Below are 69323 nucleotides of genomic sequence, written 5' to 3' on the forward strand. Positions count from 1 at the left end.
GACTAAATCCCTTCAGAGATTTCCTTTGCTTCAGTCTTTCAGGAGCCTCCCGAAGATGCTAGGAGTCGTTTAAGAAGGCTGGAAGATGGCCGTTGGGAAGGAACTGTTGGTAGCTGGCAATACTTCATCCCGAGGAGGCGGTGGCAATAGCTCCCTGGGCAGCAGACATCATGGATTTTCCTCCCTCTGGGAACCAGAGGTCCCTGCGTTTCTGGTTTGAATCCCTTAGAGACAAAGAACTTCATTATCTCCCATACCCGCGTGGGACTGTTGGGGAGGAGACGGGGTGGAGGGGTTAGACTTCTACCTCCATGAAACACCCGCGGGCTCAAAGAGGAGTCTGGATCCTGACTGGTCCAGGAGGCGTGCGAGGCCGCGGGGCCCCTCCGGCGTGGGCCAGGCGCGTTGCCAAGGTGCCCGGGGAAGGGGCCGCCCGGCGCAGGCCGGGGACGTGAAGCGCTCCGGGTGCTCCCATGTAGGCCACACATAGACCGCCGGCACCCTCCTTCCTCTACAACTCCATTCTCTAGCGCTTCTTTTTCCCGGGGAGCCTCCGCTTTCCCCTTCTCCCCGCCGCCGCCCTCGCCCTTCTTCCCTCTCCTGACCCTCCCTCAGCTCACCCCTCCCTCGGCAGCCCACCTTCACCCCGCTCCTCCGCGCGCTCCTCGGTACTCGCCCCTCAGCCCTGGCCTCCCCTCGCCGGCCCCCGGCCCCCGCGGTCCCCTCCCTGCCCCCCTCGAGGCGGCGGCGGCCCCTTTCACAATAGCGCGGCCCGCCTCCATCCTCTCGGCTCCCGGTGCACTCCCGCCCGCTCCCCTCCCCGCGCATGCGTTCTCCGGTCGGCGGCGGCTGCGGCGGTGGCGGCTACGAGCGGCTCCGTTTTTTTAAAGGGAAACGCTGAGGCGCCGGGGGTGACTGTGGGGGAGGGGGACCCTGAGCCGCGGAGACCCCCGGGGGAGGCGACAGACCCCCTCTCCCGGAGTAGGAGGGCTTTGGGCGGACCCAGCCCTCCACCCCCTCCTGAGGAGGAGGGGGGTGGAAATGGAGGCTCGGGGCGGCTGAGGCGAGCTCCGGGGCGGGGGGCCGGGGCGGGGAAGGGGGGGTGCGGGGTGGGGAGACGAGGCGGGCCCGGCCGGGCCAGGGGGGGCCGAAGCGAGCTCCGGGGATGAGCTCGGGGGCGGCTGGGTGCGAGCTCCTGCCTCTGAGGCGAAGGCGGCGGCGGCGGCAGCAGAGGCGGCGGCGAGGCCCCCATGGGCCGGCGGCGGGCCTCAGCCGCGGCCTCCACGTCTCCGCACGCCGGCGGGATGGCGCCCGGGCCCCGGAGGAGCCGCGCTAGCGAAGGCCTGCTGCCGCGCTGCTGAGGCGAGCCCGCCAAACTCCCCTCCCCCCCTTAGTCCTCGACCCCTCGCACCTCGCCCCTTCCCCACCCCCTCCTCCGCCTCGGTGCCCGGCGCTGCTCCGGACCACTATGACCATGAGATCCGCGGTGTTCAAGGCGGCCGCGGCCCCTGCCGGCGGCAACCCTGAGCAGCGACTGGACTACGAGCGGGCTGCGGCGCTGGGCGGGCCCGAGGACGAGCCCGGGGCGGCCGAAGCCCACTTCCTCCCCCGGCACCGTAAGCTCAAGGAGCCGGGGCCCCCGCTGGCCTCCTCCCAGGGCGGGAGCCCCGCGCCTTCCCCGGCCGGCTGCGGCGGCAAGGGCCGGGGCTTGTTACTCCCGGCCGGGGCGGCCCCCGGGCAGCAGGAAGAGAGCTGGGGCGGTTCGGTGCCCTTGCCCTGTCCGCCCCCGGCCACCAAGCAAGCCGGCATTGGGGGGGAGCCCGCCGCAGCCGGCTGCAGCCCCCGGCCCAAGTATCAGGCGGTGCTGCCCATTCAGACGGGCTCTCTCGTGGCGGCGGCCAAAGAGCCTACGCCCTGGGCTGGGGACAAGGGTGGGGCGGCCTCCCCCGCTGCCACCGCCTCGGACCCGGCGGGACCCCCACCACTACCTCTGCCCGGGCCGCCACCCCTCGCGCCCACCGCCACCGCCGGGACCCTGGCGGCCAGCGAGGGCAGATGGAAGAGTATGAGGAAGAGCCCTCTCGGGGGTGGTGGCGGCTCGGGAGCTTCCAGTCAGGCCGCCTGCCTCAAACAGATCCTTCTGCTGCAATTGGACCTCATCGAACAGCAGCAGCAGCAGCTGCAGGCCAAGGAAAAGGAGATCGAGGAGCTGAAGTCAGAGAGAGACACGGTACGGGAGGGGTTAATCTGCATTCGGGCCGAGGAGCGAGTTGTGCGCATGCTCGGGGGAAGGGGGCTGTAGGAGGTTAAGGCACCCCCGGGTTAAGGGTAAAGGAGGTTGGCCACCGCCAAAGGAGTATCTTAGGCTCTGGGTCTCTGAGAGTCAGGCTCACAGACACGTTGGGTTGGAGGGAAGGGTTAAAGGGCAACCTCCCAGGGGGAAGGGGAGGGGTTTCAGGTGCCAAAGGGTTAATTTAAAATGACAGCCCCAGACGTGTGGGAAAGATGTTTAGTGGGAAAAGACCTGATCTGTGAGGGGTTAAAAATGAAAGGGTGGGGTGTAGGTGTTGCGGCCTTATGGAAGGGTTAAATTAAAGAGCTATCGCGTTAGAAATGCACGGTGGAGGAGAGGGCTGTAGCAAGCAGCTGTTGCTCTCACCACTGCTGCAGCATCTTTAGATAGGGCAGTAGGCCTTTTAGTGGGGACGGGGGCAGAGGTGATTTATATGGAATCCTATTTTAGTTTTCTTAAATGATATTAAGGGAAGCACTGCCTTTGATTTCAGACAGCTTTTAATAGGAACCTGAGTTCTAATACATGACCCACTGACCAGGTCCCTTGTATAAGCATGGTGTTTGAAGCTGGAAGATTTTAGGGCATCAGGGGAAAGTAAGCTTATTAAATGTATTAAGTAGACCTCCCCATCCTTATTTTAGAATCTTAGGGAGTAGGAAAGTCGTTTATTATTTCTTTACTTCTGAGTAGCTTGGACGACACAGGCTTGTTTTTACTGCAGCAGTAGTTAAGGGCACCTCCGCGTTAAAACATACTCCTTCAGATATGAGGGAAGCTGGGGTGGGGGGTATTACTGTGGTAGCATACCTTACAGCTGCCTAAAAATAAACATGGTTTCTACAATTGTTGTGTTCAGGCTGCAGCAATCTCTCTTTCCCTCTCTCCCTCCCTCTTCTTCTCTCTCTCTCTCTCTCCCTTTCTCTCTCTCTGTCTCTCTCTCTCTCCCTCCCTCCCTCCCCGCCGTCCTCATCTCTCCCTCTCTCTTTCTGGCGTCGTGTGCGCTAAGAGCTGAGCAAGGGAGCAGGCGGCTATTCATTTTGTTTGCTTTCCAAATGAATCGCATCGGGTGGCTGTTTTATTGGAGAATGCATTCTGCAAGGTGGATTGGGAGCTGGGGCAGGTCTCATTAAAATATCTCATGGTGTTGATTTGTGGAAGTTACTCAACATGGAGGTGGCACTGCTCAGACTGTACTGCAGTCTAGGGGTGTGATGGTACCGTAATTACAACACATCATATCCTTGTATGGGGGGGAGTGGGAAGACAAGGGCCAGTGAAGGAGAAAAAATCAAGGAAATGTCACCCACAAACGGTGGTTAAGGGCTGTGAATCAAAACATATACAAGGAGATGAAATGAGAGTATGGCTGATAGGGGGTTTCTCTGCTGATTGTGAAGGTTTCTGCTCAGTTCCTGAGGTAATGGCCCCTTTGCAGGCTTTCCTAGTCAGGAAAAGTGGGGTGAGTTAAGGATAGAGTGTCAGAACTTGGTACTCACTGCTTCTGTTGTGTATTGCAATTTTAATGTTGCTTAAGCTTGTTTCACTTATTCCAGTTGTTGTTTGGCCTTGTCTGAAATCTATGCAATGAATGTAATGAAGGCAGCATTAACATCACTGTCTAACCCAGATAAAATTCTTGTAATAGAGTATAAGTAGCACAACACCTTTTCTCAAAACTAAACTGACACAAAGTTTTCAATGATAATAGACTTCCATTTTCTGTTTAGATTTTTAGTCCTTTTAATTAAAACTAAAAGAACTTTGATTTTAATAAATATTTAGATGAATAGGTATAATTTTTTGTGTTACCTCAAATACAAAGCAATGTGTATATATCATGATGGTTGGAATTTATGGGTACTGATTTCTATTTTCCAAATGAAATGTTCATTGTTTTAAAAGTACCCCCTCCCACACATACCCCTTTCAAGTAACACTGCCATTCCTGGTAGCACTGTATGAGCTCTTAATTCCTTCTCAATGTACTGTTTGCACTTTTCTGTTGTGTATAGGGTTTTGGAGTAGAAGTAGAGAGGATAGAATTTGGACAATCTTAGGGCCTCTTAAAAGAACATGTAGGCTGGGCACGGTGGCTCAAGCCTGTAATCCCAGCACTTTGGGAGGCCTAGGCCGGTGGATCACGAGGTCAAGAGATAGAGACCATCCTGGCCAACATGGTGAAACCCTGTCTCTACTAAAAATACAAAAATTACCCGGTGTGGTGGTGGGCGCCTGAAATACCAGCTACTCTGGAGGCTGAGGCAGGGGAATTGCTTGAACGTGGGGGTGGAGGTTGCAGTGAGCCATTGCACTCCAGCCTGGGTGACAAGAGCAAAACTCCATCTCAAAAAAAAAAAAAAAGAATATGTATACAATTAATTCTGGAAACTCCCAAACCAACTTGGAACCACAAGGATAGCAGTAGCAGAGACCATGCCATTAAAAGGCATGTTATGGTCCCTCCCGGTGCAGAAGATCTCCTTACAGAAGAATGAACTACAAATTCCCCCATGCCTTTTCCCATCTAGTTTGGCCTTTAAAATTAAACAGTATACCTTGTCTTCTCTTTTTTGTTTAAGGGAAACTGTTCAAATTAATTAATGTCTGCCTATTTAAAAAGTTGAGTTGATGTGGTCCATAGAAAGAGGCAGAAGACTATATGATTCCTAAATGGGGCTAAGTATCTGTGTGTTTAATTTTTTATGTGTTAAGTCTGCATTTTGCTACTCTCTCTTTTAGCTCCTTGCTCGGATTGAACGTATGGAAAGGCGGATGCAGCTGGTAAAGAAGGATAACGAGAAAGAAAGGCACAAGCTGTTTCAGGGCTATGAAACTGAAGAGAGAGAGGAAACAGAGCTATCTGAGAAAATTAAACTGGAGTGCCAGCCGGAGCTTTCTGAGACATCCCAGACTCTGCCTCCCAAGCCTTTCTCATGTGGGCGGAGTGGAAAGGGACATAAAAGGTGTGCTGATAATTTTGTTTGATGAGGACACTTGTTACTAGTGATTGAGAGTAGGGGATTATTGGGATTTATGAATTGGTTTTATAGCAATCATAACTTGCTTTAGAAGTCTTCTATGCTGAGGGCCGGGTGTGGTGGTTCACACCTGTAATCCCAGCACTTTGGGAGGCCGAGGTGGGTGGATCATGAGGTCAGGAGATTGAGACCATCCTGGCCACCATGGTGAAACCCCGTCTCTACTAAAAATACAAAAAATTAGCCGGGCGTGGTGGCGGGTGCCTGTAGTCCCAGCTACTCGGGAGGCTGAGGCAGGAGAATCACTTGAACTCGGGAGGCAGACGTTGCAGTGAGCCAAGATTGCGCCACTGCACTCCAGCCTGGCAACAGAGCGAGACTCCATCAAAAAAAATTTTTTAAAAGTATTCTGTGCTGATAAACTATCTTGAAACATTCTTTTTTTTTTTTTTTTTTTGAGACGGAGTCTTGCTCTGTGGCCCAGGCTGGAGTGCAGTGGCTGGATTTCAGCTCACTACAAGCTTCGCCTTCCGGATTTACGCCATTCTCCTGCCTCAGCCTCCGGAGTAGCTGGGACTACAGGCGCCCACCACCTTGCCCTGCTAGTTTTTTGTATTTTTTGGTAGAGACGGGATTTCACCATGTTAGCCAGGATGGTCTCGATCTCCTGACCTCGTGATCCGCCCGTCTCGGCCTCTCAAAGTGCTGGGATTACAGGCTTGAGCCACCGCGCCCGGCCTCTTGAAACATTCTTATGCGGACTGTAAAAGTCTGCTTGGGAATATTTTGGTCACAGTAATAATTATTGAATGCAGCTTACATCATAAAAAGAATGGGCAACAAGTGTCACAGCTGAGTTTCTTAAAACTATAGCAATTCAAGTTAGGAAGTGTTAAATTCCTTCATTGTGTTGTACACTGGTACACATAGAAAAGTAAAATAGAGGCCAGGCGTGGTGGCTCATGCCTGTAATCCCTTTGAGAGAGCAAGGTGGGGAGGGAGGGATCACTTGCACCTAGGAGTTTGAGACCAGCCTGGGCAACATAGTGAGACCTCATTTTTACAAAAAATCCAAAAATTAGCTGGGCCTGGAGGTATGCACCTATAGTCCCAGCTACTCAGGAGGTTGAGGCCGTGAGCCTGGGAGGTTGAGGCTACAGTGAGCTGTTATTGCACCACTGCACACTGCACTCCAGCCTGGGTGACAGAGTGATACCCTGTTTCAATTTTTAAAAAAAGGTAAAATGGAACTGTCCTTGGACTCAGAGAAATTAGCCCAACTGTAAGGATGGGCATACATTTTGAAAACTCAGAATTCAAATGAAGTAAAATATGTAGATGTACAACACCTGATATAAACTAAGGTTTTTTGTTTGTTTGTTTGTTCTGTCACCCAGGCTGGGGTGCAAGTGTCGCCAACATGGCTCACTTCATCTTCCACCTCTTGAGCTCAAGTGGTCCTCCTACTTCAGCCTCCCATGTAGCTAGGACCATAGGCACTCACCACCATGCTTGGCTAACTTTTTTTATTTTTTTATACAGACAGGCTCTCACTTTGTTTCCCAGGCTGATCTCAAACTCCTGGGCTCAAGTGATCCTCCCACCTCGGCCTCCCAGAGAGCTGGGATTACAGACATTAAACTAAGTTTTGTAAGATGCAGGGATATTAAAAATTATTCTGGGTTAGAATTGTGAAACTTTAAGTAGGAAATCAGTCTTGAAAAAGAAGTATAGCCGGGCACGGTGGCTCACACCTGTAATCCCAGCACTTTGGGAGGCCGAGGCAGGCGGATCACGAGGTCAGGAGATTGAGACCATCCTAGCTAACATGGTGAAACCCTGTCTCTACCAAAAATAAAAAAATTAGCTGGGTGTGGTGGCACAAACCTGTAGTCCCAACTACTAGGGAGGCTGAGGCAGCAGAATCGTTTGAACCCAGGAGACGGAGGTTGCACTGAGCTGAGATCGCGCCACTGCACTCCAGCCTGGGCAGCAGAGTGAGACTCCGTCTCAAAAAGAAAAAGAAGTATAAAATTTAGGTTGGTAAAGAGGAAGGGAGATGACTTTCTTGGGATGTGGTAGGGGAAGAAGGGAGGAAGAAAGAGGTTAGAGAATGCCAGCAGACAGCAAGAAAAAGGAAATAAAGGTTATAATTAATGTGGTACAGGGTTGGAGGGAAAAGGAAAGAGACTGATCTCTTGGCTACAGGAAATAGGTGTACCTAATGTAGTGGGTTGTAGTGGTACCTAATGATGTTGGCTAAAGGACCTTGAATATTCTTCTTCTTTTTTTTTTTTTTTTTTCTTGAGATGGAGTCTCACTCTGTTGCCCAGGCTGGAGTGCAGTGGCGTGATCTCAGCTCACTGCAACCCCTGCCTCCCAGGGTTAAGCAATTCTCCTGCCTCAGCCTCCCAAGTAGCTAGGATTACAGGCATGGGCCACCAAGCCCAACTAATTTTTGTATTTTTTTTTAGTAGAGACGGGGTTTCACCATGTTGACCAGGCTGGTCTTGAACTGCTGACCTCAAGTGATCTGCCCACATCGGCCTTCCAAAGTGCTGGGATTACAGGCGTGAGCCACTGCACCTGGTGGACCTTGAATATTCTTAAGCATGAAAACTCCTTATTCAACAAACATTTACTGGCCAGGTGTGGTGGCTCATGCCGGTAATCCCTGCACTTTGGGAGGCCTAGGTGGGTGGATCACCTAAGGTCAGGTGTTCGAGACCAGCCTGACCAATATGGTGAAACCCTGCCTTTACTAAAAATACAAAAAAAATTAACCAGGCATGGTGGTGTATGCCTGTAATTGCAGCTACTCGGAAGGCTGAGATAGAATTGCTTGAACCCGGGAGGCAGAGATTGCAGTGAACCGAGATCATGCCACTGCACTCCAGCCTGGGTGACAGAGCAAGACTCCGTCTCAAAAAACAAAAAACAACAAAAAAAAATTTACTAATGGCCTATTTTATATACTGCTAAGCCTGGGCTGTTCCTGCTCATGACTGCCAAATGAACACCAGACATTTAGGTACCTGAATACTTGTCATTTTGGGGCAAAATAACCAGCTTATTCTTTTGCTCCAGAATGTGTTCAAATTAGATTTTATTCAAGTGTCAATATATTTTATAATGTTTTCTTCCCTATCTAATAGGAAATCCCCATTTGGAAGTACAGAAAGAAAGACTCCTGTTAAAAAGCTGGCTCCTGAATTTTCAAAAGTCAAAACAAAAACTCCTAAGCACTCTCCTATTAAAGAGGAACCCTGTGGTTCCTTATCTGAAACTGTTTGTAAACGTGAATTGAGGAGCCAAGAAACCCCAGAAAAGCCCCGGTCTTCAGTGGACACCCCACCAAGACTCTCCACTCCCCAAAAGGGACCCAGCACCCATCCCAAGGAGAAAGCCTTCTCAAGTGAGATAGAAGATTTGCCGTACCTTTCCACCACAGAAATGTATTTGTGTCGTTGGCACCAGCCTCCCCCATCACCGTTACCATTACGGGAATCCTCTCCAAAGAAGGAGGAGACTGTAGCAAGTAAGGCATAGAGAACACTTGCTCTTATACCCTAGTGGTGGCGGTCAAGCTAACAAGTGTGAAAATGCCTTTGGCATTTTTAAAAAAGTGCAATCAATAAAGCAGAGTTCTGTCAAGAATGAGTAAGTTAACAGCCAGAGACAGACACTGTGCAGGCATTGCAAATAGATGGAATTACAGCAAAATGTGCTCAATGTATTTGCCTGCTTACAACACTGGGAGATGTGTTTGCCAGTAAGTTGCTCATCACAAGAGCACCAGACTTGGGGGTGTAATCTCCGGCAACTTGCATGCCCTCTGAAAGAAGGGTTTTCTGTGCTGTGAAATGCATAGAACTATACTTTGCCATGCACGACTGTTCCTGCAATTGATATTGTGTGAAATCTGGGAGGGTGGTCTTTGGGTGTTCTCAGGGGCCAATGGTAATTTTTGGGTTGGGGAGCCAGCTTGGGGTGGGGAATTTTCACCTGGGCCTCCGCTCTTTAACTATATAAACATTTATCTGTATATCTATGTCCCTGTCTGGGGGGCAGGAGGAATCTGCCAAAGACCAACAGTCTTACTTTATCTTACTATACTTCACAAAGGTTCTAAAATGTGAAGAGTTTACTTGGATTGCAGTAGCCCATTGGTTGTTCATATATTTAAATAAAATGGTCTACAAACTATTTTTCAAACAATAAGGACTATCTTGGGATATCTGAGCTGCTTGGGGAGGGTGTGGGGTGTGGGACCTTGGTCTTCATTCCCTTTTTTTTCCTTTATGGCTTCCACACAGAGATGCTCCCCTATCTTCTACATCAACCAGTAACTGGAATGTGCCTTCAATCATGTAATATTAGTCTATGTCAGTCACTGCGGTTACTCTGGGGTCATGGTTGGGGAGGCCTTCCAGGATAGAGCCGCAGTCCCAAGTTTCTACCACTGTGTCTTGCCTAGCAGGATGGGGATAGAAATCCATTCCAGTGAGACAAGAGCGTTCTCCAGGCTTTGTTTGGCTGTTTTGGTGACAAAATTAAGTGGGAAAGCTAGATTAGTCATCTTAATGATCTAACGTCTATTAGGCCTCACACTTGAGTACATTAGATCAGGATCCTGATCTAGGTTCAGATTTTTGTTGGTTCAGTCAGTTGAACAGGTTCTTCCTTAATGGTTAACCTTTTTTGCTGCCATGGCAATGCTGTGTAACAACTTAAGAGAAACGTGAAGCAACTTCCCATCCGGGATTGGGTAATGGCTTGGTCCAGAGCTGTTCTGTGTGACTGGCTATTTTTGAAAATCCTGTCTTCCCTAGTACAGACAATTTCAAACACCTCTGAGATTGTGGGCATAGTGAAACAAAAGAATCTAATTGGGGAGATCCCAGCCCCTTGAGGAGCCTGAGTTGTGAATAAACATGTGAATCCTTATTCTTGATGCCCCTATCTCAAGAGGAAGGCTCAATGGCTTGTTCTAGGGGAGCCAAAGTCTTTGTGCATGTTGTTCAGGCTGGACCAGCAAGGTAGTTTGTTTGGAGGGAGGAGGGAGCTGTTTAAGAAGACTACTTATGTAAGTTTTGAGAACACTGATCTTTTATTTGAAAAATAGGGTCAACTTTTACTCACCTGCCATGTTCTGAGTTTAAGGTTTGATATCCTTGGCCATCAACTGTTGCAGGGAAACCACCCTAAATAATGAAGAAAAGAAGTCGTCTCAGTGTAAAAAAAAAAAGTGGTGGGCTTATTTTCTTTTCTTTTGTCTGTTGTTCCCTCTTCCCCTCCCCCAGAGAGAAATTCTCAAAAGAACAACTCAAAAAACAAAATGGCTTCCTAGTGAGAACTTCAGTGATGATCCTTTCCTCCATTTGGGGTATGGGCTTTTTTTCTTTTTACACTGAGATTATTCTTCTTTCCTGCATTATTTAGGGTGTCTGATGCCATCAAGTGTTGCAGGAGAAACTTCAGTCTTGGCTGGTGAGTAGAATAGGAATTGTGCTGGCTGGGCCTGGGGTGGGGGTTGGTGGGATGGTGGATGGTTGGGAGCTGCATTCCCCATCCACTGGATGTGGGAGAGTGAGATTTCTTGGTGTATGATTGATTACACTACTATAGACTTCAAAATGACAACAAATTTCAGTTGTTTTTCAGGAACTGCTATAGCATCCATTATATGAATTGTCAGGTATTGGTTTAGGGTTTTTGTGATCCTGAGTTTGGCAGACTGCAATGGCATTTTAGGTTCTTTTATACCATAGCAAGGACACTGAATATGGCTTCAGGGAGGCCATAGAATGGATTCCTATCACTTGGTAACTTTGTCTCATCTGGGGAGAGACCTCTTATCCTAGTGAATAGTTGTGCGACTTTGGATTTAAGGGTGGTTCCACCCCTCCTCCCTTTCTTTTTCTCTCTTTTTTTTTTTTCAGTTCCTTCTTGGAGGGACCACTCAGTAGAGCCTCTAAGGGACCCAAATCCTTCAGACCTTTTGGAGGTAGGTAACCAACAGCAGTCAATTGAAGAGAGTGAGAGAGTAAATAGAACATGAGGGTATAACTTGAAAATGTCATAGTACTATGGATGAATTAAATAGAATTTTAAGGCCAGACAGAAACTTGAGAAATTATCTGGTCCAGCTCCTTCATTTTATAGATTAAAAAACAGGTCCAGAGTAGTTAAGTGATTGATTAAAAAAATAAGTAGCTAGGTAGTGTTCAAAATAGATTTTATGCTAAGTAGAAAAGTTAGGGCTGGGCTCGGTGGCTCATGCCTATAATCCCAGCACTTTGGGAGGCTGAGGCAGGTGGATCACCTGAGGTCAGGAGTTAGAGATCAGCCTGGCCAATGTGGCGAAACCCTGTCTCTACTAAAAATACAAAAATTAGACAGGCTTTGTGGTGCACGCCTGTAATCCCAGCTACTCGGGAAGCTGAGACAGGGAGAATTGCTTGAACCTGGGAGGTGGAGGTTGCAGTGAGCCAAGGTCGCACCACTGCACTCCAGCGTGGGTGACAGAGTGAGACTCCATCAAAAAAAAAAAAAAAAAAAGCAAGCATGTACCCCTCAGCCATAAAATTGTATATTCTAAGCTCATTTGACTCTTAAAGTTTTGATTATTTTAAGGTCAGATTCCTACAAAGTATGGAGGCGAGGAGACTTTATGGCAGTCTGGGGGTTTTAGTTTGATGTGGTGTTTACCTTGGAAAGTTATGGAAATGATTGTGAAATTTGGAGATTCTAAAAGGGTGTGGATGGGGAAAGGAGTATGTGTTTTGTTGATTCTGTTACCAGGAAGTTCCCATACTATCCATGGAACCCACAGACTCAGGTAGAACCGGAAGGTGAAAGATGTTAACATTCCTGGAAGCTGGAAATTAGTTAGTATATGTGTGTAACTAATACATGGTGATAGCTTATCAGCTGCTTTTCTTTACATAGAACCTGGATGACAGTGTGTTTTCAAAGCGGCATGCAAAACTGGAGCTGGATGAGAAGAGAAGGAAAAGGTGAGGCCAGAGATGCCCATCCTGGAAACAACTGAGCCCTAGGACCTAGGACAGAGGATCAGGGCACCTGACCTCCCTCTTTCATGCTGTGGAGAATCTTGGAGCACCTAACACTCTTACATTACTGGCTTCCCAGTTGGTTGAATATCTTAGTTGGAAATGGTTTCCAACTAAGTAGGAAAACATGTTTGGCCTCTTTTTGTGTATGACCTTCCTCAGTTCTACTTTCTGTGGAACACCAACACATGATCTAGACAGTAGGCTTAAAACAGCACTCCTTTAACCAGGCAGGCATTTCTCTTTACCCTGTCTAGAGGAGTCAGCAGGAGTCCTCCTAGCATCTGGATTGTGTGAGTTGTTTTTATAGAGCAGGTTTTGGGTCAACAGTAATGTTGGGTTTGTTTGTTTTGTTTGGTTTGTTTTTCCCAGATGGGATATTCAGAGGATCAGGGAACAAAGAATTTTACAGCGACTGCAGCTCAGAATGTATAAAAAGAAAGGAATTCAGGAATCTGAGCCTGAGGTTACCTCATTTTTCCCTGAGCCAGATGATGGTAAGTTGTGTCCATCTAAAAGAATAGGTTTTTCAGAGGAGGAGGAGGGTGCAAGGCTCCAGGGTACAACTTGCTCTGAATGAATTAAGTATATTTTGGAGCAGATATAACTTCTAGACATTTCCCATCTATATCACTAATAAGCTCCTGTTTGACTTTCTCCCATAGTTGAAAGTTTGATGATTACCCCCTTCTTGCCTGTTGTAGCATTTGGACGACCATTACCAAAATTAACTCCACAGTAAGTATATGTTTTTTTCCTCCCCTTCCAGGTAACTTACACATCCCTCTCAGACTTCATGGAAGCCTAGATATGAGGTAGAACCAGGTGGCTTAGGGATAGCCATAGGTCTTTGACATAAATGAGGCTACCTGGGCAACTAGCTTTTGTAATAAGATTCCCAAGCCAATAATTAGAAGGATTGCTTTTTGAGATAGAAGTAGATGATTCCATCACTTTAATGGTACACAGTTGTTCTGGCTTTGAGGCAGGAAAGACACTCCAAACTAGTCAGAGATAGGGACATAGTAACATTTTTGTAGTTGCTATCGTGTCCACACTGAATCCTGTCTAGTCTTGTAAGTTGATTTCTTCATCCTCTTTTGCCAGGAATTTTGAGCTACCCTGGTTGGATGAGCGTAGCCGATGCAGGTTGGAGATCCAGAAGAAGCAAACACCTCACCGGACGTGTAGGAAATAGCTGTGCTGGCAAGAACGTTGTCTTCAGATAGTTGTAGCATGCCATTCCAGAGAGTGGCAGAGACCTGTATATGTGACCTTTGTCCTCACATATGTTATCACTCGCTGATAATACCCTTTCATACTCCCTTGACTTTGTTTTCATCACTCTGATTTCACAAAAACTCTTCCATTCGGCTAATTGTGAGTTATGGAGGGTGATTGGGATTTCTTTTCCCTTTTTTGGGAAATGGGCTCTCAAGCTAAAGCTATAGGCTGGCAGATTCAGAAGTTTCAGGGGTCTGTTTCTATACATTTGCCTATGTTAAAGGGGTAAAAGGGCTCTCTTCATTAGACATGTGGAAGATGAAGCAACCCCTTCCTTTAGAACTGTGCCTGCATGGCACTCTTCTCACCCTGGTACACCCTCCTTATAGTGGGTATAGTGATTTTTAACCCTAAAACAAAACAAACAACCTCACCATGAGCTTTAGGACCAGATGAGGAATGACAAGTGAAGCGATGAAGCAAGCCATCTTCACAGAGTAGAAAAGACATCAGAGAGTTGGTAGATAACTGTGTGAAGATAGTTGTTCTCTTGAAACTATTCTGTGATACAGTCATGTGGAAAGGGATGTTTGGCTGTGATTGTTTTCTCAGTTAATGGGTAACTGAATTTCTTTACCCCTCAAAAAACAAAATATTTGGAAAAGAAAGTGGGGATGGTTAGTTTCAGAACAAGTTGCAGCTGTAAACAAAAGCAGTTAGCATTTGAGATGGAATGCCAAAACCTGTATAGATGTCCTTGTATCACATCACTTCTCAAGTATTCCTTCATTGGGCTTCGTCCTTTTAGCTGGGCTCTTGGTGGTGGGATAGAGACTTAGGGAGGGTAGAGGGAGAGTGTGGAAATAGGTGCTTCCTTTGGCTGGCAAATGTCTACATCTTGAAACAAACAGATGTACCTAATGAGCTTCTCCATTCACTTTGTAAAAATAAGATTTGTATGTGTACCATCTTGGTCCTCTCCCCTCCCCCATTTTGTTGAAATATCAGGATAGCACTCCCAGGCCACTTTGGTCTCAGTGTAAGATCCCTATTAACTATCTGAAAGGAAAATAGAGCCAAGACCTCTGGTCTCAAATATATAGGAATTGCCTTTCTTTAGTCTTCAGGACTATTGTGTGAAAACAAGTAGGGGTCTAATCTCCTAGAAGGTAGGGGCTTTTATCCTTAAAGAGAATATGTCCCCAGATTATTAGCACTTTTAGAGGAGAAGCCAAGGTATGTAGGGTGTGTGGCTGGCCCATCAGTGGAGCACAAGAGAGAATGGGATACCATTGTGGGAAGAGAAGAAAAGTTCCTCAGGGGCCTCCCACTGCTAAAGCTTTTTGTGAGATGTTGATCTGTGCTTCCTGGATTTGACTTTTAAAGGAATTATTCTGGCAGCACATGTATTCTTGGATGATCTTGCTGCTCTTATTTCTCCTTTTGTGTGTGTGTGTGTGTGGCTATGGGTTTTCATTTGTAACTCCATCTGCTTAGGAGAGTGGGCTCTCTATAAGGGAACCTGCTGTAAACTTCATTGCAGCAAGGATGTAGAGAGAAATAGGACTTAATTCCACTAGGGGCTCTCATCTCACACCTTAAGGAGAAGGAGATTTCTAGAAAAATTGGGCCAGATTTTCTTTGTTCTCCATCATTTTAATGTGGCAGGATGTTCAGTTTTTCTTACTCTTACCTATGTTATATTTCTTCGTAACGTGTCCAAAAAGAAAAAAGACGCAATCAGTGTCTCTTAACTTTGTTCTTTGATCCCTCTCAGTTTCTTCTTGATTTCAGCATGTGTCGGATTCCTAATTTTGGATATGAGTTAGCAAATTTAACCATTATGTTTGTGCCCTACCCAGGGGACTCCCCAGTTTCTGACTTGAAGTAGACTGAGAAGAATCCACGAGGTGCTATTTGGCCAGACTTAAGTAGATTCTATTTCCTTGGTTCTCCCTCTCCCTGAGGACCTCTTATTTTATTGTCCCCTCTTCTAGGTTAATTCTCCTTTGATTTGACTTTGTTGAGAAGGAGGTTGGAGAGTAGATTAGCAAAGTTCCAAGTGCAAAATTACAGTGTGTTAGAGTGTGGGGGGAAAATTAGTCTTATTTTTCCCTACATGGGATACAACACTGTGAATTCAATCTTCAACTGAAGGCCCTGCAGTTCTCCTAAAACATAGTTGTTTGTTTTTCTTTAACAAAGTTTAAGCTAGTGTTAATAAATTAAAAAAAAATTGCTTGTCTGTCTACTTCAGCTTTGTTTTATGCCCATTTCATATTGTTGTCTGTGTTGTAATTCATAACTTTTGATACCATTTTGATGTGTAAAATTGGTTGTCTTGTAAATATCTTATAAAGAGTTCAATTGTAAATAAACTATTGTGGCTGTTAATTTTTGAACTTCTGCTTCAATTTATTATATTTATTGGCAAACATTAAACAATTCTGCTTGTATATTTGAAACACTGGAAAAAGAAATCCATTTCCACAATATAAAAGAATAACACATTATTTTCCCCTTTATATAAGATACTCACTTTCATTTGTATATAAGTAGAATGTATTTCATCCTTCTCAATTGTCCAGTGTGCTTCCTTAAGTATAATCAGCAACTTGGCTGGGCGCAGTGGCTCACGCCTGTAATCCCAACACTTTGGAGGCTGAGGTGGGCAGATCACTTGTGGTCAGAGGTTCAAGACCAGCCTGGCCAACACAGTAAAACATGGTAAAACCTCATCTACTAAAAATACAAAAATTATCCAGGTGTGGTGGCATGCACCTGTTATCCCAGTTACTTGGGAGGCTGAGGCAGGAAAATCTCTTGAACCTGGGAAGTGGAAGTTGCAGTAAGCCAAGATCAACCTACTACACTCCAGCCTGGGCGACAGCGAGACTCCATCTCAAAAACAAAAACAAAAAAGGACTGGTCCAAAAAAAAAAAAAAGGGGGGGGGGGGCTGTGCATGGTGGCTCACATTTGTAACCCCAGCACTTTGGGAGGCTTAGGCGGGTAGATCACCTGAGGTCAGAAGTTCGAAACCAGCCTGGCCAACATGGTGAAACCCCGTCTCTACCAAAAAGACAATAAATTAGCCAGGTGTGGTGGCAGGCACCTGTAATCCCAGCTACTTGGGAGGCTGAAGCACCAGAATTGCTTGAACCCAGGAGGGGCAGAGGTTGCGGTGAACCAAGATCATGCCATTGCACTCCAGCCTGGGTGGCAGAGGGAGACTCCAACTCAAAAAAAGAAAAGTATAATTAGCAACTTCAGACCCGAGATTATAGGATACTTGGTCCCTGGTGTCTAAGTTAACAAAATCTTATGGTTGGAAAGACCTTAGAGGTCATCTATTGTGACCCCTGATACATGATTTACCCTTGATAACATTCCAGATGAGCAAATTCCAGCTTCTGCTTCCACACTTTGTTTTTTAACATACATTTTTCCCCCTAAGTGTTTGAAAATTCTTGCTTGTTGACAAAAATCTAACTTCTTGTAACTTAAACCCATTGGTTTTTGCTTTGCCTTCTAGGATAATGAAAAAAAGATCAATCCCTCCTTTTCTTCATAGTCCCTAGTTAAAGATTGCTGTGGCTCGAGGCGGGGCACGGTGGCTCACGCCTGTAATCCCAGCACTTTGGGAGGCCCAGGTGGGCGGATCACAAAGTCAAGAGATCGAGACCATCCTGGCTAACACGGTGAAACCCCGTCTCTACTAAAAATACAAAAAAATTAGCCGGGCGTGGTGGGCGGGCGCTGGTAGTCCCAGCTACTCGGGAGGCTGAGGCAGGAGAATGGCATGAACCCCGGGGGGGGGGTGGGGGGGAGCTTGCAGTGAGCGGAGATCACGCCAAAGCACTCCAAGCCTGGGTGACAGAGCGAGACTCTGTCTCAGAAAAACAACAACAACAACAACAAAACAGGCCGGGCGCGGTGGCTCAAGCCTGTAATCCCAGCACTTTGGGAGGCTGAGACGGGCAGATCACGAGGTCAGGAGATCGAGACCATCCTGGCTAACACGGTGAAACCCTGTCTCTACTAAAAAATACAAAAAACTAGCCGGGCGAGGTGGCGGGCGCCTGTAGTCCCAGCGACTCAGGAGGTTGAGGCAGGAGAATGGCGTAAACCCGGGAGGCGGAGCTTGCAGTGAGCTGAAATCCGGTCACTGCACTCCAGCCTGGGCGACAGAGCGAGACTCTGTCTCAAAAAAAAAAAAAAAAAATTAAATTGGACCCAGACCAAACAACTGAAGGACAAAGTGGCAGACTATCACTTTCCTTATTTAGACACTAAACTTGGCAGTCTTATTTGCACCAGTTTAGCTTATGATCGATAAGATCCTCCAGGTCTTTAACACTTATTAAATCATATTTTTGAACTCAGGCAGTTGGCTTTTGGAGCTGGACTTATAAGTCGTCAGGTTTGGCCACTTGTCTAATTAGCTGAGATCGTTTGAATTTTGTGTTTTTTTTTTTTTTTTTTTTTTTTTTTTTTTGAGACGGAGTCTCACTGTCGCCCAGGCTGGAGTGCAGTGGCGCGATCTCGGCTCACTGCAAGCTCCGCCTCCCGGGTTCACGCCACTCTGCCTCAGCCTCCCAAGTACCTGGGACTACAGGCGCCCGCCATCTCGCCCGGCTAGTTTTTTGTATTTTTTAGTAGAGACGGAGTTTCACCGTGTTAGCCAGGATGGTCTCGATCTCCTGACCTCGTGATCTGCCCGTCTCGGCCTCCCAAAGTGCTGGGATTACAGGCGTGAGTCACCGCAACCGGCCTCGAATTTTCATTTAATCTCTGAAGGCATTCATAATTACTTCCAGTTTCATGTTGTCTATAAATTTGATAAACATCAGGATCTTTAACCACATTATTTATAAAAATTCTACTCAGGAAAGGCTGCACGTGGTGGCTCACTCCTGTACTCCCAGCACTTTGGGAGGCCGAGGCGGGCAGATCATGAGGTCAGGAGACCGACACCATCCTGGCTAACACGGTGAAACCCCGTCTCTACTAAAATTACAAAAAATTAGCCGGGCGTGGTGGCGGGCGCCTGTAGTCCCAGCTACTCCGGAGGCTGAGGCAGAATGACGCGAACCCGGGAGGCGGAGCTTGCAGTGAGGCGAAATCGCGCCACCGCACTCCAGCCTGGGCGACTGAGCGAGACTCCGTCTCAAAAAAAAAAAAAAACTTTTTTTTTTTTTTACTCAGGAAAGAATCCTATGCCATAGTGGCCTTTGTTTGATACATACATTATTAGCGTGCACTCCTGTAGGTGCACTAAAAACTTAGCTCATGCACTTTGTATATCCTTATAATGGTACAAAGAAAATACATTGATTCTTTTCATTGGTGACAAATGCCTTGCCAAAATCAAAGAATTTCCATAAACCTTAAGAAGGAAATAATGTCAGGATTTTGAATCAACATCCGTTTCTACTGACCATTTATTTTTAAATAGGTTCTAAAATCCTCGAAAGGGCAGTAGCTCATGCCTGTAATCCCAGCACTTTGGAAGGCTGAGACGAGAGGATCGCTTGAGCCCAGCCAGGAGACAAGCCTGAGCAAGAGCGAGACCCCATCTCTACAAAAAATAGAAAAATTAGCTGGGTGTGGTAGTGTGTAACGGTTGTCCCAACTACGAAGGAGGCTGAGGCAGGGAGGTCACCTGTGCCCGGGAGGTCAAAGCTGCAGTGAGCCGTGATCGTGCCACTGCACTCCAGCCTGCGCAAGAGTGAGACCCTGCCTCAAAACAAAACAAAACAAAACCGGTAACACTGGCATCATACCAGCCTGCACTGTGGGACAGGTGATGGCTGGGGTGGGAAGAAACGTGAAGAGGAAATGAGAACACAGAGAAAACGCTGCAACAAGAAGTCCTCTGGCTTCACTGCAGACAATTGGTTTCTCCTTCGCCCGTTATCTTAAAAACCGGGCTGGTGTAGCAAATCTGACGCAGCACTACGGCTTTTAAGATTTACCTTGATTCGTGATATTACCAAGCAAAGGAATGCAGTAAATTGACCTGCTTCAAACGTAGGTAGAACTGAGAAACGGAAACAGAAAACCATGAAACAGCCCCAGTGTTGCAGTGAAGCTGTGACAGGTCGACGCCTTCCACTCGGGAAGCCCAAGATGGCCGGGCCAGGAACCCGGGAGGCAGCTGAAGTCTCAATTCCCCTCACCCTAGGCCTGCCCAAGAGATGTCAGAAGCCGCGCCACGCCCCCTTACATCACCGATAGACTTAATCCGCTTCGGCCGCAAACTTGTCGCAGGCCTAGGCCCCGCCCCGTGTCCCGCCCACCCCAAGCGGGATGGCCGAGCGCCGCACGCGCAGCACGCCGGGATTAGCTATCGAGCCTCCCAGCAGCCTCTGGGACGGGCGCGGTGCGTAAGTAGCTCGCCGGCGGTGGCCGTTCTCCGTAAGATGGCGGATCGGCGGCGGCAGCGCGCTTCGCAAGACACCGAGGACGAGGAATCTGGTGCTTCGGGCTCAGACAGCGGCGGCTCTCCGTTGCGGGGCGGCGGGAGCTGCAGCGGTAGCGCCGGAGGCGGCGGCAGCGGCTCTCTGCCTTCACAGCGCGGAGGCCGAATCGGGGCCCTTCATCTGCGGCGGGTGGAGAGCGGGGGCGCCAAGAGCGCTGAGGAGTCGGAGTGTGTGAGTGCGCGCAGGCGGGCCGGGGTGGGGTGGGGACCGGGCGGCGAGCCTGCCGGGGGCGGGGTGTAGGTGATGCTCGGTGTCTGGGAGTTGATAGTAGATACTGGGACTTTTTTTGTTGTTTTTACGAGAAAAGGGGAGTTATCCCAATGCGAGTTTGCATCCGGAGTTCTAAGGGAAGAAGAAGGATTGGGGGTTTCTGGGAGGATGACAGAGCCGCTGGGGATGGAAAGCGGATGTTTATTCAGAAATCAGGGCTGGAGGGAAGGAGACCAGACCTGCCTTGGCTACTACTTATTAAAGACCAGACCTGCCTTGGCTACTGCTTGCCTCCCTCTCCGACCATTTTGTGCTGAGTCTTCAGCTCTTCACCCACATTTCTTTATTGGGCTCCCCACCTCTGGAAATCACAAAACTAACCCATGTCTTCTACTTTCTTTCAGGAGAGTGAAGATGGCATTGAAGGTGATGGTGAGTAGCATCTTTTACCCCATTAGGACAACAGTTTTTTTTTTAACATGAACTCAGAAAATCTATTTCCCACTGTCGACATTCTCACACACTGTCACGGATTTAGGGCCACAGAGTGGCTTTTTGTAGCATAGTGGTTAAGAGCATAGGTTTTAGCAGTGTAGTCTTGTGCAAGTTACTCTCTGAGTCTGTTTCTCCTTCTGTAAGTGGGGACTATAATTTTATCCACGTTGTAGGTTGATGTCAGAATTAAATGAGACTCTTAGTCTGACCTATAATAAGCAGCCAAAAAATGTTTCTGGGTTTCTGTTTTTCCACATATTTCTGTTTTATTTCAGCTGTTCTCTCGGATTATGAAAGTGCAGAAGACTCGGAAGTGAGTATGACAGGTTTTTTCCTATGGTACAGATCAGAAATGCTTTTAGAAACGTGTACACACCTTCGTTGCAAACGTACCATGACCTCCGTGTTTATCCTCTTGTGTATTCTTCATTTATGCTTCTGAGAAAGTGTTACAGAATGTCTTGTTCTCTTTAGACCTAGGGAAAACTTGGGGCATGCCGTCTCAAGCCACAGTTGTTACACCGTTAGTTGGCTTCTCTTCCTGTCTGAAGAATATAAGGTTCTAAGTAAGAGAATGAGTACATCTTGAAGTCGTCTGAAAGATGTTTGACAGTTTTATGCAGTGTAGGTTGAGAAGCCAGCCAGTTGGATATTTTTTTCCGTGGATTTTTTTTTCCAAATCTATCTGAAGACTTTGAAAGGGTAGGATTCTGAATGTTTTGTGCCAAGAGCATCCATCATTTTATAGGTGGGGATTTCTCTGTTTCTAGGAGAAAGTTTCCTGTCTTTTGGATAAACTACTAGAGATGGCATCAGAATAAATGTTTGTTTTCTGGGTTGTTGAGTGGAGTCCTGAGTTCTGGTAATGGGATTATATACAGGGGGAATTGGATAGTGGATCAAAGATTTTGTCTATAAATTTTTAGAACCGTTACTACATTTTAGAATCTGTTAAGCCCTTGAAGATGAAACAGTGAACATTATAACAAATTCCTATCTTTAGAGATCTTACAACTTAATAAGGAAGTCAGACAAACATTCCAGCAATTGTACCACTTGCTGATAGGGGATAGCGCTGGGATAGGACTAAGTAGGGTGTTACAGCTGGGCACTGAATCCATCTTAGTCAGGAAAGATTAAGAGTTGACTGGGTAGAATGTGTTCTAGGCAGGGGGAACAACCGTTAAGAAAGCCCACAGGGGCCAGGAGCAGTGGCTCATGCCTGTAATCGCAGCACTTTGGAAGAGTGAGGCAAGCGGATCACTTGAGGCCAGGAGTTTGAGACCAGCCTGGCCAACATGGTGAAAACCCATCTCTACTAAAAAATAACAAAAAATTAGTTGGGTGTGGTGATGTATGCCTGTAATTCCAGCTACTCGGGAGGCTGAGACACGAAAATTGTTTGACCCCAGGAGATGGAGGTGGCAGTGAGCTGAAATCATGCCACTGCACTCCTACCTGGGTGACGGAGTGAGACTGTCTTAAAAAGTAAATACATTAAAAAAAAGAAGAGGCCGGGCACTGTGGCTCACGCCTGTGATCCCAGCACTTTGGGAGGCCGAGGTGGGCGTATCGCAAGGTGAGGAGATCGAGACCATCCTGGCTAACACGGTGAAACCCCGTCTCTACTAAAAATACAAAAAATTAGCCAAGCATGGTGGCGGGCGCCTTGTAGTCCCACCTACTCGGGAGGCTGAGGCAAGAGAATGGCGTGAACCCGGAAGGCGGAGCTTGCAGTGAGCTGAGATCCCACCATTGCACTCCAGCCTGGGTGACAGAGCGAGACTCCGTCTGAAAAAAAAAAAAAAAAAAAAACCCATAGGGGCACAAAAAAATAATAATACTTAGGATGAATAAGATCTAAACCCAGCGCAATGGCTCACACCTGTAATCCCAGCACTGTGGGAGGCCAAGGTGGGGCAGTCACTTGAGGCCACGAGGTCAGGACCAGCCTGGCCAACATGGCCAAACTCCATCTTTACTAAAAATACAAAAATTAGCAGGTCGTGGTCACGCATGCCCGTAATTCCAACTACTCAAGTGGCTGAGGCAGGAGAATCCCTTGAGGCTGGGAGGTGGAGGTGGCAGGGAGCCATAATCAACACCACTGTAATCCAGCCCGGGCAACAGAGCAAGACTCTGTCTCCAAAAAATTTAAAAAATAAAAAAGAATGACTAAGATCTAGAATTTCATATTTGCAAAATGGTGACTACAGTCAACAGTAACTTACTGTATATTTAAAAATAACTATTGGCTGGGTGTGGTGGCTCAAGCCTGTAATCCCAGCACTTTGGGAGGCCGAGGTGGGTGGATCACGAAGTCAATAGATCGAGACCACCCTGGCCAACATGGTGAAATCCTGTCTTTACCAAAAATACAAAAATTAGCCGGTTGTGGTGGCGCGCACCTGTGGTCCCAGCTACTCAGGAGGCTGAGGCAGGAGAATCGCTTGAATCTGGGAGGCAGAGGTTGCAGTGAGCCGAGATCACGCCACTGCGCTCCAGGCTGGTGACAGGGCAAGACTCCATCTCAAAAAAAAATAAGTGTCAATAAAAGAATGTAATTGAGGCCGGGCGTGGTGGCTCAAGCCTGTAATCCCAGCACTTTGGGAGGCCGAGACGGGCGGATCATGAGGTCAGGAGATCGAGACCATCCTGGCTAATACGGTGAAACCCCGTCTCTACTAAAAAATACAAAAAACTAGCCGGGCGACGAGGCGGGCGCCTGTAGTCCCAGCTACTCGGGAGGCTGAGACAGGAGAATGGCGTGAACCCGGGAGGCGGAGCTTGCAGTGAGCTGAGAGCCGACCACTGCACTCCAGCCTGGGCAGCAGAGCAAGACTCCGTCTCAAAAAAAAAAAAAAAAAAAAAAGAATGTAATTGAATTGTTTGTAACAAAGGATAAGTGCTTGAGGTGATCCATACCCCATTTACCCTTAACATGATTATTACACATTGTATACCAAAAAAAAAAATCTCATGGGCTGGGTGCAGTGGCTCACACCTGTAATCCCAGCACTTTGGGAGGCTGAGGCGGGTGGATCACCTGCGGTCAGGAGTTCAAGACCAGCCTGGCCAACATGGCAAAACCCTATCTCTACTGAAAATAAGAAAAATTAGCTAGGCGTGGTGGCGGGCGCCTGTAATCCCAGTGACCCAGGAGGCTGAGGCAGGAGAATTACTTGAACCCAAAGGTGGAGGTTGCAGTGAGCCAAGGTGGTGCCATTGCACTCCAGCCTGGGCAACAAGAGCGAAACTCTGTCTCAAAAAAAAAAAAAAAACTCATGTACTGCATAAATATATATACCTACTAGGTACTCACAAAAATTAAAAACTTTCTTTTCTTTTTTTGTTTGAGATGGAGTCTTGCTCTGTAACCCAGACAGGAGTCCAGTGGCGTGATCTCGGCTCACTGCAACCTTCGCCTCCCAGGTTCAAGCAATTTTCCTGTCTCAGCCTCCTGAGTAGCTGGGATTACAGGTGCACACCACCACACCCGGCTAACTTTTGTATTTGTAGTAGAGACGGGGTTTCACCATGTTGGCCAGGCTGGTCATGAACTCGACCTCAGGTGATCTGCCCACATCAGCTTCCCAAAGTACCAGGATTATAGGTTTGAGCCACTGTGCCTAGCCGTCTTTTTTTTTTTTTTTTAAAGAGGCAGGGTCTCACTCTGTTGCCCAGTCACCCAGGCTGGAGTGCAGTTGTGGGATCACAGCTCACTACAGCCCCCAATTGCTGGGTTCAAACAGTCCTCCTACCTTGACCTCCCAAAGTGCTGAGATTACAAGCATGAGCCGGCATGCCCAGCCAAAAAAAATAAAATTTTTTTTTCCTTTTTGAGACAGAGTGTCACTCTCTTGCCCAGACTGGAGTGCAATGGCTTGATCTCAGCTCACTGCAACCTCTGCCTCCCAGATTCAAGCCATTCTCCTGCCTCAGTCTCCCAAGTAGCTGGGATTATAGGTGCATGACACCACACCCGCCTGATTTTTGTGTTTTTAGGAGAGACGGAGTTTCACCATGTTGGTCAGGCTGGTCTCGAACTCCTCACCTCAGGTGACCCGCCCGCCTTGGCCTCCCAAGGTGCTGGGATTACAGGCATGAGTCACCATGCCCCCCAATTTTTTTTTTTTTTTTTTAGATGGAGTCTCGCTCTGTAGCCAGGCTGGAGTGCAGTGGCGCAATCTTGGCTCACTGGAGCCTCCGGCTCCTGGGTTCAAGTGATTCTCCTGCTTCAGCGCCGGCTCCTGGGTTCAAGTGATTCTCCTGCTTCAGCGTCCTGAGTAGCTGGGACTACAGGTGTGCGCCACCACGCTCAGCTAATTTTTGTATTTTTAGGAGAGATAGGGTTCCACCATGTTGGCTAGGATGGTCTCCATCTCTTGACCTCGTGATTCATCCACCTGGGCCTCCCAAAGTGCTGGGATTACAGGCATGAGCTACTGCGCCTGGCCCAAAATTTTTTTTAAAAAGAGAGAAAGCCCAGATAGAGAAAATAGCGTTTGGGAACTTGGGAGTAGTTAGGTGTGACTGGAGCTTTGTTGGTACAGGATAGGTATTAGAAATAAAGACAAATTGGTGAGCGGAGGCCACCAATTGGTGAGGTGAGATGATTGCTTGAGCTTGGGAGGTGGAGGTTGCAGTGAATCAAGATTGTACCACTGCACTCCAGCCTGGGTAACAGAATAAGACCCTGTCTCAAAAAAATAAAAAATAAAAAGTGATGTGATTGGATTTCTTTATTTTTTTAAATTTTTATTTACTTTTTTTTTTTTTTTTCTGAGATGGAGTCTCACACTGTCACATGCCCAGGCTGGAGTGCAGTGGTACGATCTCGGCTCACTGCAGCCTCCACCTCCCAGGTACAAGCGATTCTCCTGCCTCAGCCTCCCAGGTAGCCAGGTAGCTGGGACTACAGATGCACGCCACCACACCCAGCTAATTTTTTTTTAATTTTTAGTAGAGATGAGTTTCACCATGTTGGCCAGGCTGGTCTCGAACTCCTGACCTCAAGTGATACACCTCTCTTGGTCTTTCAGAGTGCTGGGATTACAAGCATGAGCCACTATGCTTTGTCTGACTTAAATTTTAAAGAAGTGTTTTGCAGATCCAGAGAACACTTGCATCAGAAAATCCAACTGGCCATTCTCTACTGAAACAGACTCTTGGGAGGGGCATTGTGGACTCAGACATTTATGTATTAAAGAATATCCCAGGTTGATGCTCTGTACTGTAAAATTTGAGGATTCTTTTACAGCAGTTATTTTGTCTGCAATGAAGAGGAACAAGATCAGAGACAGAAAAGCTAGTTAAGAAAGCTATTGTAGGTATCTACTTAAGTACTTAGTGTGGCATGGAGTAGAGTTGTGATATTGAAAATAGAAGTGGACAGAATTCAGAGTTACAAGTGGTTTTGGGATGGAGAATATTTGCAGTACAGCTGCTTTTTGATTCATGGCATAGTTATATCCCATCCTGGTAAACCCATCATAAGTTCAAGACAACTTCTTGGCTAACTTGGAGCAGCAGCTCTCTGTTGCTATCTAGCGTCTCAAGGAGTATGATTCCTTTTTTTTTCTTTTTTTTTGAGACAGAGTCTCACTCTGTCTTGCTCTGTCTGCAGTGGCGTGATCTCAGCTCACTGCAACCTCCGCCGCCCGGGTTCAAGCGATTCTCGTGCATCAGCCTCCCGAGTAGCTGGGACTACAGGTATCCGTCACCATGTCCGGCTAATTTTTTTGTATTTTTAGTAGAGACGGGGTTTCACCGTGTTAGCCAGGATGGTCTCGATTTGCTGACCTCGTGATCCGCCTGCCTCGGCCTCCCAAAGTGCTGGGATTACAGGCGTGAGCCACCGCGCCCGGCCTTTCCTTTTTTTTTTTTTGAGACGGAGTCTTGCTCTGTTGCCCAGGCTAAAGTGAAGTGGCGCGATCTCTGCTCACTGCAAGCTCCACCCCCTGGGTTCAAGCCATTCTTCTGCCTCAGCCTCCCAAGTAGCTGGGACTACAGGTGCCCGCCACCACGTCTGGCTGATTTTTTTGTATTTTTAGTAGAGACAGGGTTTCACTGTGTTTGCCAGGATGATCTCGATCGCCTGACTTCATACAGTCTGCCCTCCTCGGCCTCCCAAAGTGTTGGGATGACAGGCGTGAGCCACTGTATCTGGCCATCTTTTTTATTTTTTAAAAAATATTTTGAATAGAGATGGGGTCTCTCTATGTTTTGCAGTCTGGTCTTGAACTCCTGGGCTCAAGGGATCCTCCCACCTTAGCCTCCCAAAGTTCTGAGATTACATGTGTGGTGAGCCACTGCACCCAGCTGAGAAGTACAATTTCTACTGAATGTTTATGGCTTTCACACCACCATAAAGTCACAATTATAAGTTGAACCATCATACATCAGGACTGTCTGTAGTCACTAGAGATTGGAAACGCTGGAAAAACTGACAGGCAGTATGGAGTGTTCAATGAGTTTTGGGGATTGTGAATTTATAACAGCTTACCATTCTATATGTAAAGGAGTTTGGATGTTATCCTAATGGCAAGGAAAGAAGTACCATTGAAGGCTTAAATGTGGAGGATGAATTGTGGGTGAGGCACAGAGGAAGACTAGGGGCAGAAGAGCTGTTTAGAGGTTGTTAGGATAGTCCATGGAGCATGACGATGGTGTCCTAAAGAAGATTCATACTTGTGGGAATGGCAAGATGTGGACAGATGAGAGAGAGATTCTAGTGTTACTAACAACCCCTTCGTTGATTGAATGTGGAAGCTGAATTAAGGAGTCAAAGGAGGCCAGGCACCATGGCTCATGTCTATAATCACAGCATGTTGGGAGGCTGAGGCAGGTAGATTGCTTGAGCCTAGGAGCCTGAGACCCACCTGGGCAACATGGAAAAATCCCGTCTCTACAAAAGAAAAGTAGGAAAAAAAAATTATCCGGTCTTGCTGGCGCAGGCCTGTGGTCCCAGCTACTGAGGAGGTTCAGGCAGGAGGATCATCCGAGCCCAGGGAGGTCAGAGCTGTAGAATTGTGATCACTCCACAGCACTCCAGCCTGGACAACAAAGTGAGACCCTGACTCAGAAAAAGAAAAAGGAGTCAAAGGAATGTGCAGGTTGATGAACTGTTAAGGAAGGGACAGCAGGAGAAGAATTCTGGAAGGACAGTGGTGGGTTAGGTTTTGGATGTTTTGAGATTGAGAAGGTGTGGGACTTTCAGGTGGTGATATCTGGTAATAGCTTTTGATTCGTAATTGCTCATACCTTTCTGAGTTTTCATTTCATTTTTGAGTTTTTCCAATTCTGATTGATGTTCTTTCATGCCTTATATGATTTTCTTAATGTCTTTTTAGCTCATTTTGAAATAGAAGTTGCGATTTTGATATAATATGTGGATGTCTTTCTGGCATGCTTTCATTGTCTGTAGGAATGCTATTATTTTTTCTTATTTTAACTTTATATGGGATTTAACTTCTATATTTTCTGTTCATTTTCATATAACGTTAGTTTTCCTGGTCTTTTAGAAGGAAGCATGATTTAGAGTAACTTCTTCTAACTTCACAGAGGTCCTTCTTCTGTTGTTTTTCTGTGATGGTGAGAAATATGGTGACTTGCTTTCTGAGATTTGTTGCTTTTGTTCCCTTTCCCAGCTTGTTCTGGACCATCCCTGTCCTACTGAATTTGGTTCTGCTCTCAACAGTTTCTCTTCTAGGAACTCCCTTCTAGGGCAGTGTAGGGCTCTGTCCCTAGAAGGGAGCCCTGGCAGCCAGGTCAGCTTTATCCCTTGAGACCCTTTTTTTTTTTTTGAGATGGAGTCTCACTGTGTCGCCCAGGCTGGAGTGCAGTGGCGCAATCTCAGCTCACCGCAACCTCTGTCTCCCGGGTTTAAGCAATTTTCCTGCCTTAGCCTCCGCAGTAGCTGGGTCCTTGTGTGCCACCATGCCCAGCTAATTTTTGTATTTTTAGTAGAGATGAGGTTTCACCATGTTTTCCTGGCTGGTCTCAAACTCCTGACTCAGATGATCCACCCACCTCAGCCTCCCAAAGTGCTGGGATTACAGGTGTGAACCACCGTGTCCAGCCGGACTTTTTGACCACAGGGCCCTTACAGTCTCACTTGGTACAACCCTTGCTAGTTGTGTGTTTTTTTTTTTTTTTTAGACGCCAGACTGGAGTTCAGTGGCATGATCTCTGCTGACTGCAACCTCCATCTCCCGGGTTCAAGTGATTCTCCTGCCTCAGCCTCCCAAGTAGCTGGGATTATAGGCACACGCCACCACACCCAGCTAATTTTTGTATTTTTTTAGTAGAGACGGGGTTTCACCATGTTGGCCAGAATGGTCTCGAACTTCTGACCTCATGATTTACCCACCTCAGCCTCCCAAAGTGATGGGATTACAGGCATGAGCCACCGCGCCTGGCCCCCTTACTAGTTTTAAAGTATAGTTCTCAGTTTTCACAGTTGTACTTTCCCTTGATTACCTGTTGATTATTTCAGTGTTCTCCTGTTCTCAGGTCCATTTGCTTTCTCTGCTTTCTCCTGCGTAGACACCAATACTGTACAGGTCCTATAGCTGTTGGTGCTTTGTTATGCACTTACATTTTGGGTCTTGGGGGATACCTGGTAACTTAGCTTGTTGCAGTGTTGTCTGAAGGTTTTGGTTTCTTTTTTATTTTTTGAGACAGAGTCTTGCTGTCGCCCAGGCTGGAGTGCAATGGCTCACTGCAGTCTTTGCCTCCCAGGTTCAAGCTATTCTCATATCTTAGCCTCCTACGTAGCTGGGATTACAGGTGCGTGCCACCATGCCTGGCTAATTTTTGTATTTTTAGTAGAGACGTGGTTTTACCATGTTGGCCAGGCTGGTCTCAAACTCCTGACTTCAGGTGATGCACCCACCTCGGCTTCCCAAAGTGTTGAGATTACGGACGTGAGCCACTATGCCTGGCCAAGGTTTTGGTTTGGATCTTGGTTTTGCTGTCCAGAGCTCTCACTCCATGTGGAGATTTGAAGACAGATAAAACTGTGCCACTGCCATTTTCTGAGAGTCTTCCAATAATTTTTTTTTTTTTTTTTTGGAAATGGGACTCCTTATTTTGCCCAAGCTGGGCTTGAACTTGAACTTACAATCCTCCCACATCAGCCATCAGCCTCCTGAATAGCTGAGACAATAGGTTCATACCACTGTGCCTGGCCAAAAAAGAACTTGTTAAAGAAACTTGACTGAGGGAAGGCTAAAGAGATGGTAGTTGGAAAGGTTGCTTTGAGATCAAGAGGTGATTTAGTTGCTTTTTAAAAAGTTAGGAGAGTCTCGGCTGGGCGCGGTGGCTCAAGCCTGTAATCCCAGCACTTTGGGAGGCTGAGACGGACAGATCACGAGGTCAGGAGATCGAGACCATCCTGGCTAACACGGTGAAACCCCGTCTCTACTAAAAAATACAAAAAACTAGCCGGGCGAGGTGGCGGGCGCCTGTAGTCCCAGCTACTCGGGAGGCTGAGGCAGGAGAATGGTGTAAACCCGGGAGGCGGAGCTTGCAGTGAGCTGAGATCCGGCCACTGTACTCCAGCCTGGGCGACAGAGCGAGACTCCGTCTCAAAAAACAAAACAAAACAAAAAAAAGTTAGGAGAGTCTCAAATATGGTCAAAGATTGAAGAAAAGATAAGGGGGGGAAGGAGAGGGAATAAATAATAATATTGAGTGCTGGCATTTTTGACTGAATATATGAGAAGAAGTAGGAACCAGACAAGACAAGCATCTTCCATTGTAATTACAGAGAAGTGGGAAGGAAAGGTATATGCAAAGGAAGATTAGAAAGGAGGGAAAAGCCAGGTGTGGTGGCTCATGCCTGTAATCCTAGCACTTTGGGAGGCTGAGACACGAGGTCAGGAGATCGAGACCATCTTGGCTAACATGGTGAAACCCCGTCTCTACTAAAAATACAAAAAAATTAGCCAGGCGTGGTGGCAGGCTCTCGAGCCTGGGTGATAGCGTGAGACTCCATCTCAAAAAAAAAAAAAAAAAAAGCGGGGGGAAACAAAAGAGGGAATAGATAACAATATTAAGCACTGGTATTCTTGACTGAATACGTGAGAAGATGTAGGAACCAGACAAAGTAATTAAAAGTGGAAAGGAAAGGTATGTGCAAAGGAAGTTAGCATTCCCTTTTGTGCTTTGTTTTTGTGAAACAGAAGGATAGAGCAAGCCAGGCACTGTGACTCACACCTGTAATCCAAGCACTTTGGGAGGCCAAGGCAGGAGGATTGCTTGAGCCCAGGAGTTTGAGACCAATCTGGGCAACAAAGTGAGACCCTCTCTCTACCAAAAATTAGCCTGGTGCAGTGATGTGTGCCTATGTCCCAGCTACTTGGGAGCTTGGAGTGGGAAGATCCCTTGAGCCCAGGAGGTTGAGGCCACAGCAAGCTATGATTGCACCACTGCCCTCCAGCCTGGGTAACAATGTGAGACTCTCGACAAAAACAAAAGAATGACATCTTCAAAAAGAGTGTGTGTGCGTGCGTGTGCGTGTGTGTGTGTGTGTGTGTGTGTGTGTGTGTGTTTAACCCCCTTTGGCAATGGAGTAGTCTGTTGTAGGCCTGGAGAAAGCAGACATTTGAATTGATCCAGTTCCAGGCATATGAGAGTGGCAGGAGAATTGGGATGTTACTAGTAGTGATTGAAATGAATGAACTATGGAGTCTAGAGGAGAAGAAAGTGAATGTGAGAAAGGACTGATAGATAGGCAGAAGTTAGAAGGATCAAGGTAATGGACATATTAAGAAATTAGAGACGAGAGAGTAAGGAAACAACTAGGAATAAGAGGCATTTTTTAAAAAACTGATTTACTGTGACTAGGTGCTGTGGCTCACACCCATAATCCCGGCACTTTGGGAGGCTAAGGTGGGCGGGTCACAAGGTCAGGAGATCGAGATCATCCTGGCTAACATAGTGAAACCCCATCTCTACTAAAAATACAAAAAAATTAGCAGGGCGTGGTGGCGGGCGCCTGTGGTCCCAGCTACTTGGGAGGCTGAGGCAGGAGTATGGTGTGAACCCGGGAGGCGGAGCTTGCAGTGAACCAAGATGGCGCCACTGCACTCCAGCTTGGGCGACAGGGCGAGACTCCTTCTCAAAAAAAAAAATACATATATACTGCTTTATTGAGATACAATTCATATAACGTACAGTTCATTTATTTATAAAGTGCATAATTTAGCCAGGTGCGTGCCTGTACTCAGGTACTTAGGCTGAGGCAGGAGGAATGGTTGGCCCAGGAGTTCGAGACCGGCCTGGGCAATGTAGTGAGACCTTATCTCTTTTTATTTGTTTGTTTGTTTATTTTTGAGACAGAGTCTTGCTCTGTCACCCAGTCTGGAGTGCAGTGGCACAATCTTGGCTCACTGCAACTTGAGCCTCTGGGCTTCAAGTGATTCTCGTTGGTCAGCCTCCCAGGTGGCTGGGGCTACAGGCATATGCATATGCCAGGCTAATTTTTAGTATTTTTAGTAGAGATGGAATTTCGTCGTTTTCGCCGGCCTGGTCTCAAACTCCTAGCCTCAAGTGATCTGCCTGCCTCAGCTTCCCAAAGTTCTGGGATTACAGGCATAAGTCACCACGCCTGGCCCGTAAGACCTTATCTCTATAAAAAATAAAAAATTTAGCCAGGTGTGGTGGCGCGTACCTGTGGTCCCAGCTACTTGACAAGCTGAGGCAGGAGAATTGTTTGCGCCCAGGAGGTAAAGGCTACAGGGAGCTGTGATCACGCCACTGCACTCCAGCTTGAGTAACAGAGTGAGACCCTCATCTCAAAAAAAAAAAAAAAAAAAGAAGGAAGAGACCCAGTTATCCCATCCTTCCCGTAGCCTTAAGCAACCGCAGATCTACTTTCTGTCTCTGTGTCTCTGTTGATTTTCCTATTCTGGCCTTTCATATGAATGCAATTATGTAATATGTAGATTTATGTGTCTGTCCTCTTTCAGTATAATGTTTTCATCTGACTTATAGCATGTGTCAGTACTTCATTCCTTCTTTCTTCCTCCCCACCCCAGCTTTATTGAGGTATAACTCACAAATAAAAATTGTATACATTTAACACATACAGTGTGGTGTCTTGATACATGTGTACCTTTTGGAGTACCACAGTTAAGCTAATTAATATATCTGTCACTTCACATAGTTAACCTTTTTGTATGTGTGTGATGAGAACACTGAAGAGCTACTCTTTCAGCACATTTCAAGTTTACAGTATATTATTTATTTTTATTTTACATCGTTTAAAAAGAGACAGAACCTTTGTCGCCCAAGCTGGAGTTGAGTGATGCAGTTACAGCTCACTGCAACCTGAAACTCCTGGGCTTAAGCGATCCTCCCATCTCAGCCTCCTCAATAGCTGGGACTACAGGCGTGCACTACCATGCCCAGCTAATTTTTTTTTTTTTTTTTTTTGAGATGGAGTCTTGCTCTGTCGCCCAGGCTGGAGTGCAGTGACGTGATCTCGGCTCACTGCAAGCTCCGCCTCCTGGGTTCACGCCATTCTCTTGCCTCAGCCTACTGAGTAACTGGGACTACAGGCACCCGCCACCACGCCTGGCTAATTTGTTGTATTTTTAGTAGAGACGGGGTTTCACCGTGTTAGCCAGGATGGTCTCTATCTCCTGACTTTGTGATCCATCCGCCTTGGCCTCTTAAAGTGCTGGGATTACAGGCGTGAGCCACTGTGCCCGGCCTCACCCAGCTAATTTTTAAATTTTTTGTAGAGGCAAAGAATCGCTGTATTGCCCAGGCTGGTCTTGAACTCAGCTTCAAGCAATCTTCTAGCCTCAGCTTCCCAAAGTATTAGGATTACAGGCATGAGTCACCTTGCCTGGCCAAGTATATGGTAAGTTATTATTATTATTCTTTTAGACGGAGTCTTGCTTTGAGTGCGGTGGTGCAGTCTCGGCTTACTGCAACCCCTGCCTCCCAGGTTCAAGCAATTCTCCTGCATCAGCCTCATGAGTAGCTGGGATTACAGGCGCCCGCCACCACGCCCAGCCAGTTTTTGTATTTTTGTAGAGACAGGGTTTCACCATGTTGGCCAGGCTGGGCTCGAACTCCTGACCTCATGATCTGCCCACCTCGGCCTCCCAGTGCTGGGATTACAGGTGTGAGCCACCATGCCTGGCCAGTACGTTATTATTAACTGTGGTTACCATGCTGTACATTGGGTCTCCAGAACTTATAACTGAAATTTTATATCCTTTGACCATAATCTTCTCATTTTCCCTACCCTTAAGCCCCAGACACCACCTTCCTACTCTGTTTCTATGAGTTTGACTTGAGATCATGTGGTGGTTATCTTTCTGTGTCTATTTTACTTAGCATAGTTCTCTCTAGGTTCATCCATTTGTTGTCACAAATGGCAAAATTTCCTTTTTTAGGACAGAATTATATTCCATTATTTGTGTGTTCCACATTTTCTTTATCCATTCACCCATCAACAGACACGAGTTATTTCCATATCTTATTTCCATCTTTTGGTTATGAATAATTCGTCTACAAACATTAGTGTACACGTTTTTGTGGGGACATATGTTTTCACTTCTCTTTGACTATGTACCTAGGAATGGAATTGCTGAGTCATGTGGTAACTCTGTAATCATTTGAAGAACTAGAACCACCATACTGTTTCCAAGATGCTGCACCATTTTACATAACTAACAGCAGTCTTATGAGGGTTCCAGTTTCTCCATATCCTTAACAGCACTTGTTGTGTTATTTACCCAGATGCATGCCTGTACTCTCAGCTACACAGGAGGCTGTGGCAGGAGGATTTCCTGGGCCCAGGAGTTTGAGACAAGCTTGGGCAACAGAGAGAGATCTGTCTAAAACTTTTTTTTGCCGGGCACAGTGGCTCATGCCTATAATCCCAGCACTTTGAGAGGCCGAGTCAGATGGATCATTTGAGATCAGGAGTTCGAGACCAGCCTTACCAACATGGCAAAACCCTGTCTCTGCTAAAAATGCAAAAATTAGCCAGGCATTGTGTCACGCACCTGTAATCCCTGCTACTCAGGAGGCTGAGGCATAAGAATCACTTGAACCTGGGAGGTAGAGGTTGGAGTGAGCCGATTTGATTCTAGGTATCCTATTAGGTATGAGATATTCTCTCATTTTGATTTGCATTTCCCTGATGACTAATGATGCTGAGTGTTTTTTTCTGGTGCTTATTGGCCATTTGTGTATCTTCCTGGGAGAAATGACTATTCAGATACCTAGGCCATTTTTTTAAAAAATTTATTTTTAATTATCGTTTTTATATTTTTAGACACAAGGTCTTGCTGTATTATCCAGAGTGGTCTCAAACTCCCGGGCTCAAGCAGTCTTCCCACCTCAGCCTCCTCAGTAGTTGGGACTATAGGCGTCAGCCACCACACTCGACCTTTGCCCCAAGTAGCTGAGATTACAGGTGTGCACCGCCATGCCTGGCTAATTTTTGTATTTTTAGTAGAGACAAGGTTTTGCCATGTTGGCCAGGCTCGTCTTGAACTCCTGACCTCAGGTGATCTGCCCACCTCGGCCTCTCAAAGTGCTAGATTACAGGTGTGAGGCACCGTGCCTGGCCTTTTTTTTTTTTTTTTTTTTTTTTTTGAGACGGAGTTTCACTCTTGTTGCCCAGGCTGGAGTGCAATGGCGTGATCTCTGCTCACCGCAACCTCTGCCTCCCAGGTTCAAGCCATTCTCCTGCCTCAGCCTCCCAAGTAGGCGCCACCAGGCTTGCATAATTTTTTTTTTTTTTTTTTTTGAGATGGAGTCTCGCTCTGTCCCCTAGGCTGGAGTGCAGTGGCGCGATCTCGGCTCACGGCAAGCTCCGCCTCCTGGGTTCACACCATTCTCCTGCCTCAGCCTCCTGAGTAGCTGGGACTACAGGCGCCCGCCACCGTCCCCAGCTAATTTTTTGTGGTTTTAGTAGAGACAGGGTTTCACTGTGGTCTCGATCTCCTGACCTTGTGATCCGCCCACTTCGGCCTCCCAAAGTGCTGGGATTACAGGCATGAGGATACTTTTTTTTGTATTTTTAGTAGAGATAGGGTTTCTCCATGTTGATCAGGCTGGTCTCGAACTCCCAGCTTCAGGTGATCTGCCTGCCTCGGCCTCCCAAAGTGCTGGGATTACAGGCGTGAGCCACCGTGCCTGGTCCTTTTTTTTTTTTTTTTTTAAATTGAGATTTAAGAGTTCTCTATATATTCTGTATTCTAGATGTAAGTCCCTTATCAGATATGATTTGAAAATATGTGTTCCCTTTCTCTGAATTGTTCACTTTCTTTATAGTGTTCTTTCAAGCACAAAGAGTTTAGTTTTAATGAAGCCTGTTTTATGTTTTTCCTTTTGTTGCAGATGCTTTTGGTGTTAGGTATCTAAGAATCATTGAGAGTCATGAGTATTTACTCCTATGTTTTCTTCTAAGAGTTTTATGGTTTCAACTTTTTTTTTTTTTTTTTGAGACGGAGTCTCGCTCTGTGGCCCAGGCTGGAGTGCAGCGGCCGGATCTCAGCTCACTGCAAGCTCCGCCTCCCGGGTTCATGCCATTCTCCTGCCTCAGCCTCCCAGTAGCTGGGACTACAGGCGCCCGCCACCTCGCCCGGCTAGTTGTTTTGTATTTTTTTAGTAGAGACGGGGTTTCACCGTGTTAGCCAGGATGGTCTCGATCTCCTGACCTCATGATCCGCCCGTCTCAGTCTCCCAAAGTGCTGGGATTACAGGCTTGAGCCACCGCGCCCGGCCGGTTTCAACTCTTAAATTTAGGTATTTGATTCATTTTGAGTTAGTTTTTGTATGTGGGGTAAAGTAAGGGTCTAACTTCATTCTTTTGCATGTGACGATTTTGGTCAAGGACTGGGGTATTTATACGTAAGGTTTTGTTTTGTTTTGTTTTTTTGAGATGGAGTCTCATTCTGTCACCCAGGCTGGAGTGCAGTGGCACTATCTTGGCTCACTGCAACCTCTGTCTCTCGGGTTCAAGCGATTTTCCTGCCTCAGCCTCCCAGGGAGCTGGGATTACAGGCATGAGCCACCATGCTCAGCTAATTATATTTAAGGTTTTGAAAGTGGAGCAGTTGGCCGGGCGTGGTGGCTCAAGCCTGTAATCCCAGCACTTTGGGAGGCCGAGGCGGATGGATCACGAGGTCAGGAGATCAAGACCATCCTGGCTAACATGGTGAAACCCCGTCTCTACTAAAAATACAAAAAACTAGCCGGGCGTGGTGGCGGGCGCCTGTAGTCCCAGCTACTCGGAGGCTGAGGCAGGAGAATGGCGTGAACCCGGGAGGCGGAGCTTGCAGTGAGCCGAGATCGTGCCACTGTACTCCAGCCTGGGAGACACAGCGAGACTCCGTCTCAAAATAAAATAAAATAAAATAAAATAAAATAAATAAAATAAAATAAAATAAAATAAATAAAAAAACAATACAATACAATAAAATACAATAAAAGTAAAATAAAATAAAAGTAAAATAAAAAAAATAAATAAAAATAAAATATCAGTGAGACAGTGGAGCAGTTTTACTTATAATAAAGCGTAGCAGTTCTAGGTAAAACTGGTTTGGAGTACAACCATGGAAATGGATGGCTGATGTGCAGGTGAAGACTGACCTCAGTGCTAAAGTCTTCCCCTAGGAGGAGCCAGGGTTTATTAAAATGAGGCTACAAGAGTTAGATCTGGAAGACACATTTAGAATAAGGATACCAACCCCATCTCTTAGTCTGAAATATGTGGGAAGTGGAAGAATAAGCTAAAACTTCTGTATTAGAATGTTTCAAAGGAAGCAGTTCCTTCAGTTCCTTCAGGGTAGAGCTAGTAAGAATTGGAAAGAGTACACTGAAGTGGTGGGTGATGTAGGGGAGTTTGTCTCCTCTGGAAAAGGGTTTTGATGACATCCCTTTGCCAAAGCGTGTGACCGTGTGGTAGCACCTTGGCTTCAGTTAGACTAAGCTTTGACTGATTTGGAGCCTCCTCAGCACTGTGCTATTTGTATCTGTTCTGCCCTGGAAACAAAATTAGTTTTTCACTTGAAATAAAGTTGCCTCATTTGACATCTTACCACAGATCAGAGGGTGGAGCATAAAATAAGGTTTCCTTATTAATCGTGATAATGCTATTTAAAGGTATTTGAATTAAGTCAGTATGTGTGTGTAGGGAGGTGGAAAATTAAAATCACATACACCAAGTTATTGTAATTTCTGCTTGAAAATCTTCAGGGAACACAGGATCAAGGAAAGAACTGAATGATTGCCACCTACCCATCCCAGTCTTGAGGAGGGTCTTCATGTAATTAAGGGAAATGGGAAGAATCAATGGTGCTTGGTTGTTAAAAAGCTATAGGTAAAGGCTTGATTCTGATAGTGTGGATATAGTCAAACAGTCTCCCTCTATTCGGTTACCCTTCTGGGAATCCTAACCCAAAATACTCAAGGCGAAAATAGTTGAACAACATGGGAGTTAAGAGTGCCTATCCTGTCTGAGTACAGTCGCTCATGCTTCTAATCCGAGCACTTCAGGGGGCCAAGGCAGGAGGATCACTTGAGTCCAAGAGTTTGAGACTAGCCTGGACAAGAAAGCAAGACCCTGTCTCTACAAAAAAAAAAAAAAGGACAAAAATTAGCTGGGCATGATGGCACATGCCTGCAGTCCCAGCTACTCAGGAGGCTGAGGCAGGAGGATCACTTGAGCCCAGGAGTTTGAGGCTGCAGCAAGCCTCGATCACACCACTACACTCTACCCTGAGTGATACAGTGAGACCCCATCTGTTAAAAAGAAATAAAAGGGGGCTGGGTGTGGTGGCTCACGTCTGTAATCCTAGCACCTCAGGAGACCGAAGTGGGTGGCTTGCCTGAGCTCGGTACTTTGAGACCAGCCTGGGCAACATGGTGAAACCCTGTCTCTGCTAAAGTACAAAAATTAGCCAGGAGTGGTGGCACACACCTGTAGTCCCCGCTACTTAGGAGGCTGAGGCATAAGAATTGCTTGAACCCAGGAGGTGGAGGTTGCAGTGAGCTGAGATCGTGCCATTGCACTCCAGCCTGGGCGACAGAGCAAGACTCTGTCTCCAAAATAAATAAATAATAAATAAAATATAAAGGACACATATCCCTGTGCAGTAAGAATTCCAAGTATAATTTTTGACTCCCCCCAACTACTAAGTCAACTGGAAGCTTTACTGATAACATAAATAGTCAGTGAATACGTATTTTGTATGTCTATTATGTACTGTACTCTTTAAGCTAGAGAAAAGAAAATGTTATTAGGAAATCATATTCACTATTAAGGAAACATACTATTCAGTGGAAGTGGATCATCATAAAGGTCTTCATCATCTTTGTGTTGAGTAGACTTCAGAAGAGGAGGGGTTGATCTTGCTGCCTTGGGTGACAGAGGCAGTGGAAGGAGAGGCAGGCATTACTTGCTGTAACTTTTATTGAAAAAAATTTGTGTAGAAGTGGACCTGAGTGGTTCAAACCCCTTGTTCCAGGGTCAACTATACCCAGATGCTGAGCAGGGAAAAACGAGGAAGAGGGATTAATTGGCTTGTCTGGGCCAATCAGGCTGACTCAGCTCTATTTGAAAAGATGGCAGAAACTTCGAGTTTGAGAGCTTCTCAATCAGGAATTCAGGAATCCCACATTGAGCCTCTTTGACCAGATTATTGGGGCCAGCCTGAGTCTTGAGTGACAGGGCAGTCTGGTTCAGGTCAAGTATCAGACCCAGTAGGAGAGTGAGAGACCAGTGTACATATATCTACCAGGTTTCAGATGTAACCCATCAATGAGGACACCACTACCTTTCCTTGAAACCATTTCTCTGTGTTCTCGTAGGCCTCCCTAGCCATAGCTCTGCCTCCTTAGGTCCAAGTCTGGGGAGGACAAGGAGAGGAGAGTAACCCTATTCTAAAGCCAGTTCCCTTGTCATGAGCCTTAGCTGCTGCCTTTTCCTACCTAGAACTAGCCACACATCCATTTCCTGGCCCTTTCTAATGGCCTAATGATCCTTTGTGTGTAGACCCAGCACTTTCTCCGTCATGAACAGTGTTACCCAATCTTGATGTGGTAAAAGAGGGAAGAAGATAGTAAAAAGGAAAAAGAGAGAGCACTTGGACTAATTTTTTTCGTTTCTGAAATGCGATGGTTGTACAAGTTGTCCTCTAAGGTTTTTTAGGTCAAATTTTTATAATTATGTGATTCTGGATAGTTTCTGACTGCAGGAATTTCCTGCTGCAGAAAACTAGTACTCATAGGCATCAAAAAATGTAAGCTGGCCGGGCGCGGTGGCTCAAGCCTGTAATCCCAGCACTTTGGGAGGCCGAGACGGGCGGATCACGAGGTCAGGAGATCGAGACCATCCTGGCTAACACGGTGAAACCCCGTCTCTACTAAAAAATACAAAAAAACTAGCCGGGCGAGGTGGTGGGCGCCTGTAGTCCCAGCTACTCCAGAGGCTGAGGCAGGAGAATAGCGTGAACCCAGGAGGCGGAGCTTGCAGTGAGCTGAGATCGGGCCACTGCACTCCAGCCTGGACGACAGAGCGAGACTCTGTCTCAAAAAAAAAAAAAAAAAAGGTAAGCTGCTATTTTCTTTTTTTTGAGACGGAGTCTCGCTCTGTCACCCAGGCTGGAGTGCAGTGGCGCAATCTTGGCTCACTGTAAGCTCCGCCTCCCAGGTTCCGGCCATTCTCCTGCCTCAGCCTCCCAAGTAGCTGGGACTACAGGCGCCGCCACCTCGCCCAGCTAGTTTTTTGTATTTTTTAGTAGAGACGGGGTTTCACTGTGTTAGCTAGGATGGTCTTGATCTCCTGACCTCGTGATCCACCCATCTCGGCCTCCCAAAGTGCTGGGACTACAGGCTTGAGCCACCACGCCCGGCCAAAGCTACTATTTTCAAACTTGAGGATAACAGTGCATTGGGAAATCATGGAGTCATTATCAAGAGTTTGCACATCTGGTTGGGCGCAGTGGCTCATGCCTGTAATCCTAGCACTTTGGGAGGCTGAGGCAGGAGGTTCGCTTGAGCTCAGAAGTTTGAGACCAGCCTGGGTAATATGGTGAAACTCTTGTCTCTACAAAAAAATACAAAAATTAGTTGGGCATGGTGGTGTACATCTGTAGTCCCAGCTACTTGTGGGGGCTGAGGTGGGAGGATTACTTGAGCCCAGGAGGTCAAGGCTATATAGTCAGTCGAGATCACGCCACTGCACTCCAGCCTGGGCGACAGAGTGAGACCCTGTCTCAAAAAAGAGTTTGCACATCTACTCATTCAGTTCTCGTTATCTGTAGACTAAAATATACATCTCCCCGCTATATATTACTATTTTTGAATATATGTAAATTAATAAAATGTAAACTTAAAGTGTTACTGAATGTATAACAGTTTGTTGTTTTTTGTTTGTTTTTGAGATAGTCTCTGTTGCACAGGCTGGAGTGCAGTGGTGCGATCTCGGTTCACTGCAACCTCTGCCTCCCAGGTTAAAGTGATTCTCCTCCCTCAGCCTTCCGAGTAGCTGGGACTGCAGGCACACGTCAGTTTGTTGTTTTGGTTTTTTTGTTTGTTTGTTTGGTTTTCTTTTTTTGGAGACAGGGTCTCACCTTGTTGCTCAGGCTGGAGTGCAGTGGCACAATTATGGCTCACTGCAACCTCTACCTCCTGGGCTGAAATGATCTCACACTTCAGCCTCCCAAGTTACTGGGACTACAGGCGCATGCCACCACTCCTGGCAAATTTTTTTTTTGACAGGGTCTCACTCTTTCGCCCAGGCTGGTGTGCAGTGGTGCCATCTTGGCTCACTGCAACCTCTACCTCCTGGGTTTAAGCAGTACTCTTGCCTCAGCCTCCCACATAGCTGGGATTACAGGTTCATGCCACCATGTCTGGCTAATTTTTGTATTTTTAGTAGAGACAGGGTTTCACCATGTTGACCAGGCTGGTCTCAAACTCCTGACCTTGAGTGATCCACCTGCCTCGGCCTCCCAGTGTGTTGGGATTACAGGCGTGAACACTACATCCAGCCTGGCAGTTGTTTGTCATTGCATGTTTTCTCAGTGAATATCTCATGGGGATCCATGAAAACTTTTAGATCTTAAAAAGGGGTCCATGCGGCCGGGTGTGATGGCTCAAGCCTGTAATCCCAGCACTTTGGGAGGCCGAGACGGGCGGATCACAAGGTCAGCAGATCGAGACCATCCTGGCTAACACGGTGAAACGCCGTCTTTACTAAAAAATACAAAAAAACTAGCCGGGCGAGGTGGTGGGCGCCTGTAGTCCCAGCTACTCGGGAGGCTGAGGCAGGAGAATGGCATGAACCCGGGAGGCGGAGCTTGCAGTGAGCTGAGATCTGGCCACTGCACTCCAGCCCGGGCGACAGAGCGAGACTCCACCTAAAAAAAAAAAGGGGGAGGTCCACATAATCAAAAAGTTTGGGAATTTCTGCTGTAAGCCATTTTGAGATGGGAGAGTTCACAGCTTAAGTCAAAAGTATAGTTATTACGCACTGCATGTTTAAGAGACAATTCATAGGCCAGGTACAGTGTTCATGCCTGTAATCAACAGCACTTTGGGAGGCCAAGGGAGGAGGATTGCTTGAGCTCAGGAGTTCAAGAACTGCCTAGGCAACGTAGTGAGACTTCGTCTCTACTAAAAATTAAAAAAAAAATCAGCTGGGTATGGTGGCATGTGCCTGTAGTTGCAGCTACTTCGGAGGCTGAGGTGGGAACATCACTTGAGCCCAGGAGATTGAGATTGCAGTAAGCCATGATTGTGCCACTGCACTCCTGGGCAACAGAGCAAGACCCTGTCTCAAAAAAGATAATTCATGGAGATAGAAATCATCAAAGAAGATTAAGCTCCTCTTATATGTTAGGTATTGTATAGTAAGTCTCCCTTCCATTCTTATCCTCTGGGGAGGCTGCTGCTGGGTGTTTTTTTTTTTTTTTTTTTTTTTTTTTTTTTTTTTTTTTTGAGATGGAGTCTTGCTCTGTCGCCCAGGCTGGAGTGCAGTGGTGCAGTCTCGGCTCACTGCAAGCTCCGCCTCCCGGGTTCATGCCATTCTCCTGCCTCAGCCTCTTGAGTAGCTGGGACTACAGGCACCCGCCTCTGTGCCCGGCTAATTTTTTGTATTTTTAGTAGAGACGGGATTTCACCGTAGTCTCGATCTCCTGACCTTGTGATCCGCCCGCCTCGGCCTCCCAAAGTGCTGGGATTACAGGTGTGAGCCACCATGCCCGGCCTGTTTTGTTTTTTTGAGACAGAGTTTTGCTCTTGTCACCCAGGCTGGAATGCAGTGGCACAATCTTGGCTCACTGCAGCCTCCCGCCTCCCGGCTAATTTTTGTATTTTTAGTAGAGACAGGGTTTTGCCATGTTGACCAGGCTGGTCTCGAACTCCTGACCTCAAGTGATCCTCCAGCCTCGGCCTCCCAAAGTGCTTGGATTACAGGTGTAAGCCACTGCGCCCAGCCTGCCACTTTTAATAATTCTTGCACATGTTCCAGGAAAACCGATGTGGATATATATGTGTGTATGTGTGTATTTTTTTAATGTGATTTTTAAAAATAGCATTTTTATTATTATTATTATTTTTTGCAACAGAGCCTTACTCTGTCGCCCAGGCTGAAGTGCAGTGGCGCAGTCTATGCTCACTGCAACCTCTGCTTCCCTGGTTCAAATGATTTTCCTGCCTCAGCCTCCCAAGTAGCTGGGATTACAGGTGCCTGCCACCATGTGTGGCTTATTTTTGTATTTCTAGTAGAGGTGGGGTTTTGCCCTGCTGACCAGGTTGGTCTTGCACTCCTGATCTCAGGTGATCTGCCCGCCTCGGCCTCCCAAAGTGTTGGGATTACAGGCGTCAGCCACCGTGCCCAGCCAAAATAGGATCTTTATCTTCTGGAAATATGGGTAAGAATATTGATTTGTTTGTTTTTCAGTTCTATGTTGTACTAAAAATTTAATCAATAAATGTATTCCTAAAGAGTAGAAAATTGAAATGCAGCCGGGCACGGTGGCTCACTCCTGTAAACCCAGCACTTTGGGAGGCTGAGGCAGGCGGATCGTGAAGTCAGGAGTTTGAGACCAGCCTGGCCAACAGGGTGAAACCTGTTCTCCACTAAACATACAAAAATTAGCCAGGCGTGGTGGTGGGTGCCTGTAATCCCAGCTACTTGGGAGGCTGAGGCAGGAGAATTGCTTGACCCCGGGAGGCAGAGGTTGTAGTGAGCCGAGGTTGTGCCACTGCATTCCAGCCTGAGTGACAGAGACTCCATCTTGGGTGGGGGGGGTGAGGTGGGAATTAAAATGCTGTTCAGATCTTATCTGCATCACTGACAGGGAAACTTTTTTCAGGGTGAAGAAGGAGAATACAGTGAAGAGGAAAACTCCAAAGTGGAGCTGAAATCAGAAGCTAATGATGCTGTTAATTCTTCAACAAAAGAAGAGAAGGGAGAAGAAAAGCCTGACACCAAAGGCACTGTGACTGGAGAGAGGCAAAGTGGGGATGGACAGGTCAGTACATTCCACAGTCCTCCATTTTAGAGGCTGGAATAGGGATTATTGAGTCTTAGAAGAGTAAGGATCCCTTTATCTGTCCTCTAGGAGAGCACAGAGCCTGTGGAAAACAAAGTGGGTAAAAAGGGCCCTAAGCATTTGGATGATGATGAAGATCGGAAGAATCCAGCATACATACCTCGGAAAGGGCTCTTCTTTGAGCATGATCTTCGAGGGCAAACTCAGGAGGAGGAAGTCAGGTAAAAGCCACTTGCTGCTGCCGCTGTCTAACATGTATTTTAGACATGTAGGCCAGGTACTTTGCTAAATGCTTTGCCTGTATTTCATTTATTACAGCATTTTAAGATAAGTATTATGATTATCCTTCTTGTACAAATGAGGAAAGTGGGCTTAGACTATTTGGTAATTCTTGGTGAGGCAGCTAAGATGCAGACCTAGGGCAGTCTCTTTCCAGAACTCATCTTCTCTTAATTATTCTACTTTTTCTTTTCTTAATCTGAGGCATAAGGCCTCTGAGAAGTGAGGTACTTGGATAGGCTGCCTTTTAGGAGAAAGGAGATGTTTTTCAGAGGTACTGAGTGGCATGAAATGAAGTCCTTTTCTCATTTCTATGTCTTGTATTTGAGCCCAGCAGGCTCTGAGGTTCTGTGATTCACACTTGCTTAGGGGAGGCCCGTTTTTTATAATCTCTTTGGGATGATGAGGAGACTACGCGAAGTTCCTATTGTCCCCCTGCCTGACCCGTTTTGTTCATGAACATCTCTACTTGGAGAATTCTGCTGACCCAAGACACTTTTGCTTCGTTTTATCCAGACCCAAGGGGCGTCAGCGAAAGCTATGGAAAGATGAGGGTCGCTGGGAGCATGACAAGTTCCGGGAAGATGAGCAGGCCCCAAAGTCCCGACAGGAGCTCATTGCTCTTTATGGTTATGACATTCGCTCAGCTCACAATCCTGATGACATCAAACCCCGAAGAATCCGGAAACCCCGGTGAGGCATTTTAGAACGTAGACTGGGCTAGGCATGGTGGCTTACAGTGGCTTACACCTGGAATCCCAGCACTTTGGGAGGCTGAGGCAGGAGGATTGCTTGAGGCCAGGAGTTCAGGACCAGCCTGGGGAACATAGTGAGACCCTGTCTCCAAAAAAAAGGAAAAAAAAAAAATAGACCATAGACTATAGATACGTTTTAGAAAGAACTCTCTTTGCTTTGCTTGCTTGCTTGCTTGCTTTCCTTCTTTCCTTCTTTCCTTCTTTCCTTCTTTCCTTCTTTCTTCCTTTCTTCCTTTCTTCCTTTCTTCCTTGCTTTCCTTGCTTTCCTTGCTTTCTCGCTTTCTTGCTTTCTTTCTTTATTTTGAGACAAGAGTCTCACTTTGTTGTCTAGGCTGGAGTGCAGTGGCATGTTCTTGGTTCACTGCAACCTCCACCTCCCGGGTTCAAGTGATTCTCCTGCTTCAGCCTCCTGAGTAGCTGGGATTACAGGCGTGTACCATCACGATCAGCTAATTTTTGTATTTTTAGTAGAAATGGGGTTTTACTGTATTAGCCAGGCTGGTCTCAAACTCCTGGCCTCAAGTGATCTGCCTGTCTTTCTTGATCTCCCAAAGTGCTGGGATTACAGGCCTGAGCCACTGTGCCCAGCCTCCTTTTGTTAATTTCTTAACAGTTTCTTCATTCCATTTTTTGTAGATATGGGAGTCCTCCACAAAGAGATCCAAATTGGAATGGTGAGCGGCTAAACAAGTCTCATCGCCACCAGGGTCTTGGGGGTACCCTACCACCCAGGACATTTATTAACAGAAATGCTGCAGGTACTGGTCGCATGTCTGCACCCAGGAATTATTCTCGATCTGGGGGCTTCAAGGAAGGTCGTGCTGGTTTTAGGCCTATGGAAGCTGGGGGACAGCATGGTGGCCGGTCTGGCGAGACTGTTAAGCATGAGACTAGTTACCGGTCACGGCGCCTAGAGCAGACTCCTGTGAGGGATCCATCTCCAGAAGCAGCAGATGTTCCAGTGCTTGGCAGTCCTGAGAAGGAAGAGGCAGCCTCAGAGACACCAGCTGCTGCTCCTGATACTGCACCACCAGCCCCTGACAGGCCCATTGAGAAGAAATCCTATTCCCGGGCAAGAAGAACCCGAACCAAAGTTGGAGATGCAGTCAAGCTTGCAGAGGAGGTGCCCCCTCCTCCTGAAGGACTGATCCCAGCACCTCCAGTCCCAGAAACCACCCCAACTCCACCTACTAAGACTGGGAACTGGGACGCTCCAGTGGATTCTACCACAGGTGGACTTGAGCAAGATGTGGCACAACTAAATATAGCAGAACAGAATTGGAGTCCGGGGCAGCCTTCTTTCCTGCAACCACGGGAACTTCGAGGTAGGTATCATAGAACTGGTGGCTAGCTTTTTTCCCTTTGCATCATCAGGTTTAGGGGCATGGGACTTCTGTCTCAGGAATGTGGTGTCTGACAAGTGTCTACTTTTTCTTTCTTTTTTTTTTGAGACGGAGTCTCACTCTTTCACCCAAGCTAAATTCAGTGCCACAATTTTGGCTCACTGCAACCTTCGCCTCCCAGCTTCGCCGTGTTAGCCAGGATGGTCTCGATCTCTTGACCCTGTGATCCGCCTGCCTCAGCCTCCGAAAGTGCTGGGATTACAGGTGTGAGCCACCGTGCCGGGCCTTTTTTTGTATTTTTATTTATTTATTTGTTTCGAGATTTATTTGTTTCTGTATTTTTGTTGTTTTGAGATGGAGTCTTGCTCTGTCGCCCAAGCTAGATGCAGTGGCACGATCTCGGCTCACTGTAACCTCCACCTCTGTGTTCAAGTGATTCTCCTACCTCAGCCTCCCAAGTAGCTGGGACTACAGGCATGCACCACCACGCTGGGCTAATTTTTGTATTTTTAGTAGAGACAGGGTTTCACCATGTTGGCCAGGATGGTCTCGATCTCTTGACCTCGTGATCCTCCCACCTTGGCTTCCCAAAGTGCTGGGATTACAGGGGTGAGCCACAGCTACCCTGCCTGGCCCTTTTTTTTTTTTTTTTTTGGTGACAGAGTCTTGCTCTGTTGCCCAGACTGGAGTGCAATGGTACGATCTCAGCTCACTACAATCTCTGCCTCTGGGGCTCAAACAATTCTCCTGCCTCAGCTTCTTGAGTAACTGGGATTACAGGCTCACACCACCACACCTGGCTAATTTTTGTATTTTTCGTAGAGATGCGGTTTCATTATGTTGGCCAGGCTGTTCTCAAACTCCTGACCTTAAGTGATCCACCCACCTCGGCCTCCCAAAGTGCTGAGATTACAGGCGTGAACCACTGCACCTGGCCCCAGCTGATTTTTAAAAAATTTTTTGTAGTGACAGGGTCTGGTCTGGCTGATCTTGAACTCCTGGGCTCAAGTGGTCCTCCTAAAGTGCTGGGATTACAGGTGGAACACACTGCACCTGCCCAGTCATCATTGAGCCTCCTGAGTACAGGATCCTTTTCCACAAAAAGTAGAAGAAGACAACGTTGTTATTTGAGCTAATGGTTAAATGTTTGAAGGCAAAAATTTATTCAGTTGAATTTTGATCAAGATATTCTCTAATATCTTTGAAAGAAAGGCAAACTTCCCTTATTTCCTTAATCTTCTAGAGACAAATTGCCCAATAGAACTTTCTGTAATGATTGTACTTTTGTGTTTTTGTTGTTGTTATTATTGTTTATATAGATACAGTTTTGTTTGTTTTTTTTAGATGGGGTCCCACTTTGTCACCCAGGCTGGAGTCTGGAGTGCAATAGCGTGACCTTGGCTCACTGCAACCTCCGCCTCCAGGGCTCAAGCAATCCTCCCATCTCAGCCTCCTCAGTAGCTAGGATCACAAGCACATATCATTACACCTGGCTGATTTTTTTATTTTTTGGAAAGACGGGGTTCTCATTGTGTTTTCCAGGCTAGTCTTGAACTCCTGGGCTCAAGCAGTCCTCCTATCTCTGCCATCCCAGAGTGCTGGGATTATAAGCATGTGCCACTGCACCCAGCTGGAATTGAACTTTTAATTAATTGAAACTTAAATGTTCATATTTGGCTAGTGGATATCATACTGGGCAGCATAGTTTTAGAGAATTAGACCTACATATTACCCATTTTGCCTGTTCAGGTTTGTCTTTCTCCAGCCAGATAGATCGAAGGATCTTTCCTTAGTCTGAAATCTAACTTAAATATTGGAACTCTTCATTTGGAGTTATAGTGCCCTTCTTACTATTGGAGGACAATCTCTAGAACATTCCTTTTTGTCTTGAGTCATTTTAGCCAGAGGAGAATCTCCTCTCAAACTTCCAACCTAGATCCCTGTGAATGGGATATAATCAAGTAGATTTACAAAGCATCCCTCCTTGTCCAGCTGTTGCTCAGAAACTCTTGGGCTGAGATTTTTCAGTATGTAGGATAATGTAATGTGCTAATTATAATCTCCCAATGATTCTATGCAGGGAACAATTTAATAGGAAAAATTTGAACTTGATTTTCTTTATTGAAGTCATTTTATTTTTCATGTTCAAGGGCTTTATTGCTATATTAAGATGGCAGACAGTGGGGACAAATTTCTAAATGCTGGTGTAGACAGAAAGCAGAGATAGTTTATAGAGAATTTTATTAATTAAAAGAAAAAAGGCATTCCTCATGTCGATACTTAAACCTGTTTCTTGATAGTATCTTTGAGTCCCACTCACATATGTCTGATCTGCAGAAGTAACTTTTTTGGTTTATTACAGGTATGCCCAACCATATTCACATGGGAGCAGGACCTCCACCTCAGTTTAACCGGATGGAAGAAATGGTACAGAAGGGGAAAAGGGTAGATGGGGGAGGGAGCTGCCTGTTACACAGCTTGTTCATTGTTTAAACCAAGATAAGGTCTTTTTTTTTTTTTTTTTTGAGATGGAGTCTCACCTCGTTGCCTAGGCTAGAGTGCAGTGATGGGATCGCAGCTCACTGCAAGCTCTGCCTCCTGGGTCCCAGTTCAAGCAATTCTCCTGCCTCAGCCTCCCAAGTAGCTGGCATTACAGGAACGTGCCATCATGCCCAGATAATTTTTGTATTATTAGTAGAGACAGAATTTCACCATGTTGACCAGGCTGGTCCGAAACTCCTGACCTCGTGATCCACCATGCCCGGCCAAGATAAAGTCAGTTTTTCCATTGATTATCCATGTTTATTTTAATTTAGATCTCAGAAATGTAAGGTAGAAGGTTTAGGTTCAAATCTTTTTTTTTTTTTTTTTTTTTTTTTTTTGAGACAGAGTCTTGCTCTGTGGCCCAGGCTGGAGTGTAGTGGCGTGATCTCGGCTCACTGCAAGCTCCGCCTCACAGGTTCTCGCCGTTCCCCTGCCTCAGCCTCCCGAGTAACTGGTACTACAGGCACCTGCCAGCACGCCCGGCTAATTTCTTTGTATTTTTAGTAGAGACGGGGTTTCACCGTGTTAGCCAGGATGGTCTTGATCTCCTGACCTCATTATCCTCCCGACTCCCAAAGTGCTGGGATTACAGGCGTGAGCCACCACGCCTGGCCCTAGGTTCAAATTTTGTTATCTTTCATTATTTTTCAGCTCACTTTGCAAATACCCATTAAACACCTGCCATGTACCAAGTGTTTTTCAACACCTAAAGGAAGGTAGAACTTGACATGAGAGCCCTCTAGAATTCTTATTGTTTAGGCCTCTTTCTTTGTCTCAGGGTGTCCAGGGTGGTCGAGCCAAACGCTATTCATCCCAGCGGCAAAGACCTGTGCCAGAGCCCCCCGCCCCTCCAGTGCATATCAGTATCATGGAGGGACATTACTATGATCCACGTGAGTTTTTTCTTATTGTTGGGGTACTTTTCTTGGCAGTGTGAAGTGAAGTAAGACACTAGGCTCCTGAATTTCTCTTCTGACCTCTCATAGTGGTAATCAAATTGTCTGGTTGCTGTTTTCTTCGCATGGAATATTGAGAACATCTTTTAAAGGGCTTGGGGAACACGGAGACTTGTCCATGTGATGTGAAGAGTAAGGGTTTATGAGAGTCCCAATGTGATATCTTACAGTGCAGTTCCAGGGACCAATCTATACCCATGGTGACAGCCCTGCCCCGCTGCCTCCACAGGGCATGCTTGTGCAGCCAGAAATGCACCTTCCGCACCCAGGTAAGTTTAGTATCTCTGCTTGTATGCTTCCAGTACCTGAGGATATATGTTGGGAGCACCACAAACCCTGTCCTCCTGAGTTCTGTGCTGCTAGCCTGGGAGTCTGGCCATCCTGGCTACGTTGGCAACAAATTCCTCTTGTGTCCATCCTGAGCCTGATTATACTGAGCAGTCCAGCCAGGCCATCCTATGAAAATGATGTTACTTTATTTTTCAGTTTTTTTCCTTCTTCTTATCCAGGTTTACATCCCCACCAGACACCAGCTCCTCTGCCCAATCCAGGCCTCTATCCCCCACCAGTGTCCATGTCTCCAGGACAGCCACCACCTCAGCAGTTGCTTGCTCCTACTTACTTTTCTGCTCCAGGCGTCATGAACTTTGGTAATCCCAGTTACCCTTATGCTCCAGGGGCACTGCCTCCCCCACCGCCGCCGCATCTATATCCTAATACACAGGTGAGATGGCTAATGATCATGTTTTTCTAGATACATATTCTTTAATTCCGACAGGAATGTGGTATGGGGAGAATGCTAAAGGAATTTGAGAGAACATTTCAGTGCCACTGATTTGTATGTGACACTAAGACGCCTCTTAGTGGTCAGGAGCTGGAAATGCAGCTTATGTAATGCCCATCATCTTTATTTTCAGTTTTTTTCTCTGTCGCCCAGGCCTGTAGTGCAGTGGCATGATCTCAGTTTACTGCAACCTCCACCTCTTGGGTTCAAGCGATTCTCCTGCCTCAGCCTCCCGAGTAGCTGGTATTACAGCGCCTGCCACCACGCCTGGCTAATTTTTGTATTTCTAGTAGAGACGGGGTTTCGCCATGTTGGCCAAGCTGGTCTCAAACTCCTGACCTCAACCGATCCACCTGCCTCAGCCTCCGAAAGTGCTGGGATTACAGGCATGAGCCACCGCACCCAGCGTTCAGTTTCTTTAATGGTGTTTCTTTCCTGTGTTGTGGTACATCATAGGTGGCAGTACCTGCTTTTCACTCTTGCATAAAGAAGCTGTATTCTACTCCTTATCACCCCACCTCTGTCCTGCTTAACTGCCACCACGTTGACATAATCAAGTATCTGTAGTGTCGCTACTGAACTCAGCCTTTTCCATTTGTCAGCTGATGTTAGGAATTAGAGAAAGCTGGGCAGTACTTTGAAGAAATAAAAACCAGAGCAAAATAATGACAAATTAAGGCAAAAATGAATAGTCACTTTATTTTGAAGGGTGGGCAGATCAGATATTTTTAAAATTATAAATTCCCCAATACTCTTGTGGATGAATAATATTTCCTGTTCATCATAGGTTGGATGAATTCATTCCTAACTTTTTCTTCTCCTGGCTTGTGGGGTCCAGGCCCCATCACAGGTATATGGAGGAGTGACCTACTATAACCCCGCCCAGCAGCAGGTGCAACCAAAGCCCTCCCCACCGCGGAGGACTCCCCAGCCAGTCACCATCAAGCCCCCTCCACCTGAGGTATGCGAGCTCCTTCCCATACTTAATGCACATGCTCCGTCAGTGGGCTTTCCTTCTCCCCAGAGGATTTCCCTCATTTTTCTGGGTGTGTGTCTCTGGAAAACAGTCTTTTTGGTATGACCTGATAACAAATTCCAACTTTATTATTTCAGGTTGTAAGCAGGGGTTCCAGTTAATATGAGTTTCTGAATATTTTAAATCTTAACATCATATAAAAGTAAGTGCACAACTTACTGTGAATATTCTTAAAACTAATGCTTACACTTGCTTAACAAACAAAAATCACTAATTAATGCTTTTTTTTTTTTTTTTTTTTTTTTTTTTTTGAGATGGAGTCTCAGTCTGTTACCCAGGCTAGAGTGCAGTGGCACAATCTCGGCTCACTGCAACCTCCATCTCCTGAGTTCAAGCATTGCTCTTGCCTCAGCCTCCTGAGTAGCTAGGATTATAGGCACGCACGACCACACCTGACTAGTTTCTGTATTTTTAGTAGAAATGGGGTTTCACCATACTGGCCAGGCTGATCTTGAACTCCTGACCTCAGGTGATCCTCCTGCCTTGGCCTCCCAAAGTGCTGGACTTACAGGCGTGAGCCACCCCGCCTGGCCTCTAATTAATGCTTTAAGTTATAATAATCATAGGATATCTCAGGAGGCTTAAAGGAGTCCTGAAATTTGCCAATTTGTTTGTTTGGCAAGTGTATTGGGCAGGGTTGAAGTAGAAATGACTGTTACATGACAATTTTCAATTTAGAAGCTACAAGATAAAAATACAGGAAGGCAATTTGAGATGTTATAGCAGAAAAAACCAGTTCTAAAGATCATAGAGGAGAAAGACTGGGGGTTTTGTTGCTTTTGTTTTGTTGAAGGACATTACTTAATACACATTATTTAGAAATGTGGCTTTTTGAAAACAGCTTGTAAATGCCCAGAAGGCCCACTAACACTTTGGTGGTTCTTCCCTTTTTCCAACCCCTGTCAGAATGGCAGAGGTGAGAACTCAGGAGAGAAGAGAAATACAGCTGGCTGTCTACTACCAGAAGGGCTTCAAAGATATAGGGTATGGCTCCTACCAGCAAACAGCTGAAAGAGGAGGACCCCTGCCTTCCTCTAAGGACAGGCTCTGGAGAGAGGGAGAAACAAGTGGACCTCGTCCCATCTTCACTCGAGTTGGCTGTGTTCGGGGGAGCAGAGCCAGACAGCCCCAAGCTTCTGAGTCTAGATCCAGAAGCCCATGTCTTCTGCTGTTCTTCACTTTCTTCTGGGAAATTGAAGTGTCTTCTGTTCTCAAGGAAGCTCCTTCCTGTTTGTTTTGTTTTGTTTTCTAAGATGTTCATTTTTAAAACCTGGCTTCTTATCCTTAATATTATGTTAGTTTTTTCTCTTTGTCTCTGTTTCTTGCTCCCCCTACCTTTAAATGAAACAAGTCCATTCTTCTGGTTTGCTAGCCCCTCTGGATTCCCTTTTGACTCTTCCCTGCATCCCAGATAATGGAGAATGTATCAGCCAGCCTTCCTCACCAAGGCTAAAAAGACCTGGCCTTTCACTTTTAGTTGGCGTTTGTTATCCTCTTGTATACTTGTATTCCCTTAACTCTAACCCTGTGGAAGCATGGCTGTCTGCACAGAGGGTCCTATTGTGCAGAAAAGCTCAGAGTAGGTGGGTAGGAGTCCTTCTCTTTGACTTAGGTTTTTAGGAGTCTGAGCATCCATCAGTACCTGTACTATGGTGGGCTACTGTTCTCTGCTGAGGGCAAATACCCTACTGTGGGGAGAGATGGCAAACCAGATGCTTTTGTGAGAAAGGGATGGTGGAGTGAGAGCCTTTGCCCTTAGGGGTGTGTATTCACATAGTCCTCAGGGCGCAGTCTTTTGAGGTAAGTGGAATTAGAGGGCCTTGCTTCTCTTCTTTCCATTCTTCTTGCTACACTCCCTTTCCAGTTGCTGTGGACCAATGCATCTCTTTAAAGGCAAATATCATCCAGCAAGCAGTCTACCCCATCCTTTGCAATTGCTCTTCTCCACGTCTTTCCTGCTACAAGTGTTTTAGATGTTACTACCCCAAATTCTACTTTTGTCCTTGCAAACAGAAGATACTACACCTGGGCTTAAGGCCTAAGGAAGCCAGTCACCTTCTGGGCAAGGGCTCCTATCTTTCCTCCCTATCCATGGCACTAAACCACTTCTCTGCTGCCTCTGCAGAAGGGATTCCTATTACTGCAGTACTTCTGTCCGCCAGGGGTAACTTGGCCACTGTCCCTGTCCTTCTGCAGAACTTGAGGGTAAAGATGGTGGCTGTGTCTCTCCCAGGTAATGTCACTGTCTGTTTTTATTCCTTCCCTCTAGCAGCTGGCCTAACCACTTGAGTCACAGTTGTGGCATGGAGAGGGGGGAGGGGCACTTAATCTGTAACCCCCAAGGAGGAAATTACTAAGAGATTCTTCCAGGGGTAGCTGGTGGTTGTGCCTTTTGTAGGCTGTTCCCTTTGCCTTAAACCTGAAGATGTCTCCTCAAGCCTGTGGGCAGCATGCCCAGATTCCCAGACCTTAAGACACTGTGAGACTTGTCTCTGTTGGTCCACTGTGTTTAGTTGCAAGGATTTTTCCATGTGTGGTGGTGTTTTTTGTTACCGTTTTAAAGGGTGCCCATTTGTGATCAGCATTGTGACTTGGAGATAATAAAATTTAGACTATAAACTTGGCTCTCTTGCCAATGTTTTGCATGAGTCTTGATTTGGGAGGGAGGGAAGAGGACTCCCTAATTCCCCCACAGGGTCACGGTCACAACTCAGGTCAGCCCAGACTTGTGAAACAGAAGCCCTGAGAGATGAGGAGCCCCTTTGAGGCCATAAATGTGTCTGCACTCCCCATCAGTTATCTTTTTTAACCACATAGATTACCAGGATATCATGCTATCCCTTAGATTGGAAGTGTCAGGGACAGAGAAGTAGAGAGATGCTGCTTATTCACATGAGCATCTAGTATTCTTTATAGCTTCCTTTGTGTTTGGCAGTAAGTTTCCCAAGGTAATATGCCATCAGATGTCAATATAACTATACCAAGTCCTGGGCTGGGGGAAGTGCAGGTAGCTAGCTTTCTTGAAAAGTAAAGATGCCAACACTAAAGTATTAAGGACCACAGTCTTAGGGAGACAATCAGGTCAGGTAAGGGGAAGGGAAATTTTTTTTTTTTTTTTTTTGTATTTTTAGTAGAAATTTTTGTATTTTTTTTTGTACCAAAAAAAAAATATATATATATATATTTTTAGTAGAAATGGGGTTTCACCATGTTGGCCAGGCTGGTCTTGAACTCCTGACCTCAGGTGATCCACCTGCCTTGGCCTCCCAAGGCCAAGTCTGAGTCTGTATTCTTTTTTTTGTTGTTGTTTTTGTTTTTTTTTTTTTTGAGACGGAGTCTCGCTCTGTCGCCCAGGCTGGAGTGCAGTGGCCGGATCCTGGCTCACTGCAAGCTCCGCCTCCCAGGTTCACGCCATTCTCCTGCCTCAGCCTCCCGAGTAGCTAGGACTACAGGCGCCTGCCACCTCGCCCGGCTAGCTTTTTGTATTTTTTTTTAGTAGAGACGGGGTTTCACCGTGTTAACCAGGATGGTCTCGATCTCCTGACCTTGTGATCCACCTGTCTCGGACTCCCAAAGTGCTGGAATTACAGGCTTGAGCCACCGCGCCCGGCCGGGAGAGCAATTTTCATATGGAACTGGCAGCATTTGTTGGGTTTCACAAATCCATACACTGGAGGCATGGATATCATACTGCATCTTTTTTTTTTTGGTCTTGCTCTATTGCCCAGACTGGAATGCAATGGCACAATCATGGTTCACTGCAGCTTTGACCACCTGGGCTCAAGCAATCCATCCACCTCAGCCTCTCAAGTAGCTGGAACCACAAGCATACACCACCACACCTAGCTAATTTTTTTTTTTATTATTTTTGTAGAGACAGGGTCATTGCATTCCTGGGCTCAAGTGATCCTCCTGTCTGGGCTTCCCAAAGTGCTGGGATTACAGGCTTGAGCTGCTGTGCCCAACTATTGTACATCTTATAAAGACAGATGGGACTTCCCCCATCCCTTGGTGCTGGTGCCACAGCCAGAGGACTGTGACTTTCTTGACCCACATCCCTAATTTTTTTTTTTTTTAGACTGAGTCTCACTCTGTCACCCAGGCTGGAGTGCAGTGTCATGATCTTGGCTCACTGCAGCCTCCGCCTCCCGGGTTCAAGTGATTCTTTTGTCTCAGCCTCCCAAGTAGCAGGGATTACAGGCGCCCGCCACCACGCCTGGCTACTTTTTTTCTGTATTTTTAGTAGAGATGGGGTTTCACCATGTTGGCCAGGTTGGTCTCAAATTCCTGGCCTCAGGTGATTGGCTGAGCTCAGCCTCCCAAAGTGCTGGGATTAGGCGTGAGCCACCACTCTGGGCCCCTAACTCCTCTTTGAATCATGTCAGTTTGCTTCTCTTCCCCACAGTGTGATGGGTGACTGTAGGCCTGATCTCCCGGGGTCATGCAAAAAATGCCAACCAGCCTTGGGGTGGGTTACTGGCAGGAGGTTTGAGCGTTGGATGCTTCCCCTTTACCCTTGCCTCTTGCTTCCCCAGGCCTTCAGTTAGACCCTATTGCTCTCTCTGTTGCCCTGGTAACCAGCTCTGCAAGAAGAAACTCTCAGCAAAGCCCCCAGGTTCTCTCTATCCTCCCAGCCTGCCTCTGGGTGGTCAGAAAGATGAGGGTGTGTAAGCAGCAGACAGCCTTAGGTGGCCCTGCCCAGTCCCCTTGTAGAAGCCCATGGGCTGGGCCCTCAAAGCTTTTTCGCCCCTATCTCATAGTTACTATTCATACCACCCTGCTTTCCTCTTTATTTCATCCATAAGCAGCTGCAAATGCCCTGCCAACCCTCTTCCCCTTCAGGGTCAGCACATAGACCTGCAAACTTGTGGGCAACTCGGAGCACCAAAGACTTGGAATTCCAAAGTCAACTCCCAGTATCTGCAGTCCACTTGGGTTGGACTGTCCCTCTAGGGCAGTGATTTTCAATCCTGGCCATTTGTGTCATGTGAGGAGCTTTTTAAATACCATAAGCCTTGGCCCTGGTTCAGAAATCTGATTTAATTGGTCTGAGATAGGGCCTAGGCATCAGTACTTTTTTTTGTTTTTTTTTGAGACAGCGTCTTGCTTTTGTTGCCAAAGCTGGAGTGCAGTGTCACGATCTCCGCTCATTGCAGCCTCTGCCTCCTGGGTTCAAGTGATTCTGCCTCAGCCTCCTGAGTAGCTGGGATTACAAGGACCCGTCACCATGCCCAGCAAATTTTTGTATTTTTAGTAGAGACAGGGTTTCACTATGTTGGCCAGACTGGTCTCGAACTCCTGACCTCATGATGCACCCTTCTCGGCCTCTCAAAGTGCTGGGATTATAGGCGGGAGCCGCTGCGCCTGGCCAGTATTTTTTTTTAAATATGGAGTCTCTCACCCAGACTGGAGTGCAGTAGCATAACAGCTCACTGCAACCTTCACCTCCCAGGTTCAAGCGATCCTTCTGCCTCAGCCTCTAGAGTAGCTGGGATTAAAGGTGTGTGCCACCATGCCCGGTTAATTGCTTTTTTTATTTTTAGTAGAGATGGGGTTTCACCATGTTGGTCAGGCTGGTCTTGAACTCATGACCTCAAGTGATCTGCCCGCCTTAGTTTCCCAACACTTGAGATTACAGGCGTGAGCCACCACACCCAGTCGGCATCAATATTTCTGAGAAGCTTCCCTGTGATTCCAGTGTGTAGTCAGGGTGAAAACCGCCGCCACTCCAGGAGGACCATGACTTGATGCTGGCTCTCCTCACTGATTCAAAATGTTGAACTTAGTCTCTGCCTGATATCCTTGAGCGTTTGGGGGAGTGCTGGGGTCCTGTGTCCCAAGCTTCTAGCTTCCAGAAGTCTTTCAGTCCCTTTTATTTTCAACCCCCCACACCCTTCACACTCCCCAATTCGCCCTTCCTAACCAACAATTCCCAAATCCTGCCCAGAGAGAAGGTTACCAAGGCAACCGGCTTAATCTGGTAACTGTGGCATGTGCTGGGAGAGAAGCCCTTCCCTCTTCCTATTCAGTTCATAAAATGCTACCTGGGGAGCTCCAACCCATTCCAGCCACTTTCCCCTTTCAAGCCCGGGGATATTGGGGTGTCCAATAAGGGGAGCACAGGAAGCTGATACTCAGTCCTCTGATACAGCTTCTTAGTCAAAATTGTGCACTGTCGTCTTTTTACTGTTTCCAAATCCACAAACAGATGGGTGTGCAAAGCTTTATTTCTGTGAACACATGCTCTAGCACACATGGGAACAGATATGCACATACATTGATACGTATGTCGTACACACCCTGTTCAGTTTTACTACCACTCCCAGCCATTAGCATTCCTGTCCCTGCCTGGTTGGTGCTTGGTAAACAGGGGTGGGGCATTGTCTAGAGAGCCTCAACTCACCCGGAACCTGCTGCCACTCTCCGCGCCTAGTAAGTCTAACCTGGATGTTCTCACACTTAACATAGCTTTACGCTGCCCCCCCCTTCTGGGGCAGCATATCCTTAAGGACAGAATGCTCCTGGAGTGGGCATCAGGAGTAAGGATTACTTGGAGTGTTAATTTGGCACCACTTTTCCCACTCCATGGCTATGTACACTTGGGCTCTGTGCTTAATGATAGTTGGCAGTTCTGGGGCTTGTCACCTGTCTCCATGGTCCTGCTTCCTTCTGCTGCCATCTGGGCCCAGGTGCCCTTGTGCTCCTGGTCTCCTCCCCATTGCCTATTATCCCCTCCTCACCCCAGCTAGACCTGCCACAACCTGCTGCTCCCTGCCTGGCTCCTACCTGCCTGCCAGTACCTGCCCACAGACCAGGCCCACACCACCTATGGTGCCCTACCAGAGAGGACAGATGGGCACCGCCTCCAGTGACAGTGCTAATTCACCCAAGAGGCCTTCCCAGCCCTTCTCACAGAAGGAAGATAAAGTCCACATATTCCTGTGAGTATGGGAAAGGTGCACACTCTTGGGTTCAGCAATCTGTAGGCCTGACTTGGGTACACAGGTAGTTGAGTCAAGGTGTCCAGGCCACAGACCTGTCCTGACTTTGAAATGATGCTGAGACCCGGTTATCCCTTGAGCCAAGAATCCTTCCCCTTTGGTAAATCTCTGCCTTACCTTTGCCCTTAATTTCTTCTGCCCGGAACCCAAGTCCCTTACTGTTTTACTGTTTCCCTCGTGGTCAACCCCAGCGCGCGAGTTCAAGCCTCGTGCGGCGTGGGGGCGGGCCCAGGAAGGTCAGGGGCGGGGACTGGGCGGGGACTGGAGGAGGGGGCGCGGTCTCAGCTCTGCCACCTTCCCCCTCCTCGCGGCCAGGAGCGCAGCCGCCGCCGCGTCCTCCCAGCCTTGCGCTCCGCCCGCTGCCTCTGCCGCCGCAGCGCAGAGCCGGGGGCACCGGCCCCGCAGCCTGCCCACTCTTCGGGCCGCGTGCCGGCTGCAGCCGGCATGGGGGGTTGCTGAGAGCGGGCACTCCTTCCTTCTGGCACCTCCCCGGCTACTGGCCCCTGGACTCTGGCCAGCGAGGCTCGGCACCTCTGGCCCCCAGTCCGGCTCCTGGCACGGCCCTCTGCTCCTCCAGCTCTGAGCATCGTGTCCCCGCCCCCCCCCCCGCCCGCGCCTGGGACACCTGGGTCCCCCGGCGGCCCCTAGGAGAGGGGCGGGGGGGGGGCATGAAGCCTCTGGAGAAATTTCTGAAGAAGCAGACGTCGCAGCTGGCGGGCCGAACGGTGGCGGGAGGTCCCGGCGGGGGTCCGGGGAGCTGCGGTGGGCCTGGAGGGGGTGGGGGACCCGGCGGGGGCGGCGGTCCAGCGGGGGGAACGCGGTCGTTGCAGCGGCGTCAGAGCGTGTCTCGCCTGCTGCTCCCCGCTTTCCTCCGGGAGCCCCCCGCCGAGCTGGGGCTGGAGCCCCCACCTGAGGAGGAAGGGGGAGAGCCGGCGGGGGTCTCGGAGGAGCCGGGCGGCGGGGGGCCCTGCTGGCTGCAGCTGGAGGAGGTGCCGGGGCCGGGGCCGCTCGGGGGAGGGGGGCCCCTGCGCTCCCCTTCCTCCTACTCATCTGACGAGCTGTCCCCGGGCGAGCCCTTGACTTCGCCGCCCTGGGCCCCCCTGGGCGCCCCCGAGCGGCCGGAGCATCTTCTGAACCGGGTTCTAGAGCGGCTTGCTGGAGGGGCCACCAGGGACAGCAGCGCCTCAGGTAAGGAGCCGGTGGGCTCGAACACCCGGAGCAGGGTCTGGTCCCGGCTCCTCTTCCTTGCCCTTGGAGCGTGGGGGTGGCGCCGTGCTGGAGCCTGGTTATGGGGTTGAGTGGTCCGCGGAAGCCAGCTAGGGGCCTAGCGGAGGCAGAGACCCTCCCGCGGAAGAGGAGGGCAGTACCCACCTTCCTCCCTACAGCAGCCTCACCCCCATCTGGAGAAGCAGCTGAGCCTCTTGCCTCTTACTCTCCTTCAGTCACCCTTCCTTTCCCCTGGGCATTGTAGCCACTGACTCCCATGGGTCCCTGATGTTGAATACCTCCTCCTGTGGCTCCAAATTAGGGCCTGACACATTAAGATGGAAGGTGCCCAGCACAGCCATGCCACCTGCCAGAGGTGCTTGAGCCCTGAAAACCCTGGGGTCCCTGACTGTTCAGAGGCCTGCACAGCACAGGCTGGCCCACCCCAGGAGGAAGTGCCAGACAGGCACAGGCCCCAAGCTGCCTTTTAGGCATCAGCAAAGGATGCGTTGTCCTTAGCAGTTTGGTGGGGGGATAGTGTTCTCCTTGGGGTAGACTCAGAAGGTGTCTGGAAGGGGAGAGGTGGCTGGGTCGGCATCAGGGCCCTGCAGCATCTAGGGTGTCCAAGCGCCTCCAGCTTCCACCCTTCCCTTTCGGTGTCAGGCCTCAGCACACAGCTTTTTTTTGAGACATAGTCTCACTCTCACCCAGGCTGGAGTGCTGGAGTGCAGTGGTGTGATCTCAGCTCACTGCAACATCCACCGCCCAGGTTCAAGCGATTCTCCTGCCTCAGTCTCCGAGTAGCTGGAACTACAGGCGTGTGCCACCACGCCTGGCTAATTTTTGTATTTTTAGTAGAGACAGCGTTTCACCGTGTTAGCCAGGATGGTCTTGATCTCCAGACCTCGTGATCTGCCTGCCTCGGCCTCCCAAAGTGCTGGGATTACAGGCGTGATCCACCAGCCTGGCTAATTTTTGTAGTTTTAGTAGAGACGGGGTTTCACCAACTTGGCCAAGCTGGTCTTGAACTCCTGACCTCATGATTCACTCGCCCCCCCCCACCTCAGCCTCCCAAAGTGCTGGGATTACAGGCATGAGCCACTGGACCTGGCACACGGCCTCTTTAAAACATAATCACCACACCCTGAGAAGCTTATTCCCTAAATGATGATACTCTTTCACCATTCCCTTTCAGCATCCCTACTAAGGGGCCTTTAAGGAAACCAAGGCCCCAAATAGCTGGTTAGTAGGGGTCTCTAGGTCTAGCTCTAGGCATTGCACTAAGCCCAGGAGGATCTGAGGTTTGGGAGCCCTGGCTGATACCCTAATGCTGAGGGCTTTCACACTTGCTCTCAGCCCTCGGCAGGGAACCCCAACCTAGATGTGTGGAGGGGGGCTCCACTCTCCTAGATCCTTCTCAAGACCTAGGTCCTCTCCTTTGGCGCAGACTATAGTTGCCCTGGGGAGCTGACACCTTTTGGATTTAATTAGAAAAATATCAGACACACACAGCTCTCCTAACCATAACTTTCCGCCTACACCACACACCCTGTGTCTCTATGACACATTCCCTAGGGAGGCTGTACATTGGCCCAGAGCCTGCCTTGGAAAAGGCAGATGCCCAACTGTGGCCCCCATATCAGCATCTCCTCCACTTTGCCCCATCTTACTCTTCCTTTGCTCCAGCTTAGGAATCCTGTGAGATAAAGTCTATGAAGGATGTCAGGCCTCTCGTTTCCTCACCCCCATCCCTGAAGCTGGGGGTCAGAGCTGGGGGCTCTCTGACTCATTGTAAGAACACAGCAGGGTAGCTGGGCAGGGAGGAAAAGGGAGAAACTGTCTTTCCCCATTTACAGGGGCCTGGTGCCACATGCTCTGCTCATTCTCCTTTGGGGTAAGACTCCTGAAATGTCACCCATGTTATCTGGCAGCCTTGATTCCCAGAGTAACTGGTTTGGGAAAGTCCAAAGCAGTCTCAGGGTGAATGAGAATCAGCTTAACCTGCCACTCTGATGTTCTCCAATAAAACCAATGTTCTCAAGTCATCCTGGTCTCCTCCCAGGGTATGTGGGAGGAGAGAACTTACAGAAGTTACTCTTAACCTACCAAAGCCTCTCCAACGTCCAGGCAGCCCCCTCTGACCACTAGGTTTTACTCTAACACGCTGCTTGCCTCGGGCATACTGAGAAAGGACAAAGACGCAGGATTCTGGGTTCTTATTCCAGCTCCAGGCAAGTCCCTCCCAGCTCTGGGCCTCAGTTTCACATTTGCGAAATGAAATCATTGAAGTCAATTACTTCATGTTGGTTTTCCTTCTCCACCTTCATGGCTAGAACTGACCACAGGGGATAGTGAACCAAAGGCAGTCAGAAGCCTTGGTTTTGTCCTGGGACCGTGCCTGGGGACCTGGCCCTAACCTGTCCTGGTGAGGACACCTGGCTCCCTCCCTGCACCTTGCCTGTCTGTGTGTGCCAGGCGGCCCTGCCCCACCCCAGGGCTGGCTGCAAGTCAGGGCGACCTTGTACCCGGCTGACTGGCTGAGCCAGGCCCAGACGGGGGTGTGGAGGGGAAAGGGGTGGTGAGAGGAGCCGCTCCCCTTCACCATTCCATCATTAACCCTTCTGTCTCTGGGCACCTAAAGGACACAGGATTTCTATTTAAAGGTTCTGGGATCAAAGCAATGGCAGTCTCTTCCAGTCAGGCTGGTTCCCACCTGCCTAGTTAGAACTCAAAGCTGTTAGGTAGGGAATGGGGAGGAGAAGAGGGATACACGCGCGCCTGCGCACATACACACACACACACACACACACATACACACACACACACACTCCCCACTGATGCTAACCTCTGTGTTTGGAAATACTCTTTGTCTAGAGACTCTTCTGTGGGCTACTTCTTTTTTCAGGCAGAACTCAAGCTTGGTGTGTTATCTGACCAACTTCCCACATACTCTGAAGAGAAGTGCACATGGCCATCAAAGGCACGCCCCCCCCTTCCCTTCAGCTGCCTTGGCAGCTGCCAAACCCACCCCCGCAGCGGCTGCCCAGAACCTTTACACATGTGTATGTGCGTGTGTGCAGAGCATGACGGGGCAGGTGGCTGGGGCTCCAGCCTGGCTAAAGAGAACTTGCCCTCAGGGGCAAGAGAGGGAGGCACTGCATTTCCAGTTTCATTCTGGAAGTGCCCTCCTGACATCCGTGGTGCCCACTGATCTTTACAGATGTCCTGCTGGATGACATTGTCCTTACCCATTCTCTCTTCCTCCCGACGGAGAAATTTCTGCAGGAGCTACACCAGTAATATCCTTTTGTGGAGTCTGTAAAAGGAGAGGTCAGAAGGGAGCCACTCCCTCCATCCCACATGCAATTTCCGAGCCTAAACTCTCCCCTAGGAAACATACCTGGGGCTGGGTGTGGTGGCTCACGCCTGTAATCCCAGCACTTTGGAAGGCCAAGGTGGGTGGATCACCTGAGGTGAGGAGATCGAGACCAGCTGGGCCAGCATGGTGAAACCCCATCTCTACTAAAAATACAAAAAATTAGCCAGGCGTGGTGCCACACACCTGTAACCCCAGCTACTTGGGAGGCTGAGGCAGCAGAATCACTCAAACCCAGGAGGCGGAGGTTGCAGTGTGCCGAGATCACGTCACTGCACTCCAGACTGGGCGACAGAGTGAGACTCCATCTCAAAAAAAAAAAAAAAAAAAAAGAAAGAAAAGAAAAGAAAACATACCTGGGTTTCAGTCCCAGCTTTTCTACTCGCCAGCTGTGTGACTTGGACAGATTACCTAACCTTGTGGGGACTCAGTTACCTCTTCTGTAAAATGGAGGTAAATAGCACCTGCCTTGCCTATTTATGAGCTGCTATGAAGATCACTTTGATAACAGATGTGGGAGTGCTTTGGAGGCTGCAGATCCCTGTACAAATGAAAGGTGTTATTTATTTATTTATTTATTTATTTATTTATTTATTTATTTATTTTTGAGACGGAGTCTCGCTCTGTGGCCCAGGCTGGAGTGCAGTGGCCGGATCTCAGCTCACTGCAAGCTCCGCCTCCCGGGTTTACACCATTCTCCTGACTCAGCCTCCCGAGTAGCTGGGACTACAGGCGCCCGCCACCTCGCCCGGCTAGTTTTTTGTATTTTTTTAGTAGAGACAGGGTTTCACTGTGTTAGCCAGGATGGTCTTGATCTCCTGACCTCGTGATCTGCCCGTCTCGGCCTCCCAAAGTGCTGGGATTACAGGCTTGAGCCACCGCGCCCGGCCTATTTATTTATTTATTTTGAGATGCAGTCTTGCTCTGTCACCCAGGCTGGAGTACAGTGGTGTGATCTCAGCTCACTGCAACCTCTGCCTCCTGGGTTCAAGTGATTCTCCTGTCTCAGCCTCCCCTGTAGCTGAGGACTACAGGCCCACACCACCACACCTGGCTACTTTTTGTATTTTTTGGTGGAGACGGAGTTTCACCATGTTGCCCAGGCTGGTCTCGAACTCCTGACCTTAAGTGGTTTGCCTGCCTTGGCCTCTCAGAGTGCTGGGATTACAGGCGTGAGCCCCTGCACCCAGCCAAGGTGTTATTATTCTACTAAGGGCGCCTCTATCCCCACTGAATTATTGCTCTAAAACATCTGGTTGCCCAGTGAGTTATGCTGGGGTCTGATGTAAACATCAGGCCACGGTTGTGCTTCAGTAGGGTCTGCTAGAGAGGAGCCGCTGGATGGGCTATTCATAGGGTCTCATGTAAGCATGGGCCTCTCACAGAGTTATTTTAAGACCTAATTGTAAATGTCAGACCACTGAGTACAATGTTACAGGCTCTTGGCAAGGTGCGGTGGCTCAAGCTTTTGGATCCCAGCACTTTGAGAGGCTGAGGCGGGTGGATCACTTGAGGGCAGGAGTTTGAGATCAGCCTGGCCAACAAGGTGAAACTCCGTCTCTACTAAAATACAAAAAACTAGCCGGGCTTGGTGGCGGGCACCTAGTAGTCTCAGCAACTCGGGAGCCTGAGGTAGGAGAAATCGCTTGAACCCAGGAGGCAGAGGTTGCAGTGAGCTGAGATCATGCCATTGCACTCCAGCCTGGGCAACAGAACGAGACTCCCTCTTAAATAAACAAACAAATAAATAAAGTAACAAGCTGTCTTAGAAACACCAGGCCTTCCAGTGAGGTATAGTCAGGTTTGTGGTAAACACCATTGGCCTTTATTAGGTGCACTGTGAGCTCCAGGCCCTGGGCTGGCCAGAGGTTGGAAGGGTCTGGGCAGGTTATCCTCAAGTGAAAATCTAACCTGTCTAACCTGCAGGAGCTGGATGTGGTCAAGTGGTCATCACTACCTACCCTAAGCAAAAGCCTAGGCTGGGGCATTAGGAGGTCTTGGCTCCAGGACCCTTGAAACTCCTTTCTTTCTGGCCCCAAATCTAGAGAATATTTGGGGGCAATTTAGCCTCCCACCTTTCTTTCTTTCTTTTGAGATGGAGTTTTGCTCTTATTGCCCAGGCTGGAGTGCAATGGCGTGACCTTGGGTCACTGCAACCTCCGCCTCCTGGGTTCAAGAGATTCTCCTGCCTCAGCCTTCCGAGTAGCTGGGATTACAGGTGCCCGCCACCATGCCCGGCTAATTTTTGTATTTTTAGTAGAGACAAGGTTTCACCATGTTGACCAGGATGGTCTCAAACTCCTGACCTTAAGTGATCCACCTGCCTCAGCCTTGCAAAGTGCTGGTATTGCAGGTGTGAGCCACCGTGCCTGGGCTTTTTCCCTTTTTTTTTTTTTTTTTTTTTGACACAGAGTCTCCCTCTGTCACCCAGGCTGGAGTGCAATGGCCCTATCTCGACTCACTGCAACCTCTGCCTCCCGGGTTCAAGCGATTCTTGTGCCTCAGGCTCCGGAGTAGCTGGGATTACAGGCACCCACCACCATGCCCGGCGAATTTTTGTATTTTTAGTAGAGTCATGGTTTCACCATGTTGGCCAGACCAGTCTTGAACTCCTGACCTCAGGTGATCTGCCTGCCTCGGCCTCCCAAACTGCTGGGATTATAGGCGTGAGCCACTGCACCCAGCCTAGCCTCCCATCTTTCTTCTCAGTTCCTCAGGTCTGCTTGCCTAGGGATTTTTCTTAACTTAAGGGTCAGCTTTGTTCGGGCAGGAGGCATGGAGGGCCCTGAGGGGCTGGGCCGGAAGCAGGCCTGTCTAGCCATGCTTCTCCATTTCTTGGACACCTACCAGGGGCTGCTTCAAGAGGAAGAGGGGGCCGGCCACATCATCAAGGTGGGCCTGGGGGAAGAGAAGGTGGGTAAACAGGCTATTAGCTCTGGAAGGGGGCCCCTGTGAAGGAGCCATACTTCTTATGCTGGGTACCTGGAAGGAAGAGATGCCAGGGGGCTTTAGCTTATATGGCTCTCCTGTGCTCAAAGGCATGGAGACCTTGCCCGGCCCCTGCAGAGAGTAGCCCTTGGGATGAGACCCCTTCCTTCACCTTCTTTGTCCTCCTCTCTCCAGGATCTATACCTGCTAATTATGAAGGACGAGTCCCTTTACCAGGGCCTCCGAGAGGACACTCTGAGGCTGCACCAGCTGGTGGAGACGGTGGAACTAAAGTGAGGGGGAGTGGGGCAGGGGTGGGAACAGGAAAGAGGTTCTCTGCGTTCCTCTACTACAGGGGCTGCCTCTGGCCTATTGGCTCCAACATGGATTTGCTTGTTTGTTTTGAGACAGAGTCTCACTCTGTTGCCCAGACTGAAGAGCAGTGGTGCAATCTAGGCTCACTGCAACCTCCACCTCCTGGGTTCCAGGGATTCTCATGCCTCAGCCTCCTGAGTAGCTGGGATTACAGGGGTGCACCCTGCCTGGCTAATTTTTGTACTTTTTGTAGAGATGAGTTTCATCATGTTGGCCAGGCTGGTCTTGAACTCCTGGCCTCAAGTGATCTGCCCACCTCAGCCTCCCAAAGTGCTGCGATTACAGGTGTGAGCCACTGTGCCCAGCTTCCAAGTATGGTTTTATTTCAGCTCTTTTCTCTCACAGGAGGGTGGCACAAAACGCTGTCTCCAGTCACTTTTTTGTCCATTCTGCCATTCATTTGTCTGATAATCCAGTGGTGTAATGGTAAATATTTAACAACAAGTGCTGCAGGAGAAACTGATTTGTAGCTTTTGCTGATTCCTACAGTGTAAACTCTGTCACCATGGCTGATTTCAAGCTACCAACGTGACAGCACTGAAGGAGAAGCTGGGAAGAGACGTGCAGCACAGGCCATTATGTAGTATCTCCACCATATAGTAGATGCAGTAAAAGGTAGTAAAATGGCTGGGCAAGGTGGCTCACACCTCCCAGCACTTTGGGAGGCCAAGGCGGGTGGATCACTTAAGGTTCAAGACCAGCCTGGCTAACATGGTGAAACCCTGTCTTCACTACAAAAAAAAAAAAAAAAAAATAGGGCCGGGCGCCGAGGCGGGCAGAACATGAGGTCAGGAGTTTCAGAGCAGCCTGGCCAATATGGTGAAACCCCGTCTCTACTAAAAATACAAAAATTAGCCGGGCATGGTAGCACAGGCCTGTAGTCCCAGCTGCTCGGGAGGCTGAGGCAGAAGAATTGCTTGAACCCAGGAGGCAGAGGTTGCAGTGAGCTGAGATCACCTTACTGCACTCCAGCCTGGGTGACAGAGCGAGACTCCATCTCTAAAAAAAAAAAAAATGCCGGGTGCGGTGGCTCACGCCTGTAATCCCAGCACTTTGGGAGACCGAGGCAGGCGAATCATGAGGTCAGGAGTTTGAGACCAGCCTGACTAACATGGTGAAACCCCGTCTCTACTAAAAATACAAAAATTAGCCGGGCACCGTGGCATGTGCCTGTAGTCCCAGCTACTCAGGAGGCTGAGGCAGGAGAATGTCTTGAACCCAGGAGGCAGAGGTTGCAGTGAGCTGAGATTGCATCACTACACTCCAACCTGGGTGACAGAGTGGACTCCGTCTCAAGAAAAAAAAAAAAAAAAAAAAAGGTGGGCTGGGTGTGGTGGTTCACGCCTGTAATCCCAGCACTTTGGGAGGCCGAGGTGAGCGGATTATGAAGTCAAGAGATCAAGACCATTCTGGCCAAAATGGTGAAACCCCGTCTCTACTAAAAATACAAAAATTGGCCGGGCGCGGTGGCTCAAGCCTGTAATCCCAGCACTTTGGGAGGCCGAGATGGGCGGATCACGAGGTCAGGAGATCGAGACCATCCTGGCTAACACGGTGAAACCCCGTCTCTACTAAAAACTACAAAAAACTAGCCGGGCGACGTGGCGGCGCCTGTAGTCCCAGCTACCCGGGAGGCTGAGACAGGAGAATGGCGTGAACCCGGGAGGTGGAGCTTGCAGTGAGCTGAGATCCGGCCACAGCACTCCAGCCTGGGTGACAGAGCGAGACTCCGTCTAAAAAAAAAAAAAACTAGTTGGGTGTGGTGGCATGCGCCTGTAGTACCAGCTACTTGGGAGGCTGAGGCAGGAGAATCGCTTGAACCCAGGACCCAGGAGGCAGAGGCTGCAGTGAGCCGAGATTGTGGCACTGCACGCCAGCCTGATGACAGCGAGACTCCGTCTCAAAAAAAGAAAAAAAAAAGTGAAACAGGAAGGAAACTACTTTTTTTGTAATAACTTATTTGATTACAAATTTTATGTATGATTTATTAATTTGTATTATTATTTTTCAATAGAGACAGGGTTTCATTATGTTGTCCAGGCTGGGCTCCAGCAATCCTCCCGCCTCGGCCTTCCAAAGTGTTGGGATTCTAAGTGTGAGCCACCATACCTGGCCTGAATATAAGTTTAAAACATATATATTTATATATGGAGATATATGTATTTATTTATATTTTAATGGCTCTTTAAAAAACAGTTGGCAAAATTCCCCAGAACTTAACAATATGCTCTTGTGAGCCAGTGTGAACCAGCTTCAGGACACCACTGCATCCATCCATCCATCCATCCATCCATCCGTCCATCCATCCATTCTGCCCTTTTAGTTTCTGTCTTCTCTGTCCCCAGCACCACAATTAGGGAGGCCTCAGCTTGTGGTCTAGCATCCTTCTCTCCCTTCTCTGTGCTGACACTAGAGAGATCTTTCATGCTCCTATTCCAAA

At 47.9% G+C, this 69323-nt stretch overlaps 3 protein-coding genes across 6 annotated transcripts in view; all 3 read left to right on the forward strand.

Moving 5' to 3' along the window:
• The first annotated feature begins 828 nt into the window (after positions 1 to 828).
• MSL1 (MSL complex subunit 1) lies at positions 829 to 15968 on the forward strand. Of its 2 annotated transcripts, XM_010354491.2 has the most exons (9): positions 829 to 2230; positions 5036 to 5259; positions 8430 to 8812; positions 10717 to 10764; positions 11217 to 11281; positions 12226 to 12293; positions 12723 to 12847; positions 13016 to 13088; positions 13458 to 15968. In XM_010354491.2, exons 1-9 carry the CDS (start codon positions 1469 to 1471, stop codon positions 13546 to 13548), a joined length of 1839 nt encoding a protein of 612 aa, XP_010352793.1. In that variant the 5' UTR covers positions 829 to 1468; the 3' UTR covers positions 13549 to 15968. The 2 variants fall into 2 exon arrangements, with proteins under 2 accessions (XP_010352793.1, XP_030778620.1); XM_030922760.1 differs by lacking the exon at positions 10717 to 10764.
• Positions 15969 to 19878: 3910 nt separating this feature from the next.
• On the forward strand, positions 19879 to 54621 carry CASC3 (CASC3 exon junction complex subunit). The gene is made up of 14 exons (XM_010354489.2): positions 19879 to 20229; positions 20673 to 20700; positions 21039 to 21076; positions 44121 to 44279; positions 44370 to 44521; positions 45096 to 45272; positions 45971 to 46659; positions 49040 to 49104; positions 50000 to 50114; positions 50348 to 50446; positions 50687 to 50901; positions 51800 to 51922; positions 52075 to 52139; positions 52904 to 54621. Exons 1-13 carry the CDS (start codon positions 19999 to 20001, stop codon positions 52096 to 52098), a joined length of 2115 nt encoding a protein of 704 aa, XP_010352791.1. The 5' UTR covers positions 19879 to 19998; the 3' UTR covers positions 52099 to 52139; positions 52904 to 54621.
• Positions 54622 to 58619: 3998 nt separating this feature from the next.
• RAPGEFL1 (Rap guanine nucleotide exchange factor like 1) overlaps positions 58620 to 69323 on the forward strand; it is an 18938-nt gene continuing 8234 nt past the window's right edge. For 2 of the 3 annotated variants that reach the window (XR_004054918.1, XM_030922763.1), the window contains exons 1-4: positions 59309 to 60186; positions 63425 to 63503; positions 66337 to 66472; positions 66704 to 66801. Coding sequence is in view for 2 of the 3 variants with exons in the window: in XM_030922763.1 (XP_030778623.1) it covers positions 59667 to 60186; positions 63425 to 63503; positions 66337 to 66472; positions 66704 to 66801 (833 nt within the window). In the remaining variant the exon portion in view is untranslated. Of the gene's footprint in view, positions 58939 to 59308; positions 60187 to 63424; positions 63504 to 66336; positions 66473 to 66703; positions 66802 to 69323 lie in introns of those variants that run through there. The other variant, XM_030922764.1, reaches the window with a different exon arrangement.

Source organism: Rhinopithecus roxellana, chromosome 19, assembly GCF_007565055.1.
Source record: "Rhinopithecus roxellana isolate Shanxi Qingling chromosome 19, ASM756505v1, whole genome shotgun sequence".
Classification (NCBI taxonomy): Eukaryota; Metazoa; Chordata; class Mammalia; order Primates; family Cercopithecidae; genus Rhinopithecus; species Rhinopithecus roxellana.

Coding starts and splice junctions, on each gene's coding strand:
- CASC3 (XM_010354489.2), top strand. CDS start 19,999: ATGGCGGATCGGCGGCGGCAGCGCGCTTCGCAAGACACCGAGGACGAG. Junction 20,230..20,672: donor GCGCTGAGGAGTCGGAGTGT/GTGAGTGCGCGC, acceptor ACTTTCTTTCAG/GAGAGTGAAGATGGCATTGA. Junction 50,447..50,686: donor AATGCACCTTCCGCACCCAG/GTAAGTTTAGTA, acceptor CTTCTTATCCAG/GTTTACATCCCCACCAGACA.
- MSL1 (XM_010354491.2), top strand. CDS start 1,469: ATGACCATGAGATCCGCGGTGTTCAAGGCGGCCGCGGCCCCTGCCGGC. Junction 10,765..11,216: donor AGAAACTTCAGTCTTGGCTG/GTGAGTAGAATA, acceptor TTTTTTTTTCAG/TTCCTTCTTGGAGGGACCAC. Junction 11,282..12,225: donor ATCCTTCAGACCTTTTGGAG/GTAGGTAACCAA, acceptor TTCTTTACATAG/AACCTGGATGACAGTGTGTT.